At 36.6% G+C, this 72,089-nt stretch overlaps 4 protein-coding genes and 2 pseudogenes across 7 annotated transcripts in view; 4 read left to right on the plus strand and 2 right to left on the minus strand.

Annotated features, from left to right (window-relative positions):
• Window positions 1–22,943, minus strand: part of LOC306880786 (calsyntenin-2-like) — a 222,906-nt gene extending 199,963 nt beyond the window's left edge. The window contains exon 1 of the mRNA XM_079434551.1: window positions 22,622–22,943. Coding sequence (XP_079290677.1) covers window positions 22,622–22,694 — 73 coding nt within the window. The 5' untranslated portion in view covers window positions 22,695–22,943. The remainder of the gene's footprint in view (window positions 1–22,621) is intronic.
• Window positions 22,944–29,060: 6,117 nt separating this feature from the next.
• LOC306881099 (nicotinamide/nicotinic acid mononucleotide adenylyltransferase 3-like) lies at window positions 29,061–44,920 on the plus strand. Its single transcript, XM_079435009.1, has 5 exons — window positions 29,061–29,120; window positions 30,360–30,502; window positions 34,259–34,442; window positions 36,986–37,047; window positions 43,697–44,920. Exons 2-5 carry the CDS (start codon window positions 30,394–30,396, stop codon window positions 44,089–44,091), a joined length of 750 nt encoding a protein of 249 aa, XP_079291135.1. The 5' UTR covers window positions 29,061–29,120; window positions 30,360–30,393; the 3' UTR covers window positions 44,092–44,920.
• A 403-nt stretch (window positions 44,921–45,323) lies between these two features.
• On the plus strand, window positions 45,324–50,584 carry LOC306881100 (retinol-binding protein 1-like; annotated as a pseudogene). The gene is made up of 4 exons (XR_013785896.1): window positions 45,324–45,619; window positions 46,665–46,843; window positions 48,706–48,803; window positions 50,000–50,584. The product of XR_013785896.1 is annotated as a retinol-binding protein 1-like (transcript).
• Window positions 50,585–61,103: 10,519 nt separating this feature from the next.
• Window positions 61,104–63,242, minus strand: LOC306881102 (retinol-binding protein 1-like; the record flags this gene model as incomplete). The annotated part of the gene is made up of 4 exons (XM_079435011.1): window positions 61,104–61,163; window positions 61,785–61,886; window positions 62,727–62,905; window positions 63,167–63,242. The coding sequence occupies 4 exons, from the start codon at window positions 63,240–63,242 to the stop codon at window positions 61,104–61,106; spliced, it is 417 nt and encodes a 138-aa protein (XP_079291137.1).
• Window positions 63,243–65,420: 2,178 nt separating this feature from the next.
• LOC306881103 (retinol-binding protein 2-like) lies at window positions 65,421–66,614 on the plus strand (annotated as a pseudogene). Its single transcript has 4 exons — window positions 65,421–65,493; window positions 65,645–65,823; window positions 66,252–66,353; window positions 66,561–66,614. The product of its transcript is annotated as a retinol-binding protein 2-like (transcript).
• A 2,363-nt stretch (window positions 66,615–68,977) lies between these two features.
• The window catches only part of LOC306880884 (coatomer subunit beta'), a 9,770-nt gene continuing 6,658 nt past the window's right edge, over window positions 68,978–72,089 (plus strand). For both annotated transcript variants that reach the window (XM_079434685.1, XM_079434684.1), the window contains exons 1-8: window positions 68,978–69,109; window positions 69,820–69,957; window positions 70,082–70,168; window positions 70,292–70,418; window positions 70,897–71,045; window positions 71,132–71,278; window positions 71,375–71,474; window positions 71,589–71,731. In XM_079434685.1, the coding sequence (XP_079290811.1) occupies window positions 69,107–69,109; window positions 69,820–69,957; window positions 70,082–70,168; window positions 70,292–70,418; window positions 70,897–71,045; window positions 71,132–71,278; window positions 71,375–71,474; window positions 71,589–71,731 (894 nt within the window). In that variant the 5' untranslated portion in view covers window positions 68,978–69,106. The remainder of the gene's footprint in view (window positions 69,110–69,819; window positions 69,958–70,081; window positions 70,169–70,291; window positions 70,419–70,896; window positions 71,046–71,131; window positions 71,279–71,374; window positions 71,475–71,588; window positions 71,732–72,089) is intronic.

The following is a 72,089-nucleotide window of genomic DNA, read 5'->3' on the forward strand; positions in this document are numbered from 1 at the left end:
GCACAATTAATAAAAAAATGAGAATGATTACAGCTGCTGCAAATTACTAATAATGAAAATGTCAACTGTAGCATTTCATTGAGGTCTCATCAGTAACAACATTTAATTTAACCAGAATTAATCATTAGAGCAGAAAAATGTGTTTGATATTTCACTTATATTCAGATAAAAAAAAAATGAGTGCTGAAGATTCACCTGAAACTCAAAAGGAAGCTTCAGAACTCAAGCGAAAGGTGTGCGAGTTATGATTCTTGTAATCGTGCAACTCTATAGCAATCAAATCAGAATCACAGTGTTTTATGTAACCACCTTGTCATTTTGTAATTATGACATTGTGTTTATCCTGAAGCATGACAGGGCAGTCACAGACTCAGTTCACCAGTATTGTGTCAGACTGCCTGACTACAAAACGTGTTTTACAGAGGGATTTGGTCGTATTTTATGAAGTGGGTGACACCCTTTTATCAAGAGGCAATGTAAGGCAGTAAATTCTGATGCAGTGCTGCATAAGTGCAGTTCTGCCTCTCAGGGAAAAGTACTTGACTTAACATCTGACAAAAGTACACTTAACATTGAAACCTCAGCACTGCAGATTAAAGGTAAAGAACAAGACAATGGATTGGAGGAATATACAATAGTCAATTGTGTTTGTCTAAAAGGCCAACTTATTCAGAAAGGTCAACATGTCAAAAACAAGCTTGTGTACCATTCCTGCATTACTAACTGATAAGAGATAAGAGATTCCAGCAAGAGTCATGTTCTAGTTTCACTGATGGGAGACAAGCAGCTGCTCATGCAATGCTTTAAGGATGGTTCACCAAAAAAATTTAAATTCTGTGATTTACTCACCCTCAATTATTCAAAACCCATTTGACTTTAATTCTTCTGTGGATAGTTACACATGAGATAGATAGCTGAACTGGTTTTGTACTGCAATGAAAGTTAATGGTGACAACCAATGTAAGACTCAAAAATTACATATAAAAGGCAACATTTTTTGGATGCCAAACAATTGTGTTATGGAGGAATAGACCAAAATGGTTATTACTGAAAACCTTTCCCTCTGCCATGTCTACCAATTTTCAATATGGATACAGATGTATAAGCTATAAAACTTTAATTTGATATAAAACACTAAAAAAAGTAAATAATTTATTATTGTAATAATAATTAATATAAAACTATTTGTAACTAAACTTTTAAAAATCGATTTTTGGTCATTTAAATAAATCTGAAATAGATAAAATAATAATAATAATAATTAATAATAATAATAATAATAATAATAATAATAATAACAACAACAACAACAAATAAATAGTAAATTTATCAACTGAAAATGTTGCCTTGAAAGTTAAATTAAATAACTAAAATTATTTTGAAAATGTGTTAACAAATATAAATATTTTTAAAAAACAAAAAAATAATACTTAAACTAAAATCAATATGAAAACTGTAAAACTGTAATATTTACTCACCCTCAATTATTCAGTCAAAACCCATTTGACTTACATTCTTCCGTGGAACACAGTTTTTTTCTCTTATTTCTTATCTCTTATTTCCACCAAGGCTGCATCGATTTGATCAAAATACAGTAAAACCAGTAATATTGTGAAATATTACTAACATTTAAAACAACTTTATCTTAACATATTTTAAAATGTAATGTACTGTATACTGCATGTACATAAACACATAAGATTTGATTTTCAGTCAATAATGACTCAAATTATCTTCATTTCCACACACATATGGCTTAATAATACTTTAAATATGTGACCCTGGACCACAAAACCAGACAAAAGGGTCAATTTTGTGAAATTGAGATTTATACATCTGAAAGCTGAATAAACAAACTTTCCAATGATGTATGGTTTGTTACGATAGGACAATATTTGGCTGAGATACAACTATTTGAATCTGAATCTGACAGTGCAAAAAAAATATATTGAGAAAATGGCCTTTAAAGTTGTCCAAATTAAGTTCTTAGCAATGCATATTACTAATCAAAAATTAAGTTTTGATATATTTACGGTAGGAAATTGACTAAATATCTTCATGGAACATTATCTTTACTTAATATCCTAATGATTTTTGTCATAAAAGAAAAATCGATCATTTTGACCTATACAGTGTATTGTTGGCCATTGCTACAAATATACCTGTGCTGCTTATGACTGGTTTTGTGGTTCAGGGTCACATATAACACATGAGTCATATATACTTCTTTTATGGAGCTTCTTATTTGTCCTTTTTGTTATTGATTTGAACTGCATCCATTTGCTTTGTATGGAAAAGATCCACCTGGAAAATCTGCAAAATATTTCATTTTGTGCTCCACGATAAAAGCTATCAAACAGGTTTGCAGCAACATGAATAATTAATGATAATTTTCATGTTTGGATGAACTACCAATTAAAAGTTCATTAAAAGAAGCAGTGGGCTTTGCAACAGAGAGCTCTGGGATCAGTGCAGAGAGACACACACAAATCAATACGTGTTGCTTATAGTGGCCCCCCTTGTCAGACCCATCTTTTCACATAGTACAGAAGTCAATGTCTCGGGGTCAGCAGCTGGGCTGCAGTCGTGGACCATTACTGCTTGCTGTGCTCCGGGTCCATCAGCCTCTAGATGCCCAGAGGGAGAGCGCAATATAAACAGATGGAGATTTAGGAACCATCAGGTCTCATTTTCTATGAAGCCCTTTTGGCAATTCTTCAAAACAGTTATGAAATAAAACACACAAGACAACACACACACACAAGAGTAATGACATTTTAGAAAGCATCTGTTATCCGTAAAAAAAAAAAAATACCATGGTGCACTAACAAGGACAGTGGGGCCGCAATATATTCCAGCATAAGACAAAGACCAGTTCGTGTCCAATTACGCCTAAATGTCGGACCGCTACTGAAGCCCGCCGCGGATCTCCGCATGGCCATTATGATGCATGCATTTCCTTTGTAGACAGATAATTGGAGTAATAAGTGACAGCGGCTAACAGTTTAAAAGCACCTGGGATGTCTGTGAATTGTAAGGCAACTGATCACCTCTCTCTTCACCACTGCAAAAGAGAGAGAGGAGCCTGAAGATCTACTGTCTTATGAGAAAAAGCGACGGGATGCATAAAAGCTCTAGGAGAAAGGCCTTAAAGGAAGTTATGAAATATCCAGTGACTATTATTCAAACATTACACTCCAAATCAAAGCAGTATATTCTAGTGAATGACATAACTGTGTCCATGCAGCTTCAGCGAGGTACATCGCTCACCGTTTTATGCACTACCTGTGAGTGATGAGCTCCGCTGACACATCATCACACCCCATCCTATCAGTGCAGCATATGAGAATTTATAACTTAATAAGTGTAAGTAATAAAGAATAAGTAGGCTGTTTTCATCCATGCATTTCTTTCCGTGCTTAAGTGAGGAACGCAGGGACAAATTGGTATGGATCTTTACAAACTTACTACGGCCGCTAAGCTCATAAACAACACCGAGCAAAACATTTATATTGTATTATGCGATGTTCTGTTTTAAAATGAGGTTATTTCGTACCTTAATGGCTTGTAAACAAAGGTGTAAAACAAAGTTTAACTTGAAAAAAAAAGGTTTAACCTGGTAATTTTATACCAAGCTAGTACATAATGTACATTCATTCTTGATTTAGTAGGTTGTGATACAAGTCACCAGGTCAGATTTTCAATATTAGGCTTGTTCTCTCCGTATGTTCAACCTACGTGATCTGCTGACGGACAGTGAGATTAATAAATCGGAGCTGTTTGAGGACATTAAGACATGCAGGAAATTTGTTAGATGAAAGTAATTGTCAGTTTATTATTGACACAACGTGAGCGTCTAATATTGAGAAACAAACAATGAAGCGGGCCAGTGAATGCCTGAGGTTTAGGATGAATTGGCAGCGGTGACATTTCAAAGAATATGAATCATCCTCAGGCTGGGTGACAACAAAAAATGGATGCGCTTCTGAAAGGCGTCTGAGTGTTGGTTGAACAGGAACATTGCATTGGTTACCCCGCCTGAGTTTCTGACTCACTCTATTATTAAAGCCTGTATTTTTTATTGGGTCCTAGATCTAAACTTTTACTTAATCTAATTTTGCTGGTATTTTTCTCATAGAGCTGGGACATTTATGGTTTATAGTAACTGTGTTGCCACAAAGTCGGAAACACATAAAACCTGTGAATTCGTTATTTCAAGATTCCCACACCTTTTGATCAATCAACTTCTATGATTTTCACAGTCATTTGTGATTAGTGGGTTACTTTTAAATCTGGAAAAAGGTTGCGTGTGTGTAAATAAGTTAATAAATAAATATTCCAGAATGTGTAAATAATAAATAAATATATTAATAAATATTCCAAACTATGTCATTGGATTGAAACTGCCACCCAAAAAAAAAAAAAAAAAAATTCAATATTTTCATAATATTCATAACGTGCTCTACTGTTCAAAAATATGGAATCTGATTTTAAATGCTTTTTCAGACTGATTATTCAGCAGCTATTACTATTGAGTGTCATTTCAATATGCTGATTTGGTGGTCAGACAATAGGGGTGGGCGATATGGGAAAAATATCATATCACGATTTTTTTATAGAAATGTCACAATTCTTTGTTAGTTTTACTATTTTGGTTTTACAAGTTGTCTGAGCATTACAGCCAAACTAGAAAGACAAAGATGCATGGCAGATATTTAGGCCAAAGTGGGCGAAGATAAAAATCTTTGTCATTATTTAATTTTTCTTATTAAAAAATAAGAACAAAGATACACATTACAAATACACATAATATACAAATAAAACAAACAGTGCTTTATTTCCAGGTACAATAGGTGTATTTAGCAGAGTATTCAATGAAATTGAATGAACAAATATCAAAATAAAACACTAGATAGACTGATTCCTAAAGCAACTGTATTAAAGTTTTTCAGTCAAGAATAGTGAGTCATTTTTCTCTTTGTGTTTTGTTGTTTTGTTAACGTTAAATGAATATTTCCCCCACAAATTAATATTCTGTCATCTGTCTGTCAATTCTGTCATAATGTTGTATTTTTATATCATCATTTACTCAAAAGTTGTTTTAAACCGGAATGAGTTTCTTTCTTGTGCTGAACATTAAATGCTATTTTGTAGAAGGTGGAAAACCAAACAGTTGCTGGTCCTCAGTGACTTCCATGGGATTTTTCTTTCCTACTATCAAAGTCAATGTGGACCAGCAACTGTTTGGTTTTCCACTGAGTAAATAATGACAGAAATTAAATTTTAGGGTGAACTATCCCTTTAATGATAGTCGACAGCACGTTTAGTGTCCTGTCCCTTTAAGAGCTGCACGCATCTAATATACAGTACAGGCATGCATCCGTTTCTCTCTTATTTACTTTCATTTTAGAGATAACCAACTCAGTCTGTATGTAAACCTTGTGTGTTTTGACAGTATTAGCGCAAAATATAACTTAGTTGAGTAATCAGGCGCTGTTAGACAGGCGTTTTAGTGCGCGTGCTTCAGGTGTATGCGCTCAGAACAAGCGCACGTCAGACCAGCGCGCGAATTAAACATTTAACCAGCAAGGCTTGTACGCAAATAATGTACTTTTGCGATCGCGAATAAGTGCAGTGTCCTGTCTGAGTAACTCTACTGCTGTATGTCGTGTTGTACAGTATATAGAGACGGCGGCGCCAGAACTGTATTTGACAATGTGCGCGGTAGCGCGATACTACGATATTTCTTAAAAAGCAGATCGTGGAGACATTTTTATCGTCCACGATCAAAAATCGTCATATCGCACACCCCTATCAGACAACATCTCTTATTACCATCACCATTGTTAATATTAATAACATTTTTGTGAAAACCATTTTTTTATTAATACAAAGTTCAAAAGAACGGTTTATTTTCATTATAAATATTGTGTAACGTAAAAAAAAGTCTTTGTATTTGGTCAATTCAATGCATCTGAATAAAAGTATTAATTTGTTAAAAAAGAATTTACTGACCCCAAACTTTCAAACTGTGGTGAATTTAATATGCTCATAATAATACAGTATATTTATAGCAACATATTTATGAATAGATGGTTAACATATTCATAATACACTTTTGGAAGTTTTTGCAAGTAGCTTAGAACTGAGATTTTTGGTTTTGAATTAATTTCAGACTTCCCTGATATTTCCCTGATTCTTGAAGGAATCGTAAAAAAAAAAAAAAAGATAAAATCATATTTTTTCAGTGACTATGGGAACCCCCGTGTGTGCATGGGAATAAGGAGTGTGCAAACAGCAGGGGCGATGCCCATACAGTCTTTTCATGTTATATTGCAGGGGAGAAATAGGACATATTTTGCACTTCCTGTCTGGAAGGGTAGTGGGAGGGATCCAGCACTTGGAATATGTGGGGAGAGGAGAGGAAGCATGGCTCGCTCTCTCTCTCTCACTCTCTGCTACCCACTCACTCTGCTTGTATGCCACCGGAGTGCTGCTGACTCTGACTGGCATCAGCTCAAGGTCATTGAGCGCATCTGAAATACTGGGCTGCAGACAGGACTCGGCCTGGGCTAAAGCTGGCATGCTAAATGACTAGAGATACACCGTGAGCCGTGCATCTCGCTTACTGCCAGATGGGCTCAGCTGAGGCCACTGCTGCGAGCTATCAGTCTTGAGATTCCCCCTGAAGAGGATGGATATTGATATTTCAAATTCTCCTCTGTGTTGTCAGCGGCCTTGCATTAAGAGTTATCTCTGACAACAGTGAGGGCACAACACAACAGACACAGGGTGCTAAGAACCAGAACTAAGAGTGGAGAGACCACTGCAGTGTCTAAATAGAATGAGAAAGAGAGAAAAGAATGAAAAAGTACTAAAATGTACCAATGGTAAATGATAAATAGCATTTTTAACTTAAAACTTTGATTAGTCTGTGCCCTCTTTTTTAATTCTCTCTCATTAATATTAATTAGACTTTCTTACCTCATTCTGAATTAGAATTTTGGTTTAATAGAAATTATTGGAGTGTGTGATGATCTAATGGAAAATTAGAAGAAATTATCCATGTCAGTCCTATATAACAACAGCAAAATCTATAAATATAACTTTAGTCATTAATACAGTACTAGTCATAAGTTTGCAATATTAAAAAAAAAAGTTTTTTTGAAAGAAGTCTCTTACACGGTTCTTGTAAACTGTGATAATATTTAACAATATTACTTTACTGTATTTTTCATTAAATAAATGCATCCTAGGTGAGCACAAGAAACTTTTCAAAAACATTTAAAAAAATCTGAATCATTCCCAATTTCTGACCAAATCCTTATTTTATTTATAATAAGTATGTATATTTATTTCTTAAATATAAATACTGCAACGTTCTTTAAAGTTGCTTAGCATATCTATAATATAATATAATAATCCAATACTATGTCTCAATGGACCATGGTATTGCCATTCATTGCTTTAACTATACCTTGGTAGCACTACAGTACTTGTTTGTAAGGTAAGAAACTATGGAAACAGAAGAGGCAGAGAGAGAAGAGGGAGACAGAATAAAATGGGACTAGTACGAATGTGGTCTGGCTGTCAGCATTTGTTTAGAGTCTTGCTCAGATTTGTATTTGGACTGGGTCCTTTTCTGCCAAAGGAAGTGCTTATCATCCTCTGTTCTGAAAAAAAAAAGACCTCAAGCACCGAGCACCGGCTTTGAAAATCTGCCTGAATAAGCTACCTGACAGCAGGCTGAGAAAATGCATGCACCAAACCTCGTGAATTGCTACAAAACTCAGGAACTTTGTGTTCTTTGACTGTTGATAATATTTGGAGTGGATGTTTTGGCAGCAAATTCTCAGCCAAGACACCTAAAACTCTCCAGAAACTTTGACAACATCTTTTACCTGCACTGAATTTCTAATTTTCACATATTAAGAGGCTAAAGCACATTTTCTTTCTTCAAACAGACTGTATGGAGTTCTCAGTTATTCTTCACAGAACTATAAACTTTGTCTTAGAAAAAAAAAAAAAAAACACAGAATTAACACGGGGAGGCGTGGCCTCATGGTTAGAGAGCCATTGCGGGTTCGAGTCTCGGGCCGGCAGGAATTGTAGGTGGGGGGAGTGAATGTCCAGCGCTCTCTCCACCCTCAATACCCCAACTGAGATGCCCTTGAGCAAGGCACCGAACCCCCAACTACTCCCTGGGCGCCGCAGCATAACTGGCTGCCCACTGCTCCGGGTGCGTGTTCACAGTGTGTGTGTGTTCACTGCTGTGTGTGCACTTAGGATGGGTTAAAATGCAGAGCACGAATTCCGAGTATGGGTCACCATACTTGGCCGTATGTCACTTCACTTACAAATTTTTTCTCCATAAAAATTCTGTCCACACACACAGGGTTTTCAAAATGCTTTTTGTCCACACAAAAACTTTCTAAACATGATATTGGTAAAGTGCAAGACATTCGAAACAGGACCAACATTTTGAATCAATGCGTTACATTTGTTTAGCTGTGCTGATGTCATTGTCATGGTAATAAATGATTATCATAAGATCAGCAAGAAGCAATTACATTGTAAAACGCTCTCCAATGCTAATTTGTAAAATAATGAAGCTAGCAAAGTCTTTTTTATGGTGGTGGAAAACGAAGCATAAACTCAAAAAAAATCTGTGCAGTTTCAAACAAAAACGTACTAGTGTGGACATGGACTGAGACGTTGCGGAAATCTCCTCTGAAAAGAGGAGATGTGAGATTATCGAAGTGCTTTTCCTCAGGCGAAGCTAAAGACTTAAGCGAAAGTCTTGGTTTGGTCTCCATTTTATCTCTTGCTGTCTGGAAGAAATAACTGTAATACTTTGGAAGAGCTGCACAAGCGCACACACAGTCCTCAAACAAAGCTTGCCTCAGCAGAGCAGCTGTCAGTGAAGCATGTCTCAAACCGATGTTTATCCACCGTTCTGAAATCCAGAGTAGCGGATTTATAAAAGTGATGTGAGCAGGGCAGCCAGACAAACAGCAAAAATATACACACACACAAATTGAGGTGACCCTGCAGAATTCTCTATTCCGCTGATAGGGGTAAAAATAATGCTAGCAAAAACGAAACAAACGAAATGTCAATGAGACCACTGAATTTTTTCCCTGATGCCTGGTCCCCTCAGTTTCATCTTTTTGTAAGATAGTAGGGGATGTTGGCAAAAACGAAGCCGAATGCAAACGATCGGATGCAATCAATTACTCATCCCATGTAAAACAACCGCAAACATAATTTATTAGAGATTAAGTTGCTCTTCCACAGGGGGGACGCTCTCTTGGTGCAGGAAAGATGCACTGCCGTGGTGAGACAAGGAGGAGAGGCATACGGTTGGAAAGGCAGGGGGTAAGACAGCGAGATATGGCAACAGGACGACTGAGGAGGAGGAAGTCGACTTCTCAACTCAGCGTGTGGTTGAGGGGGCGTGGGGCTTCGATGGCATTGTGGTTACGCTTGAGCGCGGCCCACAGCAGGAAGCACTCGCTGGAGAGCCCAGCAAGACATCAAAACAGAGTGAAATATGCTGGAGAGGACGTCCAAATGCCACTGTCGCAGAGAGATAACACGGACATATGCATACACCAACAGAGTCACTCGTTTTCAGACAAAACAAACAGACATCAGTCACTTCAGACACTCTGAGAGATTTCTACTGCAAGTCACAATTTACAAACACAGAGGAAAAGTTTATTTGCTCAGAAGTTGCGCTTAGTCATTTGCTGTTTCAGATGCTTTTCCATTAAATTCCCTAGGAGAACACCCTGAATTTGATGAGAAAAACTTGCAGTCATATTGAAAAAGTGAACTCTTGACTGAAGAATTTGGCATCTTTATAAAATTTGAGACATTAAGAGGAGACATTCTAAAGGATACACATGAGATCTAATTCTAAGAAAAAAGGCTGAAAAGCCATATTGGACCGTTTTGGTGGACATCTCATGACTGAGGTAAGGGAAAATGTTACTTCTGTGGCTGTTTGCCACAAATACACCAGAGATGGACTACGCTGAAAATAGGTCAGATAGTTCCTGCTCTCCGGAACCAGCTAGAATTAGGAAAAGGAGGAAGAGAGGAGAGATGGCCGGAGATTGAAAGAAACAGGATAAAGCAAAAGAGAGGGAGAAAGAGTTTTGGACAGAAAAGGAAAGAAACTTAGAAAGAAGAGGAAAGAAAAGGAGTGAAAAACAAGAGGAACCAAGCGAAGAGAGGATGCAAGAAGAAATACAAGCAAGTGCAAGAAGGTGCTAAAACAGAAGAGGTGCAACAAAGTGTGAGAAGAGATGTAAAATGATTTGAGAAGAGAAAAAAAAAAGATGTGAAAAAATAAGGGATGCAAGAAGAAAGATGCAAAAAGAGGCGATGTGAGAAGTTAAGGTAAGAAGGTAAGAGATGCCGGAAGATAAGCAGAACAGACAAGAAGAGACAAGGATGCAAACAGAAAGAGATGGCATGAGACATGAGATTATATGAAAATTACATGAAAATGAGACAATAAGAATAAAGCAGAGACTATATGATACACAACTGTAGTAATTTTAGAACTATTAATTTAATTTTAGTTTCTGGAAATCGAGTCATATCGATTTCATATTCGTATGATTAATGGATATTAATCAAAACGTCCAACTTATACCATATTAACGATACCTCATTAACGACTTGTCCAGCAAGCATTAAAACCAGTATGTTTTAACAATTCAGATTATTCCCGTGGCCACAGTAATACCGAATTGATTAGGTAATTCTTAACTCCTGCTAAGGAATGTGCTGTCTTGAAATTATTTTGTGTGCGTGTCCTGGTCTACTTGGCACTACACAATGATAGTACAATAGGCTTTTTATACTACCTTACAATACCTTGTAAATTCCTTGATATATGAAAATGATAATCAAACAGTACCAACGTACGCACCCTGATATACCATCACTTCACCATAGTACCACCACAACACTTATTCGAAACTGGAAGAGAGGAGAGGAGGAGGAGACTGAACTGCCTCACTTGCATTCATCTGGGAGCCTCGAGCGCACTGGCACAGGTGTTCAGACAGGGACAATTCAGCTCCAAACATGAGTAATGAGCACTCAGGGGGAGTGTGTGCAGGTACACAACACACACACACACACACACACACACACACAAGCGCTGATGAGGCAACACACATTTATGTTGTTTTCATATTTCTGTTCTCTTGGTACAGTGCTGGCAAGAGTCACTGCAGATCCCTGCAGGTTCACCCTGAGCTAAGGCAGCCCTTGTATATTTACCAAATCAGCCGGAATCAGTCGTATTAGAAAGCAAAAAACATTTCTAAAACTTTCATGAAACCTCTAGTAACCACGGCCTTGTCGCAAGGTTGTTCTACACAGCTCTTTTTTAGTGTAAATGGCAAAAAAGATGAACAAGATGAGCCGGCCAACACGAAAACGTTGCGGTCCTGTGGACAGCAGTGAGGAAATAAAGGGCACCTGCGATTGTCTGTGTGAAAGAGAAAGGCGAGGCGACAGATTGCTCCCAAATCCAATTAGGCCTGTGCTCCTTTTCCACGCGAGCCTAGCTCACAGGGCTCTTGCTGAGAGGGTAGAGAGAAGGCAGAGAAAAGGGGATTTTGGAGAGATAATGACTCCGAGCCTCTCTCTAACTCTCCTGTCTTTCTCCAGTCTGTGTCAGCACCGAAAACCTTCACGCCTAGCAGCCCTGAAAACCCTCTTCAACGCCTGCAAGAGGAGCAACTGGCTTCAAGTTCAGTCAGCACAAAAGCCAGGATCACTCTGGCTTTTAAACAGACAAAGTGAGAGCTAGAAGGAGCAAAGAGCACCTATCAAAGGCCTTTACAACATCGCTACATAGACCATGTTTGGATCCAGAGAGTCAACAGCTAAGCGAGTACCACTGACGTTAACGGGAATGCTAACGCTAACGCATAGTTTTCTGCAGATCACACGGAGCGTCGGTGCTCCTTTAGATAACAAAGAGTTCACATTAGTGGTCGATCAATGTGTACGTTTTGATGGCTAATGGAAATGCTGGTCTCTGGAAAGCAGGGTGGCCAACAGCCAATATAAAGCAGGATTAATGTGAATCACAAGGACAGCACATAACATGCTACAATGAATATTTTCTTAAATATTTACTAAATTAATCAATATGAAAAATAATTTAAACTTGAAAAAAATGTCAATCTGTATAATAAAAAGCTTGTACTTTAGATAGATACTTTCAATTAAATTTTTTTCCACAGATAAAGAAATTGTTTAAAACATGACAAAAAGGAAGTAAACGCTGAAACCAACAGTGTACTGACTTAACTAGCTTTCAACATTTATTAGCCAATGCCACCAATTAAAAAAATACCAAAGAGTGGATGATATAATCGGCCTTGGCGACATATCAGTCAAGCACTAGTTCACATCTGGGTTATGATGTTATCTAATCCAGTCTTCACCCCTTTTTTTCTTCCCCCTGCTTGCCACTGTATTGTTAAATAAAAACTGTATTATTTATTTGGTCTTAATGTTTACATGAGCATCTCACACTCCAAAGTTATTTGCTCATGGGTCATTGAGTCGAAAACAGAATAGTGTTGCTTATTACATTTCTTTAATGTCCCAGCAAGAATATTAATTTATATCTGTCCTTTCAGAGCAGATATGTAATAAGTCAAAATAAATGGTCAGCGTCTCACTTCAACACAGTGTGAAAAAACCCTGTAAGGTCAGCCATAACTCAAGCATGGCATCTGTGAGGGGTCCAGAGGATTCATGGATTCGCTCTCTATATTTCACTAACAGATCATCGGCTTCTGTTAGGATGTCATTCTGAGTGACTTACAATCCTTCGGCCAAGCCCTGGGCTTCACTCAAATGCTTTAGATCTCTTCCCTCTCTCAATTTTAGCCCTTGTTTTCCACAAGGACACTGACAATTTGTTGTAGTGGTCAGAAGAGAAGCAAAACATTGCATTTCGCACAGCATTTAATTTCTATATATATCTATATATCTATATATATATATATGTATATATATATATATATATATCAGATGCAAAAGCCTCCAAGTACGTCTGACATTTTTCTCTAAAATTAGTATTTCTTTCTGGCTACTATGTATAGGTTTCTATGTAAGTAATGGTATTTCTGAATGGGTTGAGGCTGGGATTTAGCGCATTTGAAGTGAAAGTACTTGATGAACATATACTATGTGTGGAGAGCGTTCACTCAGTATCGTTATCTCATTATTGACCAAGATGGCTTTTTGCATTGGAACACTTCATATATATATATATATATTTCAAACAACTCCGTTTTTCTGTTTTTGCAGTTTCAATCCTTCTATATACACATAAACAAACATATGTTACTGGTTCGATTTCAGAGAATTAATAATCAGTAACTGCTTTGATTCAGTTAACTTTATAAAGGATTTGTCAGACTGATTCAAACAGTACCTGCTAAGTTGTGAGTCTCTTTTGGAATGACTCACTAAAAGAATCAGTTAATAAGAGTCGTTCGTTCTTAAATTGGGTTGAACTGATCACACAATAAGCATTTTAGCGCACAACTCAAACTGAATACAAAGATGCGTTTTCCTGCCGTTATTTTACAGTATACTCCCTTTACACTGTCATCACATTTAAAACTTTATTTTGCCTGCCATGGCAGTGGTGATACAGCAGTGTAGAAAAAAACAGAGCAGCAAACACTGTGTATATATTTATTTATTTATTTTTATTTTTTCGTCCCCATGACAAAGGAAGTCATTGAAGCCATTTCTCCCTTGCCTTTTTCCATCAAACAGCACAAGTCATTTATCACTAGCCAGTCTCTGTGTCTCATCATCAGTAAAATGCCATGTCTCAGAAAAACAAAGACAATTTTGATTTTGCGGTTTGATTTACAATGGAGGTAAAACTGGTTAGAAAGCAGCCTCTTTATCAGACTGTAGAGACATTCTCTTGATTTGCTCACATTGACAACAGATAAGACAAACGTTCCCACATTGCAAATTAAATCGAAAGGATTATTCAATTACTAAAAACAACCATCCAGCTGAACAGTAACGGTCTTATTTACTTTTCAAATAAGATGTTTACAGGTCAATTTTACTTGCATTTGGCACATTTGCCACACAGTAAATACATAACATCAAAACACACACATACACACAAAAAGAACAAAGAGAATGATGGTGAGAGAGAATGAGGCTGAGGTTGTTAGTGGAAGCTCTGAGGCCAGGACCGATAGCGCCATTTTCGACTCGGATGCAGAGAATCTTCCCAATTTTTTCCTTTTATCTTCTCCATCCCTATCTTCCTCTTTTTTCTTCTATCTTACGAAAGAGCCCATATTTTAACAGACATACTTAAAGCGAATCAAGTGTATCACTGCAGGCGAGAAGCAAAGATAATGCCTTTGACTGCAGGACGCACCATGAAAATTAATAACTGCTTTCATGAGGACAAGCTTCCACTTCCTCTGTTCTCAGGGCCGCACCGTCCGCCACTGAAGTGAGAGAGCTCGCGGCCAGCCTTCGACTCCACAGGAAATTAAGCACTGAGGAAATAGACGTATCGTATACAACCTACAAATACACCCCAAAAATACCCATTTGCTCTCTGCTTGTGCCTTTGTAGCATTTTCATTCCTGTAGCGGTGGCAGGAGGCCCGTGGCATGCGCTATTGATTTCAGCTTCAGTCAGCACAGTCATATGACAGGTGCCACACATATGAAAACACTCAAACGGATAGTGGCGGTCTCTTTTACATCTCCCTTTGTGCCAGTGTGCACTCTCTCTCTCACTCTCTCTCTCCTAGAGCCACCAACACAAAGTCAAGTCAATAATATTTGTATAGCGCTTTTAACAATGCAAATTGTGTCAAAGCAGCTTTACATCGCCTTGGTATAAAGCTGGGTGGCTTTATATCAGGTTTACAGTATTTAGACGGGGAAATAGTTTGTCGAAATAGTGTCATTCTCCTCTGGCCAGACAAAATCAGCAGTTTAAATCTTGGCTAAAGCAGAATCAGATTGTGCAAAGGACTCATCTGATTCCTGTGGTCTTGTCCTGATGGCCATCTTGGAGACAGGGTCTTCACTGGTGATCAGTCTCTGGGGCTCATCTAGGTGTCCTGGCTGTAGAGGTCATCTGTAGGTGCTGATCCACCATCTGATCTGGATACAGTCTGGATCTGGGTGGCTACGGTGACCTCGTAATAAGAAAGAAACAGACTAATATTAGCGTAGATGCCATTCTTCTAACAATGTAACAAGTACCTCAGGTGTTTTGGGAAGTGTTCCCGGTTCCTGTTGACCTAATTAATGCAGCCTAACAATCCTTTAATGGATTTGAATTATAGAAATGCGATAGTGTATTATGTGTAAACCAGGTTAAAGATATGGGTCTTTAATCTAGATTTAAACTGACAGAGTGTGTCTGCTTCCCAAACAGTGTTAGGTAGATTGTTCCAGAGTTTGGGCGCCAAATAGGAAAACGATCTCCCGCCCGCAGTTTTGATATTTTAGGTGTTATCAAATGGCCAGAGTTTTGAGATCGCAGCGGATGTGAAGGACTATAATGCTATAAGAGCTGAGGTGCCAAGCCATTCAGGGCTTTAAAGGTAATTAGCATTAAAACATTAAAATGTATACAATGTTTAATAGGGAGCCAGTGCAGTGTTGACAGAACCGGGCTAATGTGGTCATACTTTCTAGTTCTAGTAAGAACTCTAGCGGCTGCATTTTGAACCAGCTGGAGTTTGCTTATTAAACGTGCAGAGCAACCACCCAATAAAGCATTACAATAATCTAGCCTCGAGGTCAAGAATGCATGAATTAATGTTTCTGCATTTGACATTGAGAGCATAGGTCGTAATTTAGATATATTTTTAAGATGGAAAAATGCAGTTTTACAAATGCTAGAAACATGTTTTTCGAAGGAAAGATTGCTATCAAAAAGTACACCTAGGTTCCTAACTGATGACGAAGAATTTACAGAGCAGCCATCAAGTATTAGACCGTGATCTAGGTTATTACATGCAAAAGTTTTTGGTCCAATAATTAACACCTCTGTTTTTTCAGAATTTAGCAGTAAGAAATTGCTAGTCATCCAGTTTTTGATATCAACTATACATTCCATTAGTTTTGCAAATTGGTAAGTTTCATCAGGCCACAAAGAAATATAGAGCTGGGTATCATCAACATAACAGTGAAAGCTAACACCATGTTTCCTAATGATATCTCCAAAGGGTAACATGTAAAGTGTGAAAAGTAAGGGGCCAAGTACTGAGCCTTGAGGTACTCCATACTGCACTTGTGATTGGTATGACACCTCTTCATTTACTGCCACAAATTGATGGCGGTCAGTGACAAACACAGTCACACTCATCTATTGAAACACAGAGAGATGTCGCACCTGCATTAATATTTTACACTGATGTGTGCAGATCCTGGCTGTAATTAAAACTACCTAGCAAAGTGAATTCACATTATCTCTGTTTGAGTCCCAACAGTCACCACATGTGTGTTTGCGCAAGTGAGAGAAAAGATCAGCAGCCGCGCGCCCCGACGCTGTGCTTTTCCACCTGGGAGGAAGGAGGGGGCGGAACCGCAGCTGCTCCTATCTAAAACAAACACCTGCAGTTTGACAGCCTGGGTGTCTCCTGCACCCGTGGAACATTAACATCCTCCTAACTCATTTATGAGCCAAAGATAAAACTCCAAGCCTTCTCGGAGCATCCAAACAACACAAAGGGCAGCACCTGCGTCTTGCATTCCCCCAGCGTGTTACGAGAATATACACCAACCGCTCAATTAAAATAGGCTCTGCTGGTATCAGATCGGCCCAGTGTTCGATCCTACCCAGACGAGCGGAGGGGATCAAATGCCGTGAGTTATGTAAGAGTTCGTCTGCAGGGTAGAAATGGCTGTTTTTCTTCCACTGACAGCTGTAAAAGCATCAAATTTAGCCATATTCTCCACTGCAGCCTAACCACGCAAGCAGTCACAACTTCTTAAGGAAATGCTTTGGGGAAAGTGGAGAGCTGCAGTATCATGGAAACCTCTCAAAATTGTTTCAAGTTTAGCAATAGCAGCTAAATAATATAAGTATTTAAACATGTGGCCCCTTATGTTATGTAAACATTGTGTAAAGGTTCAGACAAGGAACTACAGAGGGAATATGATGTATTTGTACTTCAAATTAAAAGAAAATCGTTTAGAAGTTGTGTTTTATGGGGCTCTACCTCACCCTTGAAATCCCCCATTTTACCAATGACATGCTACTGTGAATGTCAGAGAAAAACACTGGTTAGCATGCTAAAAGTCACATTCAGTTTGGTAGGTTGCCTCTCTATAATAGTAGCAAAAAATCTACCAACCCAGTCCAACAATCATCTGAGCCCGTTTTTATAAGAACTGGACAAAAGAAAAACAATTACATTCCAAGGCTGCCAATAATCAGAAGAAGAAAAAAAATTATTTCCAAACAAAATGGTTGAAAAAGTTAATACAAGAAAAGATTATGAAACAAAGAAACTATTAAACAGGTAGTTTGTTAAGGGCCTATTCAGGACCACCACCAATCATTATTTCTTGATGCACGATTAATTTGGCTGCCTGAGACTCGAGATAAGAAAACGAACAGATACAATAGATCAGGGCTCTTCAAATCCAGTCTTGGATGGCCAGCGTCCTGTAGACTTTAGTACTAATCTCAATTTAACACACTTTTCTGTAATTTGTAAGTAATTCTTAAGACATGATTTTCTAGTTTGCCGTTGTGTTCTATAAACTCAATGGCATAAAACAATGAAGAAGCATGCCATAAACATGTCTGCAGCAAGTATTGGGCCAGATTCTTCAAGACTCATCTAAGCATGCCCTTGCTGATCTAGACCTTCACAGTGGAGTCTTGGCAGTGCCCTCTACCTGGCTCAGAGTTCTATTAAAGCTGCTGATTGGCTCTCTTTTTCGGCCATCCTGTAACCACAGAAGGTCAGACAAAGTATTTCCACAGATCAAGCCGGAAAGATGAGATGTACGCTGCTTCTTTCCAAGATTCCGAGCGAGCTGCCAGCAGCTTGCAGCGTGATCCAATCATTGCAGGTCATCAGACAATGACTTTACTCCAAGTTGTACAAATGGCAAGCTGGCTGAGACAAGCTTTAGAGTCCACTTCAATGAAACATGGAGTATGGACTTGCCCTACAGCAGAGCAACATATACTAGGGAGATGTTTCCCTTAAAAAGATGCTAAGGTAAGGTGTACCTAAAGGAGGACAGGAATGAGTTATGTTTGCTGCTTCCATGCAGTTAGCTTCTTTTCAGCACAGCGAGTTCAGTGCAGCACAAAACCAGAGGTAAGTGAGTGACAGTGCTGCAAGGCCTACACAATAAGTCTTGTTTAATAATAGCGTGTCATGGATGTTCAGAGACTTCTCTGGGTTTTCAAAACACAGGCTGAGAATGTTTGGAAAGATGGAGGACAGGATTCCAACACGATGCTTTCTGACTAAGCTACATTCAATCTCTCGTTCAGGGAGGCGGGTTCTGTCTTGCGGTCTACTGGAAGTAATCCATCTTGTACCGCGCCATTGTAAACACCGTGATTACATCCATTCACTCACATTCACTTCTAAAGAAATACATGCATCATACAAGGGAACAGTCACAATCCAACGCTCGGTAACATATGGCCATGAATACGCCTACACTCGCTCGTACCCAATCACCATGAGCTCCCTGTTCACCCAATAGCCAGTTGTCAGCTCGCCGGCACCCAGTGCAGGCAATTAAAAGGAAAGCTGGAGGACAACGTCCCAGAATCCCTCTCTCTCTGGAGCTGGAGCAATTTAATTGAGACTAAATCTCAGGGACTAGCCCACTTCTCGAAGACAGTCAGCAAATATGAGCAGGGTCCCAAAGCTCCACCACCAGCACCAGGCTCACAACACCAAGCAATCAGCCACACTGAGAAGAGAAAATACACTCTATTTGTGGGCGGCAGCGTGCATTTATTACTATGACTTTGCATGTAGGCTATAAGTTAAAGGGATAGTTCAAGGTTCTGTCCTCATTTACTCTGTGGAACGCAAAATAAGATTCTAAAGCCTGTTTTTGTCCTAAATATGGACACAAAAAAAAAGGCATTTTTCAAAAAAATCTACTATTGTGTTCCACAGAGGAAAGACATATGTTGCATCTGTTTGGAATGACATAGGATAAGTAAATGACAAAATCTTATTTTGCGGGGTTGCTAATGTGTGCATACTTGTCCTGAACTTCATGATTCAGAAATGCATCCGAGCAGAACTACAGCTGTGCAAGTGTGTGCGCGTAGAAGAGCATCCAGTGCTATTCCTGTGCAGATTGGCCAGAGCTGACCCCTGGAAGAGACTGGTGCCACCTGACCAGCTGGCGAGAGAGCGCCACTGACTGGGCCCCATCTTACCTCCAAATGCAGCTCTTTCCTGTCGTCTCCTCCCTTTCTTTTTCCCCTCATCCCTCCCTGCCGCTCATCACACCGACGCTAATGATGCATGCTGGGTAATTAACGTTTAAATTAAGTTGAGTATTTGCATGGCATTCTGGCTTGAAGATTGGCATGCTCCTTGAGAAGCCACGTCGAGACAAAAAAGACAAGAAGAAAGCTGGATCTCGCGAAACAAAAGACTAAGACAGATCTAACAGCTGTGGTCCACTTAACGAAGTGTTTTCAATGTTCCGCTTTGCTCCCTGAACAACAGCAGCGATGCAAAAAAAAAAAGAGAACGCCTTTGCTTTCCCCAAGCTTGATGTTCTTAGGTCGCAGCACGAAATCCTAAGTTATGCATCTATTCCAGATCAGCAACCCAATTTATTTAGCTCTGGGATAACGCTGTGCTTTCTCTGAAAAGGCCAGTATAAATCTCAGCCTGCTTTTACAGACCTACCCTTATTTGTCACTGCTGTCTTTCTGCTTATCCTTTTCTTGTGTACTCCAGCATGCTGAAGATAAACTCCGAATCCATTTTTCTCTCCAAGACTCTGCGTTTTAGAAATACTCTCAGATTCTCAGACACAATAACACACAACATCAAAACAAGCTGATTGTTAATAAAAGCAGTCAAGCTCTACATGTTACGGAATCCAGCGCAGTGCATTAACTACACCAAGGTCGTTGCTTTGGTTCCCAAACACACACATACTGACAAAATGTATACCATGCAAACATACAAGTAAAGACAGTACACGCAACCTTGTGTGCAGATTGAAATTCACAAAACATGAAGTGTCATTCAACTCATTCTGTAATGTACTGACACTGAAATTGTAATATGGTGATGTCATTACATCTAAAACTGTTTTGCACTCAGAGATAAGCCAGACCGCTAGTGAATTCAATGCTACAATAGCATTCTGATGTAATTTTGATGAAATCCCTCTTTTTTTGGAGCAGCAGAGTTTTGAAGGCAATCTGCCAGACATATCACAAGGTTTGGAAGGTTTTCAAATGTCATATCATACCTATGAAAGTGTTGAGTCATAATGTGGATGGCTTAGATTTAATGATTGGTTTATATTTGCGATTCTGCCTCATATTTCTATTATATTCCTGCTCGTCAAATGCCATACTCACCTTGTGCAGCTCTTCATGCATAAAGGAGTTTAATTTTCAACTTGTTTTTCCTTTGCGTTCAAAATTTTATGAAGTGCTAGAATCCAGAAAATTGATATGCAAATATTCAAGGTTCCGATTCCCTGATTCGCCAATCTGTTACACTGAAAGAGCCCAATCTCAAGCACGGAGTTACTTCTAAGGAAAGTAAATCAGGGCACGCAGGTAGGCCTACTGACAGATATTCCACTTGTGCGCTGACGAATAATTGAACTGTTCCATATTCATCACTGCCCCAGAGACACAATTAGATCTCTTATCTCAATGTTTGTGTTCCTACAAACACATTAGCAGCTTTTTCCATGGGAGCGACGGAAAGTGTTAAGGACTATGCAGCCATTGAACACCTCATTGAGCCTTGTGGAAAAGATTAAGAAGAAATGCAGCTACTACGAGCATCGTACATTAAACTAATCAAGCATTTAGATCACTAGAAATGTACCATAAAGGTCAATGAAATATTGATGAAGGGAAATGGCTATATTGAGACTCGTGCTTGGGAAAAAAAAAAAAAAGAAAAATAGCACAGGCTCTGTTATAGGTTAGTGATTTAGCAAAGCATCACTATTATTTGTATTCTATATTCATCCAGAACTACAGCACATAACTCACTGTGCTACTGTTTGTGCTAAAGCCGTGAATGATAGCTTTTTGAGGACAAGTGATCTATGGCTTTTATTAAAGATTGGATGTACTATGTACAGTATGCCTGCCTGGTGACAAAACGGCTAAAAAAATCCCTTAGACTTAAATTGAAAAGGAGTCAGAGGGTTCATACATCCATATTAAAATGTCAGAGAAAACTGAGGGAGACTCAGACCAGCAAGAAAACATTCAGAAATACCCTAGAAACTTAATGGACACACCCTAGCAACCAGACAGAATACCTTATCAACCAAAGACAAACATGCCCTTACAAAATCTCTCCTTGGGCCCCTATAAAGCACCTGCCATCTCAAAACTCCAAATATTATAAAAACATGCGGGCAGGTTCTTTAGACTTACCATACACAATTTCAAGAAATTATTACAACAAAAACATCCAGATTTATATCATAATCAATTCTTAAATAGATACAACACCCATTGCATTGCTCAGTAGACACTTCTGATTTCATTTAGGTGTCCTAAAAGTAGTAACATCATGCATGTTAAACTCATACTGATGGAACAAATAAAAGAAAGCTGGAAAAACAAAACCAAGCTATCAGCTCTTAATGGATGAATGTGTACTCGATAAGGGAAGATTCATTGCTAACCTTAAATGACACTCTCTGCCTTTCATTGCCAGTCTGCATGATCCAATCTGACTGTTATTTATCACATATAATCTAAAGCATTCCACTTGTGCACTAACAAATAACGGAGTTGCTCCATATTCATCAATGCCCCAGAGACACAATTAGATCTTTTATCTCAATGTTTGTGCTCCCAAAACACATTAACAGCTTTTTTTTTTCTTTTTTTTTTCATGGGAGCAATGGAAAATCGAATGCTTTATGCTCTTTAAGTCTTATACACCAAGCCGTCATTGAATAGAACAGATAAGATCAGTAGAAATGCGCCTTTTAAGGTCAATGAAATATTGATGAAGGAAAATAGGTATATTACGGCTCATGCTGATAAACTGTAAATACATGATTCACTGTCTTTATTGTTCCTATAGTAATGAAAACAGTCAAAATGTTTCAAAACATGAAGATGATCCCAAATAAATGTTTATCGTTAAGAAAACGGGGGAAAGAAAGACAAACTTGTACTATGTAAGGACATACGCGTTGCCAACCAGATTTAAGACACTCTTAGACTGTCACTGACGCTGTGAATTCTGATAGTAATTGATAACATATGATCATAGACACTGATCTAAGTGACAGAACGCTCCAGGCGTTTCTTCTCATGTGGTGACATTCCAAGTTGTCCGATCTGCCTTACCTTTCCCAGCCAGGATGCCGCACTGCCCGGAGAGCCCCAGGAAAAGCATCGCTGTTATCACTCGCATCTTCATGATGAGCCCAACACTTCGACCAGAACGCGATGACCTAATTCTTCCGCTGGTAATCTGAAAAAACACCACTCTCTGGCTTTATCTGTCCTTGAACGACGGTGAACTGAAGTCTCGCCAGTGAACTCCCAGCAGCGCGAGACGCGGTCCGAGCGCACGAGGTAACGCGGTCTGTGTGTCTGCGCGTTGCGCGAGTTAAACCCCCAGGATCTGGCTGCTACGTCACTCCACGAGCAATTAATCTTCACCTATGATAAGGCATTTATTTACGCCCTTTTTAAATGCTATTCTGGTAAATGTTTTATTTGATATTTTCATGTTTTGAATGTGAGATTAGGAATTGATTTACATTTGTGTTACTGGTCGTTTTTGAACTATTTCCTTCTTTTTATTTTCTCAGACTTTTGAAGCCTAGTATAAATACACAGTATGATTTTGTCCAAACAACCTTCTCATTTATTATTGATATTATCATTATCTTAATCCACTGACAAGACTTCTCCCAAGGTGGGCAGTTGCTGTCCTGTGCCTTCTGGGCACATTAAAAATGAATAACAATAACAAAAACAGCAGTGCTGGGTATTTTTCTTTATGTTCATAATCATGTTTGCATTTCATTGCCTATTATAAAATGATGACAAAATGTTCTAAAGCCATTGTAAATCCTATAATGTACAAAACGTTCATATACAGTAAAAACAATCTTTCAAGAATGTTAGTCACCATTTTATTATGTTTTTATTATATAAGTCTTGGTGATACAAATACACAGTTATATATTTTATTAAATGTTTTAACTGGTTAACTGTAAGTTATCATCATTTACAGTGAAATAAATGTAATATATTTTAACATTTTACTGTAAATGTTTTTGCCACTAGAATTCATAGAAAAATATGATTCATATTACAACTGATAAAAACTTTTGTTTGTTTGTTTTAGTTATTTTATTATAAGGTTTTTTCGATTTATTAGTTTTATGTTTAATTGGTATTTATTGCATTATTTTAGTGTCCTGCATTACCGCAATTGTGTTTTGTGTTTTATCACCTGTATAATTATGGTGGTTATCAGAATTTTTAGGAATATACACAAGCTAATTGAAGTATTTCTAGTATTTTGTTGTAACTTACAGACAGACAACAGCTTACTGGACATCAAAGGCTGCAAACCAAAGTAGTAAAATTCTCACGCTGTTTGTTCACGCTTGGAATTTAACAAAATTTCTTATGATTATATTGTGTCTTGAAAAGTCACACTGATTTGAAATGCAGTTTTTTGAGCTTGCGGTAATCCATTTTCAGTAAGACCATTTTCAATCCATATTAATTTCCTTTTTTCATGGTTGTCCCTGAAAATTACCTCTCTGTTTCCTCCCATGCATTAACCACATGTGTACTAAATCCTGACTCTCCTATAAAAACTGCCATTCTACATGCAGAGTGTACTCTGAAGATCAAGCATTTTAATTTCTGATGGTGACTCGTGCCCTACCTAAGATTTCCCCTCAGGTGAGATTTGTCAGCTGAGGTAAAAAAAGAAAAAGAAAAAAAGTGTGTGGACTGTGGGCTTCCCATGTGCTCAGGTTGACTAGGAAAGCTTTTAATGAGCGTTCAGCCATGAACTGAAGGTCTTCTCAATTCCACCTACTCTCTTGAGAACACTACATAGGTTCAATTCTAGAAATCAAAACACTGTAAATAACAAATTCCTGTAGATAAAGTTTTAAAACTTTATCTACAGGAACACAAAATGCATGTAAAAACTTTAGGCTTTGGAAAGTACGATATAGGGAATGCATGCAAAAAAATGTAATTATGCATTGATTATAAGATCTGTTATAGACTGCATTATGTAAATATGGCAACTCAAGATAATGCAATCATTTAGCAGGAGGTAAATTATAAATGCCTGTAAAAGTCAGTCTTTAAGATGTAGTTTCATCACAATGGAGAAAGAAAAGTTTCAGAAATCCATTTAAAATTCTAACCCACCACCCATTCTATCGCTCATTTTATTTCCTATATTTTCTTAGTTAAATGTCAATTTCGCAGAAGCCCGGGGGAATTTCTGATAATCATTTTAGTTGTTTGAAAAAAATGAGGTGGTTTAAAATGCCATATTATTTCCCCAGTCTTCCTGAAACCTAATTTACCTGCACAGCTGATAGATTGGAAAAACCATTTGCGCTCATTCATTCCAATCGTTTGGCTTGTTGCATTTCAGGGGATGCATTCTGTTGAGTAAATTTGCTCTAGGTGAAAGCTTCTTCACTCTTTTATCAACACATCTGCAAGTCTAAACATCCAACGCAGAGCAGACATGAGAGGAAAGAGCTGAGCTCTCTGTGCTCGTGCTGATGCCTGAAGCAGGTTAGCTGCCAATGTATTATAGATGATATATACAGTCTTGCTGAGGTTTTGCAGAGATCCACCTTTTCGGATTGCAATCTTTAATAACTCCACTAGCAGGATCTTAATGCATCAAGAGAAGCAACAACACTGTATGGTCACTTTGTGTACTGTTCTGTTCAAAGCTTTGTTTTAAAAGCGATAAGGCTAGCACCGGCCATGGAGATTATGCCATTAATAACTTATGGCTTTACAAAATTGGAGACAGATATAAGGTAAAACTTGAGCTTTTTCAATGAGCTAAATGTGGAGATATTCAACTTAAATGATAAGGTTTCTTAATTCTCATTCTTATTATTTGCCTGTATGTTCAGTACTACCAAACATGCTAAGAGTTTTATTCTTTCTAGATATGTGATGTTCATCATTATATGCATATATGATATAGCCTACACACACAGCATTTCAAAATACAAATTTAATATTGTATTACTTAGAGAAGACGCAATATTGCCAGTTACTTTGAACGCATTTCTCTTCAAACAAATGTGTTTCCTTCCTGAATGATTGAATGACTCATCCCTGTATTTCGTTGCTATATGAATCAGTGTTTTTGAATGAATCGGTTGGCTGATTGATCACTGATTCACTCACAAAGACAATCGCTTGTCGCCTTCTGGCGTAACGATGTAACTGTAGAAAGGATCATTGAAAAATTTGCTTCACTTACACAGACTGATAATCTGTTCTGAACTTGGTAATTTTATTATTATTTATATGCTATATTTATTGATATTTTGAAAAAGCTTTTATTTGTATATTTTCATGTTTTATGCTTTTGTTGTTTCCGTTATCTTCTTTCTTTCTTTTTTTTTTTTACTTTTAGAATTTTCGTACTTCAGCCTTTTCTTTTCAGTTGATTGCCAAGGCAACATTTGCTACTTTTGTTTAGGTTTTTAAAATTTTTTCATCTATTTTTATTTTAATTTAAGTTTAGTTAACAATTAACAGTTAACAATGACAACACTGGCCTGGAAAACACAAACAAACTATACAAGGTAGTTATAGTGAAACATTCACAGTGCAGTTGCATGCTGCTTGACTAATCAGATGCAAAGACTGAAACTAATTGTTGTATAAAAATCTAAATATATGTACATAAATTTACATCAACATTTCATGTCACTTGACACAAAGATAATACCTGTTTTCAATAATGCTATTCAATTTTTGTGTCTTATCACCCACATCTCTCTCCAGTCTTGTAATATTCTACAGTCATCGCTTAGCTGTGTCTTTTGCTATTATGGATCTCTCTAAATAATTAATTCCAATTCTATTTAAAATCTTATGAGAGCAATCTGTTCAAATGAAGTCAGAACTCCTCTTTTGCAGGAATCACTCTTTTAGGATCCACCACGGAGATGATGCATCATCCACAGCTATTACTTGTCTTTTTTTTTTGCTTTATGTGTTTTTCAGTGCCTCGGTTAGACTCTGAATCCATCATTTGCTAATGGAGTCAATCTTTTCAGCACCTTGGAGAGTTCTCAGTTCTGTGGCAGTACTCCCTGCCTCTCAAGAGAGGTCACCCTAGAGTCATTTGCGTTTAATTACTGCCTAGAACGGGGGTGTCCAAACTTGGTCCTGGAGGGCCGGTGTCCTGTAGAGTTTAGCTCCAACTTGCCTCAACACACCTGTCTGGAAGTTTCTAGTAAGATCTTGATTAGCTGGTTCAGGTGTGTTTAATTGGAGTTGGAACTAAACTCTGCAGGACACCAGCCCTCCAGGACCGAGTTTGGACACCTCTGGCCTGGAAACTACTTGGGATCACCTTGCAAAAAAAAATAATAATAATAAAAGAAGAATTGAAAAAAGTGAGTCAGTATTAGAAAATAGACATTTTTCTTTGAATGGTAGTCTTACACTCTTAAAAAGAATGTTGCTAAACAATACCAGATTAGGGTTATTTGGCTTCTAATGAAAGCAGAAAGAACCATATCTTTTTAATTATAGTTTATTTTCATTAATACTAATTTTTAAACATGTTATTAAACATATTAATATTGTAATTGTAATTATTAATACTGCTTGGTTTTATAATCTTGAAGGCTACACTCTTAAAAATAAAGGTGCTTCACGATGCCATAGAAGAACCTTTTTTGTCTAAATGGTTCCATAAAGAACCTTTAACATCTGAAGAACCTTTCAGTTTCACAAAAGGTTCTTTGTGGCGATTCTATAGGCTATTAGATTATTCAGATTATATAAAGATAAGAAAGTGATGGTTCTTTAAAGAACCTTTGACTGAATGCTTCTTTGTGGAACCAATAATGGTTCTTGGGCATTGCTGTGAAGAACATTTTAAGCACCTTTATTTTTAAGAGTGTACAGGGTTGTGTCCCCCATATTGTGCCATATGTTTATTTTTATTGTCATTTGAATTTGCAGAAATAAAATGACAACTGAGTACATTCAAAAATGATAATTGACACTGGACATGAATAAATACATAAACAAGTAAAACACCACATAGAAACAGAAAATATAAAATCAAGTTCCATTAAAATATGATGTATTTGTTTATAATGGTGTAAATGTTTTGCAGTTACACCATAATAATGGATGCAGCATCTGGTTGAGTTATACTGGGTTTCATTCATGAAAAGCAATTACGTTTATGAAGGCCAAAAGTAGCCATTGTGAAGGGACAGTATGTGTTCACAATGTAAAAAAAAAAAAAGCCTTAGAACTCCTGTCACGGCTTCTGAGTTGGAATGTTTGTGTATAAACCACAATAATAATTGAAAACTCTAACAGTATTAATCATAAATCCAGTTTTTCTGAATCCTCAGATGAACAGAGCTGATCACGCTTACATGTTCTGTTCAAATGAAAAGAAAACGACACGACTGCCTGGTATGAAACCAATTACAATGTCTATAAATCTTATAAAAGAGATTTAAAAAAAAAATAAAAAATTATGTGAGAGTGTGTTGAGAATGATTGTGTGCCAGGAAGTTAGAACCATAACTAAATGTAGAAAAAATATATATATATAGATTTATGCTTTACAAATTTAGGCGAAAATACAAAAATATACCCCAGGCCTAAGGAGTTTTTATCATATTTTAAGGTAAACAGTATACCTCCATCTATATGATGCAAAAATGCAGACTCAAAGAGAATAGATGACACTGTCACTGACAAACATATTCGGTTTATATGTTGTCTGATTTCTAGGGATCATGTAGGCTAAGACTATAGCGCAAAAGAGCACAATATCGCTGTGCTCATCCCCTCTGTGTGATGTAATACAAAGAATATGACTCCATTAGTGTGGCACAACATTAGTCACATTAGCCAGAGCAGGCTCAGAGTATGGATCTTTACAGTCCATTGCCCCTTTAGTAGCTATAATTAGGGTAGTTTTTGTGCAAAGTGCCTTTTTGAAGGGCAACAGAAAGTCTCCTTGAAGGGTGATTAGAAAAAGCTTTTTCTCTCTCCCGCAGGTTAGATATTTATGTTAAAAAAGGTAATACGTAATGCATGAAGGACTAAGAAAGGAAAAAGAGAAGGTGGACGATATATATCCATATCCATAGCCTATATATAACGTAACTGTTTCAATAGAGCCATTATCAATGTCTTTTGCGCCCCATTAGAGTCTGTGATGTACAGAATCACAGTTCCACATGAATATAATTCACTTCATATTACGTCTTTAAAAGGATAATAGAGTGCTTTTTTTGTGCCCGTTGAGAACTTTCATCATCCTCAAGACTTGTTCCTTCAGATAAAGGAGCAACCGTTCATATCATTTGACTTTGAACGAGTCCTTGTCATTAAAGGTACAGTTAGAGAGAACGCGAGGACGTCATTATGATTAAATACAGTGTGAAATCAATGCTCTCTTATTAAATGTTCTGATCTATTCTGTTTTCGCCACAAGTGGCCGCTGAGGTACAAAAAGATGGGAACTGTGTTTTTCTATATCAATGTTCTGGGGGACATTAATAGTGTAACATGCGGCTAACGTTATAGCATGTAGCAAACTTGAAGGAGATCTTTGGATAAGGTAAACACATATATCTTAAACATTTTGTTTAATAGCATATTTGACAGATAATGACATCTGTCGAAGTCATAACTTTATTATATATGTTTAAAGCTGTTTTGTAAATGCTATAATCCAAAGCTACACAGAAACTGTTTACTGGCAGCTGTCAAACTCACTAAATCATTTTAGTAAATTTGCCACTATGTGTACTGTACTGTTTTTTGACATGGTAGTATTCCTTGAAGTACCTTGGAATATCATGTAAATATAATATATGAATGTAGTAATCATTCAGTATATTTCAAAGTACCATCAGATATGGTCAATATTGCACAATGTTTGTAAGTTACCATGACTGCTGTAGTTTTTCATTGAATCTTTTCAGTCACTGGACCAGCTTCTTTAGATTTTATTATTATTGTTATTATTATTTTTAAGTTTCATGTGTTTTAGTTTGGTCACATCGTGTCATTTTTATGTTCATATGTTATTCATCCTTTGTAGGCCTAACCTCTTCATCCTTACACACATACGTCTCTCTGCTTATCCTTATCACTGCACAGTTTTTATTATTAGCAATGTACACAATGTATTCTGCATCTGTCCATCTGTTTACCTATTTTAATAAATTATAAGCGTGTGTTTACAGGGTATGATTTAGACAGTGTAATTTTGTCAACAAAATGTGCCTTATCCAGTGTGTAATTTGCACTTATTCCACTGTATACTTTGGCTTGACTTGATTTGACAAACAAATTATTATCATGCTTACAAAACAGTCTATTTATTACGTTATCTAAGAGTATATTACATGTAGATGAAGCTTTTCTTAAAGTGGGCAGTAAGGATTTCTCAGGCTTGAAAAAAAAATGCTAGATTTAACAGAAAATTTTATTGTCAAAGTCATTATTAGACATCGCTTGGTTCCATGTACAAAGCATGGCAACTATTAGCCTAACAAGACTAATTCCAGTCTCATTTAAACATGAATTCAAGGTTAATGTGTGCAGGATGCTAATGAACTATAGTTTTTGTAATCAATATTTCACAGGCTTTCCGATGCAGGATGTTAAATTATGTTGCATTTTATGTATATCGCTCATTAATCCTGCTTGTGGAGATAATAGTCTTGAATTTGCGTTAATTGCGATAATAGTCTTGAATTTGTTTCCAAAAAGTTTTCCCATTTCATAACAAAACATTTAGATTTGTGCTCGTATTGCAAATATTAGCTACTTTGTGATGTGTTTATTGTAGTGTTATCCAGTATACTATGGTGTGAGACACTGAAATGGCTGGCCGGATTCCTCTGGTTTTGCTGGCCTGTGGCTCCTTCAACCCCATTACCCACCAGCACATGCGGCTGTTCGAGCTGGCTAAAGACCACATGCACCAGACGGGTTTGTGCCACCTGTTCATTTACCTGAAATTGGCCATCATCTGTTATCAGGCCAAAATTGGCCTCCTTTCCACCATCCCTTTGGACCTGTCGCTTTAAAGTGATTTCTGTTATGTAGCTGCATTTTGGTTTATTTTTTGTTTAATTCTAGTCTAATTCTGTTATTAACCATGTAAAGACATATTTTTTAAAGTTATTGAACATTTAGTCTTCCAAAAAAAATAAATGTTGCATATGTGTTTTTTGTTGAGTATTTGATAAATCAGGCTTTTATGGCCCTTATAGTATAATATACTGTAGGAGAATTTCAGAAAGAATCAAGAAAGAAACACATCAGTTTTATTCAGAGGCTCAAACTGAGCAAAAATATGCAATTTGGTTAATTTGCTAATACTTTTCTGAATATTTTTCTGAAATATATACATGCATGTTTGTGTATTTATATATATATATAGTCCTGATTTTTTTATTTTATTGCATGTTTGTCACACTTTAATGTTTCAGATCATCAAACACATTTAAATATTAATCAAAGATAACACAAGTAAAAACAACATGCAGTTTTTAAATGAAGGGGTTTTTTTATGAAGGGAAAACAAACTCCAAACCGTCTCAGTTTTGCCAGAAAACATCTTGATGATCCCCAAGACTTTTGGGAAAATACTCTGTGGACTGACGAGACAAAAGTTTAACTTTTTGAAAGGTGTGTGTCCCATTACATCTGGTGTAAAAGTAACACAGCATTTCAGAAAAAGAAAAATCAAACCAACAGTAAAATATGGTGGTGGTAGTGTGATGGTCTGGGGCTGTTTTGCTGCTTCAGGACCTGGAAGACTTGCTGTGATAAATGGAACCATGAATTCAGCTGTCTACCAAAAAATCTTGTAGGACAATGTCTGGCCATCTGTTCGTGACCCCAAGCTGAAGCGAACTTGGGTTCTGCAGCAGGACAATGATCCAAAACACCAGCAAGAATGGCTGAAGAAAAACTAAATGAAGACTTTGGAGTGGCCTAGTCAAGTCCTGACCTGAATCCTATTGAGATGCTGTGGCATGACCTTAAAAAGGCGTTTCATGATCGAAAACCCTCCAGTGTGGCTGAATTACAACAATTCTGCCAAGATGAGTGGGCCAAAATTCCTCCACAGCGCTGTAACAGACTCATTGCAAGTTATCGCAAACGCTTGATTGCAGTTGTTGTTGCTAAGGGTGGCCCAACCAGTTATTAGGTTTAGGGGGCAAGCACTTTTTCACACAGGGCCATGTGGGTTTGGATTTTGTTTTCCCTTCATAATAAAAAACTTCATTCAAAAACTGCATGTTGTGTTTACTTGTGTTATCTTTGATTAATATTTAAATTTGTTTGATGATCTGAAACATTAAAGTGTGACAAACATGCAAAAAAAAAAAAAAATAATAATAATTCCTAATAAGCCTGACGTGTCATTTTAATATTATTAAAAAAATAATAAACAAATGTAGTAGATTGTGCACAACAGGTTTTTCAGCAAAGGTTTGATCATTTTAATAATTTAGAGGCCTTAAAAATGTGTGTATCAAATATAACAGAGCATGCTTTATAGGTTTAAAATTATCTTTATTATGCAGAGGCTTTTCTTTGTATAAAGCTGTAAGGAATGAGTGACAAATGCACAGTGCTCATAACCCGGCTCAAAGATTATGACAAAAAAAGAGGAAAGCGAGGATTTAACCAAAATATAACAAATTTATTTACCAAGAAAATGATAATTAAACACAAATGCCGGCAAACCAATAACACAAAAGGGTGATGCGCGAGAGAGAAACTCCCCACATGCACACCAAACAGGGGAACGGTAAGAAGCTTTTATAATGAGGAAAGACTCCGGGCCCAGGTGTCCTCCATCTGCATTTGGACTTTAGTCCCGCCCCACTGAAACACAAATAAACAAAATCTCCATGAAAATACTTGCATAAGTTCATACCCAAGTGTCACCAGCAAAAAAGGCTTTGTAGCTGCTGTAACACCGTGTCTACAATGCAAGCAAGTATTTCAAATATTGTTGTTTGTAATTGGAACATTTTGTTGTGTTGCACCGCTAGCTTGCAGTGCAGACGTGGTGTAACTGCGCTTCTGTAAAGACTCTGCATGGTCCTGGCACACTGACATTTTTGCTAGTGTTTATTTACTGTACACAGTGTACTCTAAAATTGCTTGCAGATATAGCATAACAAGTAACCAAAATAGCTTGCGTATTATATTACCTCAAGAGTGGCTGGAAACGTGTTTGTTGCCATTTTTATGAAAGATAAAAACTGACTTTTAAAAATGTATTGATGAATTCTGTTTTATAATGTATTGCATGCGCAGCTAAATGAGAAAATGCAAAAACAATTGCAGTATGATGTGAATTCATCTCAACTATGCAAAATTACAGCATTATTTGGCAAAAGCATTAAGCATTCAGCAACTCATTAGAGTCTGCCTGTGTATGCAAAGCTTGTGTTAATTTGTGTGCTGTGTCTTAGAAACTTTTGCAGGGCTGCAGCACATAGAAAGGGAATCAACTTCTGTTTAATAATCCAGCAATTATTTACATTTCATTAATACGCTAGGTGCTTTAAAGAAATAGTTCACCCAAAAATTAAATGAAAACCCCAAAATTTGCTGAAACTTTACTCACCCTCAGGCCACCCAAGATGTAGATTACATTACTTGCTCACCAATGGATCTGCAGTGAATGGGTGCCGTCAGAATGAGAGTTCAAACAGCTGATAAAAACATCACAATTAACCATAAATAATTCCCATGATTCCAGTCCATCAATTGATGTTTTGTGAAGCGAAAAGCTGCGTGTTCATAAGTAACAATTCCATCATTAAGGTGTTTTGACTTTAAGCCGTAAGATCTGTCCAAAATACCTGTCTATAATCCATAATAACACTTTATCCAGTGATAAAGCTCATCCTCTGTTGTCCTGTCACATCAACATCCACCAACTTATTTGTTTTGAACTGTTTTGATTCCCAGATGTTAATTGATGCACTGTTATCCCTTGTATTTAAGTTCCTGTTTGTTTGGTCTTCTTTTGTCAGGTCTACTTTTTCCTTTGTCACCAGTTAAGTTTGTGAGTTTGGAGTTGTGTGGATGATTGTGATGTTTTTATCAGCTGTTTGGACTCTCATTCTGACGGCACCCATTCACTGCAGAGGATCTATTGGTGGGCAAGTGATGTGATAACAAATTTCTCAGATGTTTTGAAAGTTTCCAATGAAGAAACAAACTAATCTACATCTTAGATGACCTGAGGGAATTTTCAGCAAATTTTCATTTATGGGTGAACTATTCCTTTATTGCATTGCATTCATGGTAGACATTTTATCAGTTCATGCTTTTCCTGGGTATTGAACACATTTGTTGGCATTGGCATAATGTTTGAGCTACAGGAACTGTGAACTTTTATATTTGGGTAACACTTTAGTATAGGGATCAATTCTTACTATTAATTAGTTGCTTATTAGCATGCCTATTATCAACATATTGTTTTTTATAGTACTTCTAAAGCATTTATTCTACATGACCATATTCTACCCAATACATAAATTTAGCAACTACCTCACTAACTTAATAAGCAGCAAATTAGGAGTTAATTAGGCAAACGTTATAATTAATGGTTTGTTAATAATGAGAATTGGACCTTAAAATAAAGTGTGACTCGTATTTGACATCTGATGTACTTGACTCTTTTGGGATATGTTGGCTCTCTCCATCTCGTAGGCCTGTATCGTGTGGTGGGTGGCATTGTATCGCCTGTCGGTGATGATTATGGTAAACAGGGTCTTGTTGCTTCGAAACACAGACTGGCTATGGCAAGACTTGCCCTGCAGAGCTCTGACTGGGTTTCTGTAGACGACTGGGAGAGCCAGCAGGAGGATTGGATAGAGACTGTGGTGACCATGAGGTGAATATATATAAGACCATTTTAGGAAAGTATCCTGCATTTGCTTTCAGAACTTTGACAAGGCAACTTTCTGGAGTTTTATAACACAACTGGGACACTGGCTGTAAAGGAAACATTAACCAGTTTTGACAGATGGGGTGCTAAATGCTGATTGCACCTCCATTATCCCAGAAACTGCACAGAAGTGCAGCGATAGAGTCATCTTTGATGACAGGAACTTTGCCTTTTTTCTTTACTTCAAAAGCACTGTTCAAATTTTAAACATACTAGCGTTATTAATATGAATGGCAGTTTATGATACAGCATACAGTTACGTCTGATAGGCTTATCCTTCTCTTAAATGAACTCAGGGTTCACATTAGAGTGTTACATCTCACATATGAATACCCAGAAGTCTCATTTATATAGTGCAATATATACAAGAAGAATGACACACATTGGCAAAGGTATTTAGATATGGAATATAGATGTTCAATCTCTACTGTAGAAATATATCAAGTAAGTTGCAGTTATATTTTATATGCTGCTTTTATATGTGAATTCACCTTGCATTACCCTCTATGAGGACTTTACAAACTCACTGTCATCTTCGAAATATCAGAGCTGAACTAAAGCCAAAACTTTATAGGAGCCGAATCCTTAAATTCCCTGTGTATGAGATATCAAATAGCCAAGCGCTGACGTGACTCATTCTAGCCCTACTATTTATCATAACAGGCACATTTTCCATTCTCCTTAGATTCTGCCACAAAAAATATGAAACACCCTATTATCCTTTAATATTTGGCTGCTAGAGTTGTTTTCGTTTTGCAACCGTGCCAAATTCTTGTCCCCTCTCTTCGTTGTGACGGGCCATTCCTCCTCTTGAATCCCTTGAGATAGTAAAGTAACAAGAGACTGTTTAGGGAACCCTCAGAGCACTCAAATTTTGTTTTATGCCAACTGCTAGCTATGCCCTTAGGTGGCTAATTAATACTCGGGTGCCAGGGAGGAGGATGGCTGCTCTTGCGCCAGGGGTCCATGCCAGGGCTTTGTCTTTCTAGGTTCGTAATTTACTTCCTGGCAGAATTGGACAAAATCAGGCAATTGATTATATGCCCTTGCAGTTGACCTAGGTGATGAATTACCAGGTTGAGTCTTTGCTATTTTTAAAGGACCTACAGTAGTGCTATGCTTCAGGCTCTGTTACAAATTTTATTCTGCATAAGTAGCAACAAGGTGCATTTATTAGTTAGGTGCTTTATAAGAGTACTTTTGGCCAAATTGGACCAGCATTACATGTATTCTTCACATAGAGAATGCATAGCAATGAGATTTATCTGTTTATCATTCTATCGACCGTTCAAAAGTAGATTCAACAAGCATATATCAAATTGATTAAAAATTACATTAAATTACATTATTAAAAAAATGTCTAATTAATGCTGTGCTTTTAAACTTTCTATTCTATTTCTACTTTTTGTGCTGCCATTTTGGCCAGGACTCCCTGGAAGAAGAGATTTTGCATCTCAATGGGACTATCCTGGTAAAATAAAGGATAAATAAAATTTAATTAATCAATAAATCCTGAAAATTATGTTTCCAGAAATATAAGCAGCATGACTGCTTTAACATTAATAATAATAAAAAAAAAATTCTTAAGTAGCTGTCTCTGTGTCTGTCTGTCTATCTTTTGGTCTATCCATCAGTCGTTCTATCTATCTATCTATCTATCTATCTATCTATCTATCTATCTATCTATCTATCTGTCTGTCTGTCTGTCTGTCTGTCTGTCTGTCTGTCTGTCTGTCTGTCGTTCTATCGTTCTATCTATATATCGTTCTATCGATCTACCATTCTATTGTTCTACCTATCAATCTATCTATCTACAGTATCTATCTATCTATTGTTCTATCGTTCTATCTATCATAACGTTCTATCTGTCATTATATCTGTTGTTCTATGTTTCTGTCTGTCTGTCAAGCATATAAACATTCAAGAAATCAAGTCCTTTAAAAAAAATTGAAACAAGGCCTATTGAAGTCCACATTCAAAGTTTGTCTTGGGAAACTTTGCATTTCTTGTTAAAATAACTTTGGAATTCGAAAACAATTCTATGTTCTTTTCGGCTACCTCAGTTCAAATCCAATTGAAATTCTGAATGGTGCAGATCCCTGATTGGTTCTGCTATTGGTTAATTCCAATGTCCATTGTAGACTGTATTGTACACAAGCTGTTATACCTTAGTCTGCTATTCACTTTATTCATTAAACACACATACTTGGGGCAATATATAGTTACAACAAGTGCTGTTAACTCAACAATTATTCTCTATGTAAAGGTTTCACACTCCTATCTGCATGTAAGCAACAACAAAGCTTATAATAGCCTCTTGTAAGAGACTGGAGAAGTTGAGATACACATCTACTGTACAGGCTCATGTAATTCAGTGTGAATGTAAAGCTTCTCCTACATTCATAAGCTGATTACCTAGACAGTATAGCCATTCGTGCTCACCATTGCTTATCTGCTGTGTTTATTTCTCCCTGCCTCACTTAACACAGGTACCACTACGACCGCATAGCTGCTCAGTACCACAGCAGCAAGGACCCGCCCACAGACTCTGGTAAGCCCTCCCACCTCTCAATATGTCTTTATAAATTGGCACAGGAACCTCTCATCACAATTCGGCTACCTCTAAAGCTCCTCTCTGGCCCAACAGAGCCTTTTCTGTTTTTGCTAATCACTTTAGATAAGTCTGATGCATTTAAAAAAGGCTGTTGTCTTCTCTCTGGCCAGCACAAGCGCTGTTAGGCCTCTTTTCAACAATGCTTTTATTTGGGGTTGCTGTAGAGGAGCATGCTAATGAAGCCTAATACCCTCCACAGGATGACTGAGTTTAAGACAAGCATGCTCGGACTGTTAATGAAGCTGAGATTAATAGCCAGGACAACTTTACAACAAGACAAGTGCCAAGAATGACAGAACACATGCACACAAAAACCCTCTAATCTCAAAACCTTTCAGAGGACTCCCTTATTCAATGCTTGTTCCCCTTTGTTCAATGCTATATTTTATGTGTAATTTCTTTTGTTTGGCAGTGAACTGAAGCAAGGCCATAATCATGTTTTGAACATGGTGTTTTAACATGGGATGGGACAGATTTATTTTGGAAAGGAAGAGTAGTAATGGCCTTTTTATTTAAAGTGCCCCTATTATGGATTTTTGAAAACTACATTTCATGCAGTGTTTAACACAGCTCTAAGTGAATTAAAATATCCTGCAAAGTTTTAAATCTAAAAGTGCACCGTGTATAAAGTTATTGTCTCTCAAAAGAAAGAGTCGACTCTGAATCATTGAAACGAGTCGTTTTTAAAACAAATCACAAACCGTTTCATGTTGATGTCAACATGAAACATTAGCATATTGCCCGCCCACTTGTTGGTCTTTTTGTGTTGGTCTAAATTAAAATAAAAATTCAGTCTTTGCCACAAGGTGCCGCTTTTGGAGCGGCAAAATAGCTGTTTCAAGGCAGCACTGCCCTCACAAATGGTGCTTTTATGAAATGGAAATGAAATCGACCAATCACCACAGATTAGCGTCACGCAAAGGAAGGGTTTGGAAAAATGAATCGTTAAACAAATGGGAGTCGTTGAGCAAGGTAAAAATAAATGCATATGAACGTGCTTTTTGACCTTGCATGCATGTCAGCCTATTGTTGGGGACTCCCAAAACATGAACCTTTCATACCCATAATAGGGGCACTTTAATGGAATTAAATAATTAAAGAATTTAAATGAATTTAAGGAAATAAAGTATGAATTTTATTGATATTTGCAAATAATATTTTTACTTTAAAATATGGACACTTTCACTCTTATTGGTATGCCTAATGTGTCAACAACACTAAAGGAAAAGCATTTCTTGTCTCGTCACATTCAATTTTAAATGATATAAATCACACAAATGATTCATCCTATTGTCCCGTAACATGGGAGCAGGGAGAACGCAAGAAATAACTCAAAATAGTCTTTAATGACGAAACACAGGGAAAAATCCAACAAAGAGCAGAATCCAAACTCACAAACTTAACTGGTGACAAATGAACAAGTAGACCTGACAAAGGAAGACCAAATAAACAGGAACTTAATTACAAGGGATAATTAAACACAAGTGCCAGGGATAATATTCACTAAACTAGGAATCAGTTAACGAAAAACAAGAACAGGAATTAACTAAACAAGTTACAGGCGTCCTGTGCCGTGGAGATCTCTCAGGGCCGGATACGGGGACTGGAGCCCTCCTTGGGCTAAACTCAGGAACAGGAGCCCTCTCAGGGCTATCCACAGGAACAGGAGCCCTCTCAGGGCTAGGCTCGGAATCTGAGGCCCTCTCTAGGCCGGACATGAGACCAACAGCCCTCCTTGGGCTGAACGTGGTGACGGGCCCTCTCAGGGGTGATCTCAGGAACCGCTTCCATCGAGGCAACACGAGAACCCCAACAGACAAGATTAATTAAAAATATTCCTGTGGACAATACTTCAGGGGACTTGACTTGACTCTGGTCAGCAGCTGGAGCCTGCACTGGACTCTTGGTCAGGGGCTGAAGCCTGCACTGGACTCTTGTTCAGGACACTGGAGCAAACTTTGGAGCTGAAGTGAGCCGCAACCGGCGGGCTTGACTTCAGAATGGCCAGCGGGCTTGAGGGAGCCACAGCCGGCGGGTTGGAGCGAGCGGCGGCCCACGAACTTAACAGGTGGATGGCCAGCAGACTCGCAGCACTCGCGGCGATCCCACCAAACTCCCACGCTTACTTTCAGCGGTCTAGGGTGAAAAGACGAGCGGCGACTTCCAGGAAACAGGAAAACAAAATGAGAAGAATGGGCGCCGCTTACTGTCAGGTCTTATGTCACGTAACGTAGGAGCAGGGAGAACGCAGGAGGCAGAAAATAACTCAAATAGTCTTTAATGAAGAAACACAGGGAAAACTCCAACAAAGAACAGAATCCAAACTCACAAACTTAACTGGTGACAAAGGAACAAGTAGACCCGACAAAGGAAGACCAACTTAATTACAAGGGATAATTAACAAAAACAAGTGCCGGGGATCATATTAACTAAACTAGGAAACATCAATTAACTAAACAGAAAAAAGACCATATAAGGAAACTCAGGAACAAACACTTGGAAAACAAAACCAAAACAGACCATAACTGTGACACCAATATTCCAATTTGTCAAACATTAAATGTTCAGCCAATTAAATCTTACCTTGCACTTTTTATGTTAAGAACTGAAGCGACGCAGTGGAATTCATGTTAGGTGTCTGTGAACAGTGTGAACCAGCCTAAAAATTTAACTTGTACAACTTTTTGTCTTTCTAACATCAAACTGTTATAGCCTGGACTGAAGATTCAATAAAGAAACTTGTATTCATCCTTCTGTTACAATGATTAATAAACATATCAGTCAGAATTAACCTAAAAGACGTTGAAAATAATTGACATTTTAACAGAAAGAGATCCTTTTAATTTTAGATTTAATGTTGAATTATCTCAGGGATTATTTTTGATTAAATAGCTTTCATGCAAACCCCACTATAGCGATTCAAAGAAATCTGGTGCTTACTGAATTAAGCCATTTGTCTGGAAATATTAGTGTTGTATTGGAATGTGCACAATGTTTTTCTTTTCTGTGTTTTTCAAGAATGTATTCATTATTAGAATAAGTATGAAGGGGGTGGTATTTCCCCATGCCCATGCAGTGTGCACATACATTTCTTCAGATCTATGTTTAGTCACATGGAGTAGAAATAAAGAGCTTTAGTGGGCTGCCGAGGTTCATTTCCTGCCCCCTGCAATTCATGTCTGCTCAATTCATGTCTGCTCAAACAAAAGCCAGCTCTCAGGCACATATTATAGCAAGAGAATTAGTTAAAAGCATCCTATTGATTCTTTCATATCCTTTAAATATCACTGCTGAGGTCGAGTCCTTGCATTGCATGAAATATGATTTCTAATGAAGCATCGAGGAAAGAAAAATTGAGATTCTTGCAGATTTCAGGCAAGGTTTAAGGAGTGTGAAACATTTTGGCTTTGAGCCACCACAACATATTCAAAGACATGGGGAAATTCATTGTTAGCATTTTTGTTTTGTTTTGTTTTTGCAACAGATACACTGAAAGAAATATGCAAATCAGTTAACAGGCACCAAATCTGTGTTGAATGCAATTTCCATGGTGCAGTTTCAGTATTGCAGGTTATTTCTGAGTTCCAGGTTTTGTAGGATGCAGAAGGTTATCCTAATTTGGCATAATTTGTTGGAACTGCACAGTTATCACTGCAGAAAAATATATAAATGTATTTGCATTGTAAAATAGAAAACAATAGTGCGTTTATTTTAAAGAAATATATAGTATGATTCAAAAGATTGGGATTAGTAATTTCTTTCTTTTTTTTTAAGAAATAAAAAAACAATTATTCAGCAATAAATTACATTTTTTTTTTAATAAATTCCATTTGAAAATGTTTTTTTATTATTGTGAAACTGTTTCATAATATTCCTATTTTATTTTCATTGTCATTTTGGGCCCATTTATGTACATATATTCTTTTAAAAATTCAAGAAAAAAAGGTATGATTTACTGTATAATGAAACTTTTATTTTCATTCTTTTTGAAGCTTGACAGCCTATGGTATTATTTATATATTATTGTACTTATATTATTTATATTATATTATATATTAATATATTATATATGATGCTGTTTGTTGTTTTGAAGCTGCTCTGAAACAATCTGTATTGACTTGACTGTTATAGTATTTATTAATATTTAGAATTTTATTTGAATATTTTCAGTTTTCATTTTAATTTTAGTTAAACGTTTAGTCATTTTGTAATTTTATCATCATTTTATCATGTTTTTGTCTTTTTTGTTCTATATAGCTTTCATTTTTATTTAGTTTTAGTAATTTGTTTCGTTTTTTTTTTGTTATGTTATTATTTAGTCATTTTTACTTCAATTTAAACTTAACTTGAACTTATTCATTGCTGTTCAAGTTTAAGTTTTTCAACTAAGATTCATATTCTATTTTAGCTTTATTTTCAAATACAAAAAAAAGTAGTTTTTAATAGTTTTCATTAACAATAACAACAATGTGGGCATCCTGTAAAATTTCTCCTTTTGTGCTTCATGGATGTAAAAATAATAATACGTCTTGAAAGACACGAGGGCAAATAAATAATGACAAATCACATTGCTGTTGTTCAGAAGCACTTGGTTTTATTACAGACACATTTAAAAAGGTGCTGTAAGCTATTTTGTATGTAAAGGCACTCTGAAAATCTCTATTAGATATCACTGATTTCAGTCTTGTAAATTATAATATCAGTCTCTGTGACAGCTCTAGGCTCTTTACACTGCCATCATTCAAGTTAAGCGCCATTTTCGGCTTCATAAGCAGTTGTCAGTTTTCTACCAGTTCTTTTGACAACTTTGACAGTATTATGATGATATACAGCTGCGCTCCTGCTCCATCTTTAATTACAACAGTTGAATGGTTCCAAAACAGTTAACATTACTTACATCACCTTTAAAAGAATAGTTCACTTAGAAATAAAAATGTTCTCACCCTCAGGCCATCCAAAATGTAGATGAGTTTGATTCTTCATTGAACAGATATGAAAAAACTTAACATTACATCAGTTGCTCAACAATGGATCATCTGCAGTAAATGGGTGCCGTCAGAATAGTCCAAACAGCTGATAAAAAAAATCACAACTAGTATTCCACGCAACTCAAGTCTATCAATATTGTGAAGTGAAAAGCTGCTTGTTTATAATTAGGCAACTAACTATAAATTAGGCAGCTAATATGTTTGGAAAAAATCCTCTCCCTTCTACCACGCGCTCTCTGTTCCTGCCGGTGCCTCCTCCTATAGCAACAATAATTGCAGCCACTTCAAGTGCAAACTAGTTTAAAGTCCCCCTATAAGGAAAATCAAGTTTTTTATGTTGTTGATTTGTCTATGTGGTGTTTTTAATTTGCTTTTAGACAAACCATGTGTCAATCCATTAATCAACACCATTACTGAGTATTTTCTCCTTAAAACTACTTGGCAGTCCCAGAATTCAATAACCAATCACGTCAAGGGATAGATTCCTATCATTAGCATATCCCTCTCTCCATTATACAAACGTGGCGCACATAGAGATCATAGCATAGAGATTGCATGCAAAATATACCAATTACCAGCACAAACCCAAAAATAAAATAGAGCAAAAAACCCATGAAGCCGTGGTTTAACGTGAATGTAGAACCTCTAACTTGAATAATAACCCTCGGAAAAAGTGTAAAAGTAGGCCAGAGTCCGACTCCTGCATTGGCATCCGCACGTGTATGCTCGCGGGCGCGAACTGGAATCACAAACTTGGCTGCATTTGAGGCCACAACATCGTCAAATAAGCAACTGTAACGAATGTTACAGTATCCACTGTAGATGTACGCTAGTAATAACATAGTTTTATCAGTCATTATCCATGCATGGATCAGGAGGCGCTGGATGGTGTGACTGAGTGGAGGCGGGGCTAATTTGCGTATTCATATCTGCGTATAGTAAATGAGGCAAGGGTGTAGAGTTACATTCAAGCTATTTTAAGGCGTGAGAATTATTTTCACAAGAAAAAACAATTATAATATGCCATTTTGATGATCAAAGTGAGTTTTAAAGGATAACATTTTTGACTACAGGGGGATTTTAAGACATGCTTTTTGGGGGGCATTAAATAATGGCGCAAACTCCTACAAATGCATATTCAATAAGGTCAGGCACAAAAATAACCATGTCCGCGCCTTTTCAGCGCTAATTTATCTCTGCACGTCTTTAGCATAACTTGACAGTACAATTTTAATGGCAAAAGACGGTTTGCGCTGGCGTAAGCTGTTATTAAAACTGGCCCTAACCATTTGTTTAGAAAACAGGTATAAACATGGTAGATTTAGATGTGGAGGAAAACTTTTTCACTGGAGGAAGCATTATTATGGATTAAGGACAGAAACAATGGTTTAAAGCTGTGAGTCGTGTGGATTACTTGTGGATTATTTTGATGTTTTTATTAGATGTTTGAACTCTCATTCTGACGGCACCCATTAACAATAGAGGATCCATCCATTGGTGAGAAAGTGATGTAATGGTAAATTTCTTCAAATCTGTTCTGATAAAGAAACAAACAAAAAGCTCATTTGAATTTTCAGGTAATTGTTTGTCCCCTACAGATATTCCTCAGCTGAAGCTGCTTTGTGGAGCAGATTTCATGGACACGTTTAAGGTGCCTGGTCTGTGGAGGGATGATCACATAGAGGAGGTGGTGGGCCGCTTTGGACTGGTCTGCGTGAGCCGAGGTAGCCTGCAGCCAGACCGGGCTGTACATGAGTCTGACTTGTTGTCCAGGCACCGGCGGAGAATCTTCTTGGTTCAGGAGTGGGTCCACAATGAGATCAGTGCTACAGAGGTCCGACGAGCCCTGCGGAGAGGCCAGAGTGTTAAATATCTCTTACCAGACTCTGTCATTGATTACATAAGAGAGCACAGCCTTTATACACAAGACAGCGAGATGAAGAACAAAGATGTTAAACTACGACCTCTTACCAAGCAAACAATACAAGACTGATGTATAGCCTCCAGTGGTCTTAGTCACAAGTAATAGCAAAATATGTTTCAGAAGATTAAATTTTCCTCTCACTTTTCATTTTTAAGACGTGATAGCATGCTTTAGAGGAGTTGACCATGACCATGGTTTCCTAGTGTAATGTGTGGAGAGGGATTTAGGATTTTATCCTGTCTCTGCAGGAGTTAGATTTGCCAGATCACTGCAGAGCTGTAGGTCTATGTTCGGCAGGTCTGGGATTTATTGACTTTTGCTGAATGTCAAAAGGAAGATAAATAACAGAGCCTTTACACTTTGGAGAGCAAACATTGCTTCTTCCATTTCCATTTGCAAAGAAAGCGTCATTCATGTTGTCAGATCCCTAAAGATGTTTCATCAAGCTTTGTCGGTGGGGGGAAAAAAAAGTTTCAGACTAAATAAAATAGAAGAATGTAGTTTGGGATATTTGAGGCGATGACTATCTGAATCGTTTCTTTTTTCTTGTATCACTGACTGTGAGTTTTGGCTCAAACCAGCTAGTTGCTTTAAGGGTGTTTTTTGCAGTGTTGAAGCCCTCCTGCTGACAGTCTTTGTGTGTGAGTTTGGGTTTTATAAGAAGGCTTTTATTCATGCTGTCTTGAAAGAAAAGCCAGACGAATTAATTCAACACAACTAGTCCCACTCTTCTAGATGGCCGCTGCTTTGAACAGAAGGGCCATGTGTGCCAATTCAAAGCATCAGACACTTTAACTGACAGATGAAAGGAGTGACAATGCAATTTGATCTTATATAAAGCACAAACCTACTTTTCTTTTATTTGAAGAACAAATAGACTACGAAATGATGTATTGTATGCAAATTAAGCTTAGAAGAGAATTGAAATTCTGTTTTTGTTTGTTATTTTATGTTAAATAAATCGGAGTTATGTGTGAGAGTATTTTTTTATTAGTAGCACGATGCTACATTATATGGGGTAAGTTGTCACAATGGGCCTTACCATTAAACATCTTTTCAGTGAAATTTAAACACTAAAACTATTATGGAACGCACACATGTAACCTAAAAACACTGCATTATTAATAATACATATTAATGATTAATATATATACATTACTTTAGATGTAAAACATTTGAAACAAATTTGAGAACTTGCCACTCAAAATATTATAGCTGCTGAGATGTAGCCCTTGTGACAACTAGCCCCGGTCTATTCCCTACAGCGCTCGATCACAGAGTTAAAGTGAAGTAATTAATTACATGGTGTGATATCGCATCCTAGTTAGCGATGATGGATCCAAACTCTAAAGGCGGAGAAACTGTTTCCATAACAAAGAAGAAAAAACTAATTCAACAGTAATCGGATTACGATGCCCGTGTTAAATGAGGGATTCTTTCAGATGAAAAGCATTTGTTAGTAGGGGTCGGGGAACTGCGATATCGGATCTTTCTTGAACGAACTCATCAGTGGAGAATCTCAAAATGACTGCTGATTACAACGGCTACTGGAAAATGATCTCCAACGAGAACTTTGAAGAGTACCTTAAAGCTCTGGGTGAGTTTTGTGGTTCATTTACACCATTAAAATCTTAAACCCTCTGGTATTCCTCACTTAGGGGTCAAACAGAGGTCATAACAGCCCGAGAACAATAAGTGTAATATTCGTTTTAATGAAATGTACCATATTTCAGTGTATTATCCTATGCTTTAAGTGTTTGTTTTTATCTTAGTGAATATTAGGGGAAAACGAATTATAAAGGTAATGAAAACACAATGCGTGGCAGGAAGATAGGTGCCATCTGCTGGGAGAAATATAGTATGTAATACAATGTGTAACTAATAGAAGCTTGTATAGCCCTAGAAATATATACACATTGGATTATAAGGGTATTTTCATACATAATTACTTCATTAGGTTTTGTTTTAACATATAGACATTATCAGAGACTACTCGTGCCTGATTTATAGATTTGTAGTATTTCATTTTTGACCACGAAGATAACAAGTGTGGCCATTTAGCCTTTTCAAGCTTATTTTTTCCCCCCACAAAATAAGTTAATAAAACAAACATTTGTGGTAATTACAATTGATTGCATGTGATTTATGTGATACCTGTTTTCTTAATTTGTTATATTTATTTATTATTTTATGTACTTGACCTCCTCTATCACCCTGCATGCATTGTGAAATGTTAAAAATGGACAATTTACTGTCCTTGCATACAGTGATATTTTATCCACTGTTTATGTGTTACATGGAAGTTTTTTTTTTTTTTTTTTTAATTAAGTGATTTTAGTGAAATGAGGCTCTCTATATAGCCTACTATGGTTGTGATGGTATATTTTAAGGGGAACAGCAGTTTCCTGCTTAGTACTTTTGTCCTTTTTTTTTACTACAAGATGTTGCTGTTTATATTAAGCAGCAGCAGTCTGGACGTACCTTTCATATCCCAATTACCATGTAAATAACATGCTGCATGTCTCATCATGGTGTTGAAGTACCATGTTATTTCCAGCTGTAACCATCACTGTACTGTGGTATTGCTGGAGTACTGTTTTAAAATTCACATTTTCACACGAGGCTATAATTTTCTTTTCAAGATGTAAATGTAGCTATTAGAAAGATTGCCACCCTGCTGAAGCCTGATAAAGACATCATTCAGGATGGAGATCACTTCATCATAAAGACTCTCAGTACTTTCAGGAACTACAACATGGACTTTGTGGTGAATCAGGAGTTTGAGGAGGACCTGAGTGGAGTGGATGACAGGAAATGTATGGTGAGCAAACTTTCAAGGCAAAACATTGAGGCTTGAGAGCTTAAAAGCATAGTTTTAGATCTTTTTTATAATAAAGTTCTACTCAAAAAAAGCTTTAATTCTATTTATTAAACTGCTTTTTGGCTCAGTATGAACTCGCTGGATTGTGTGCTTATGCTTTGCAAGGACACTATAGATGTTTTCTAAAGACTTATTAAAATTTTTCTTACCTTAAAGAAGCAAGTTTAAATAAATAGGCTTTCATGGTTTATTATACTTATTTTCACAAAAGGTTTATAACATTCCAGGATCAGTCTAAGTCATGTGATTTTCGTAATAGTTCTCTTATAAGGTTGCCATTTGTATAATTTCATTGCTATTGAAAATCACTAACTGTGCATGTTATTTACAGTTCACAGTCTCAACTAATGAGAAAAGAGGAAAGTGTGAAATGAGAGCAATAATTGGCTCTTAATCTAATAAGAAGCGTTACTCTTTGTCCTTTCATTTTCCTCTGGCTATTCCTGTTATTTGGAGAAACTTGGTATATGACCTGTGTTGAGATAATCATCTGTTTTTTGCTTAACCCCTAAAGCTGCCTTTTCACTATCTCTAACAAACAACAGACCGGAAGTCATTTGTTTACGATGGAGAGTATCATGGGAGCTGCATGACGTTCTGATTATATATGCAGATTCTTTTTTATACAATTGGAACTTCAGATGTGTTGCAATGTGTTAACTTTTGGAGTTAGATTGTATGTGGCTGCCCAATTGGATGTGATGTATTCTAATCCAAAGTTTGATTGTGAGTAATGGCAATATTTTGCATTAGACTTTTATTCTTTAAATAATATTTCAAATACACTGTAAAATGCATGGCCAAAAGTGATCGTATACACCACTGTTGACATATTGGAAAGGCGGTTTATAGTCCAGCACTCATACACTCAGTGTTTATTTTAGTATTATTTATACTGTTATAGCTTTTTTTTTTATCAGTTTTTATATTCTCGGGTTTATTTTTTAATTTTTGTAAAAAAAATTAGGAATTCTTTTATGTGCTTTTGTCATTTTTAGTATTTTTTTTTATTTATTTATATACATATACATATACATATATATATATATATATATACAGTATATATATATATATATATATATACTGTATATATATATATATATATATATATATATATATATATATATATATATATATATATATATATATATATATATATATATATATATTAGGCATTTAATTACTTTTATTTCAGTTTTAGTTTCATTTTGGTTATTTGCTAAGGCAACATTTCCAAAATTTTATTTAGTTTAAATTTTCATCTAATATTTATATTTTATTTTATTTAAGCTTTATAGTTTTAGTTAACCATAACAACTGGTCCAACAGAAAGTGATGGTTATGCTGCACTAGACGTTGGCCGTTGTTCAAGTTCACTTTCTGATAAACTCAAAATAGACCTGTGAAGTTTTTTTTTTGAGTTGCAATAAATAAAAACACTTGAAACGCAGCATTCAGTAAAGATGCTGTAACCCGGTTTGCCCTGAACAAAAATCACTCACCCCATTCAGTCCTAACAGTACCCAGCATTGTGTTTTTCAATCCTTCCACTGAAATCTGGCAGAAGAAGAGGCTTTTCCAACATGCTTCTCTTTGTGCATCATATAATCGACGTGCAAACACATTTATTGCGGGTCAGATTTAATTTTCTTTTTGTGCCGATAAAATATAGGTGTGATCTGCTCTTCCCACTGCTCTTGCAAAACCTGTTCTTCTTCCCTGTGTCTTTACAGTCCTAACTTAACTCTATTTTTGCGGTATACTGTATATACTAAAAAATAAATCTCTGTTATGCATTATAGACCACCATCACCTGGGATGGAGATAAACTGGTATGTGTGCAGAAAGGAGAGATCGAGGGGAGGGGACCCACTGGATTGAGGGAGATGAACTTCACTTGGTAGGCCATTTCTCATGCATTTCATTTGTAATGTCCTTGATGGTATTCCCTCCCAGGTATGATTGTTTCGCATTGAGCTGGTATATATCAGAAATAGCCTAAAGCATATAAAATACGGCATCTCAGAATCTGTTTGGGCTAGGAGGTACACGGCAGATGGTGGGGGATGAACTATTCTTAAATCTCAAAACTTTCAGCCCTGTGATGATGCACCTGAAAACACATCACAACACTGACAGATTGACTGCTTTAATACACTTGAACTTGGTTTAAATCATTCTAATGGGCGTCAAACACCATCATCATGATTTGATAGGCTTTTTAAATGAAGTTGACGGGAATATGATGGGTGGAGGTAATAACAACAGATGTTAGGCTTCAGCTGCGCGTTTGACCATGCATAATAAACTGACTGCATTGCCGTAGCATTACCAAAGAACTGGACACTGCTGACACCACCTGGTTGAAAGTCATATACATTCTAGTATTGTGTTGAAAAAGACCACTGTTAGGGAACATATTATTGTTAATAAATATATGTATATAATATATAACATATATTGTTAATTATAGCCAAAGTAAAGCTTACTTCTTTTTTAAGATTTTTTTTCACTGTATTAGTATAGGACAGTGTAGAAATGACAGGAAGTGAAGTCGAAGTGAGAGAGAGAGAGAGAGGCGGGATTGAGAAAGGTCCTCGAGCTGGGATTCAAACTCGGGACGCCCGTAGCGCAACAGAGCTATATGTCAGCGCACTGCCCACAAGGCTATTGGCGTCGACAAAACCTGTTCTTAAAAATAAATGTTCTTTATTGGCACTGATGGTTCCATTAAGAAGCTTTAACATCCATGGGACTTTCTATTGTATAAAAAGTGGAAAAAGGTTCATTAGATTATTAAAATGTTTGGGTTTTGGTTTTCCCTATTGTTTTCATACTTGCTGAAGGTAATGACTGAAAAGTAGTTTGACCAGTGTGCAGGCATTGTACGTAATTGACCAGTCATGGTTTGTGAGAAGGTGAGCTCTACAGAGAGCAGTCGAAGCAACGCAAATACTGGCACATATGATGTATGAGGAATGTAGAGAGAAGTCAATAGGAAAACAAAGCCAAAACCCGATTTAGAAATACCGGCCAGGACATATGGTCTACCCTAGAGTTGAAAACTATACCTTTAAATGTTATCTTTTTTTGCAGGAGCTGAGAGCCGCTGGGATTGTAAGTAAACAGGTCTTCAAAAAGTCTTAAACCCCTACCGACTGAACACCTGCAAGAGATCCAGGAAAATCTAACACTTTATAGTATATAAACTCATGCCACATCTTCCTACATCTATCCGTCTGTGTGCGCCTTCATCTCTGCTATTGTGAAAACCAGACAAACACCATCTGTAATAGCCAGTCACAATCTATAAATGCTTGTTTGTTCTGATCCTCACAGAGGAACATCTCAAGCGACTTTTCTTCGTAGGTGCAGTGTTTGTCATTTAGATGTTATTTACATTAGTGGTAGAGAACACCGGGATAAGCTGCTCTGTAAGTGAACCATCAAACAACAGGTGCGTCAGGATATTGTCTTGGACGCAACAAAAAGATTCCTCAGATTGGGAGCTTCTGTGTACATAAAAGTAATTAGACTCCAGAGAGAATGTGTGGATGGAAAAATGATGTGACGAGTCTGAGTGCCGCCCAGCTGCTGTCGCTCTGATTGAAGAGTCTGTCAGTCTCTTGGGTTCTGAGCATGGCAGGGTTTTGCTTTCCTTCCCATCATGCCTCTGTGACTGTGCACACAAAAAAATACATAAATCAGTGAAATAAAGAGAAATGCATTGCGTTCTGCTGTTCATATGCGTCTAAATGTGTTTGTTTGAACTTTCTATCAACACACTAGTTTAATAAAGGCATACCAGCAGGAAAGTAAATTAAATATTGCTGCCGTTGTTTATATATACTTTGGAAAATCCAGGTTGGCATGTTCACTTTTCATTATTGCTGAGATACGCTTCAGCGGTTCTGAAGTATTACATGAATATTAAGAAGTGAACTAAGCAGCACCCATACATCCACTTAACAAGAGAAAGAAAGGCACATAATTGGCAGTATGTTGATAAATATAGAGCACTGTCTAGTAAAATTGGTGCAACCGTTCATTTTCCATATTTGGCCCAGAGTCTTATCAACGGCTTCCTGCCAGGTGTTCTTTTCAGTGAAAAATGTACTACCCCACACTGGCAGCCCACTCAACGTCCACTTAATTTTTTCCACGCTAATGGCTCTAAATATATTTTTGGGTCTTCATTTGCTCAGAGGAATAGTTCAGCCAAAAATTTTAATTTGCTGAAACTTTACCGTTCAAGATGCAGATTACATCACTTGCTCACCAGTGGATCCTCTGAAGTGAATGGGTGCCGTCAGAATGAGAGTCCAAACAGCTGATAAAAACATCACAATAATCTACAAGTAATCCATATGACTCAATTAACATTGACATTAACGTGCATTAATTAGCATTGTGTGAAGCTGCGTGATTGTAAGAAACTAATTATTTGTTAAGATATTTTTTTAATTCAAACCACTGTTTACAGCAAAAATACTTAATATTACCATAATATTGCTTTCTCCATTGAGAAAGTGGTCTTGTCTGAAAAATATGCACAGAGCAAGCACTGTTTACAAGCCAAAACATTTCTAAACAAATATGTTGGTGGATTTTGATGTGGCAACTGAAGTTTGTCATTTGGATTCCTTATGATGATTTTATCAGTTCTTTGGACTCTCATTCTGACGGCACCCATCCACTGCAAAGGATCCATTGGTAAGCAAGCGATGCAATGCTAAATTTCTCTGAATCTGTTCTGATGAACAAACAAGCTCATCTACATCTTGGATGGCCTGAGGGTGAGTAAATTGTCAGCAAATTTAAATTTTTTGGTTGAACTATTCTTTTAAAATAATGGCCTGTTTGAACTCATGCAGCTCAAAGGTGGTCATGATCTTCTGGACTAAAATACACAAAAATTTACATGTTTAGCAAAGGTGGACAGAGTCAAATCTGCAAGCACAGCATTTGAAGAAACATTTGAGCTAGCTAATAAAAACAAAGCAAAAATAGTTTTAAAAAGTTTTTTAAAATAGCCTTAAATGACATTACTAAAACAATGATGTCCATAGAAGCTTGTATTGTATTAATAACCTGCTCTATGCACACCTTGAACTTTTAAACCGGCAAAAGATTGTGCAAGCAAAATTATAAATTTGTAGGATATCAGAGACCGAATCAGACAAAGTTAAGACGCTGAAATTCCAGAGGGGCCTCAAAGCTGTAACAGGATGTCATAAATCAGAATTCCTAGCTCCAGCCCGTCTGAAGAAAGCCCAACCAAGTCTCTTTCACAAAACAGCTTGCAACATTAAAACAAAAGAATACTTATTAATAAGTCCAACACAGGAAGGAGATCATCAAATTTGGGGCAAGTAATCAAGACTGATGGTCAAAGAGATGGCCATCACATGGGTTCCACGCTGGAAGTCACGAGCTTCCTTAGACTGACTTTTCCCCCACATAGAAGACAGACAACACCGAAATTCCTTTGTCTAAAGAACATGCTTTCATTCTCCATAGAGCTACACAGAGACTGTCTTTTTCATATGCACATAAAATCATCCTAAAACGACATTTCTATGCAGAACCCCATATTATGTTTGTAACCCACATATTAGACTATCATGTTTTAATCAAATATTATGTATGTCTTTTTAATCATTATTGAATAGCTGAAGGATTCCTATGCGTGTTTGGTATGTATGAGTTTGAAAATTCATACTTTAAATGTTTCTTCCAATCAATTCTTTGTCAAATGTATCATAGTCTTGTTATAGAAATCACGTTCAAAAGTATACTTTGCAAGAGCCTGTAAAGTCCAGACACGTGACTGATCAGATAACATGTTGATTTATTGATTGGGTGGAGGAACAGAGCAACACCCCTAGCTAAGACGGTATCTAATTGGTCAAGACACCAGATGGGATGTGTCCTGAAGCAAAGCTTAAAAACTCAGGACACCATCAAACTTTCTCTTGTTTTGTTTTTTTCTCTGTTCTCTCCTTTTTTGCTTCAACTTTTGCCACCGCGTTTTGACGCTGCCTTTTAGTGCTCTCTGAGCGTGCTCTGGCCTACATGCCAGCAGCTACTTAACACCATGATGAGAAGAAAACCAACCTAGTCTCTTTACATCCCTTTATTCTTTTACTTTAATTTTTTTTATTTTCCGTTGCGAGTTTCATGTACTCAGTTAAGTTTTGCCACCACGCCTCGTCTCCGAGTTCAACTCGAGTCTGTGACCGCCTCAAAACTTCTACCAGCCACAACTCTGCATCCTCAGCCAACGCCCAACCATTGGCTTCCCAAGATGTCACTTCACGACTACTGAACTCTCAGCCAATCAGCAACTTCGGGGAACCCCCTTTCCTGCAATGAAGACACAAAAGGGGTTCCCTTAGCAACAAGCAAGTAACCTCCAGGTTCTAACTGAATCAGTGCAGTTAATACAAATTTTAGCCTCATTGAGAAACTCAAAGCGAGGGTTAAATAAGTGCTTGATGGTTGTTCAGGTCTATGCAATAGCACATATTGCTGTAAACTTGGGATTTCACATTTTCATTCTCTTAAACTCATCCTTTCCTCACTCTCTCTCTTTCTGCAACGTGTGAATGCTTGTGTTCATGTGTTAGATTAGTTTATGTCTTAGGTTTATGTAAATAAAATCTTATTTATATTGAAAAGAGAATTATCTTGTGTTTTGTGCTTACAAGTTAATGTCTTAATCTGCCGATCGTGTTACTGTGCTATTAAATAGTGTTTTCACTATATTTTGGATTTTGAGTGATCAGCTGTAAAACAGTGATTCTGTTCAAATTCCCTATAGAAATATATAAATATATAAATTCCCTTTGAGCTAAATTAAACTATCTGCTTTAAATTACATATTACATTTTACGTTACACATTTTATATTGTTTCGTATTTATCAACACATCTGAATAAAATGACTGATGCTTACCCATAATCCCTTGTACCTTCAGAGGAAATTAACCGTTATAGGTCATCTTCATGAGAGGGAGATGGAGTTTTTCTTTTAACAAGGACACTACTAAACCTGATGAACTTATCATTACTAATTGGATGTTGTACTTGTTATGTGGAGCTTTATGCAGACTTTTTCCTTCACTAAAACTCCCCAAATGTTCACTGGTGTCAAAGAAACCTCACACTGTAATTCTAAATGCCAGCTGATTACAACAACTATTGGAAAATTATCTCAATTTGGAACTCTAATGAGTACCTGAAAGCTCTTGGTGAGTCAATTACCAGTTCAAAAAGCGGAGAATCTTCTGTAGGCTTAATTAACATTATCATCACACTGCACTATAAAACCTTTGGAACATAATTACGTTACTGAGTAGGGCTGCATAAGCCTACTAATTATTTATTAAATTACAGAGTAACAGATTTATCATACTTATAATTGAATTTCACTTATTTGATGTACACACATAGAGACAAATATGTAATGTATATTGTCTAATTGTTTTCAAACAATCTCTGAAATGTAAACACAAAAGTAACAGAAAATAATAAATATACACATATGTGAGTTAAGTAATGTCATTTTGATTTTGGCTCCGGTTCCTGGCAGACACAAATATTGCTATTAGGAAAACTGCCACCGTGATGAAGCCAGCAACAGCATCACTGAGAATGGAGATCACTTCATCAATGAGACAGTCAGCATTGACGGCATGACATTGAATTGAGTTCGAGGAGGTGATAAAAGCGTTTTGATTACCTATTTCTTATATATTTCCATTTAAATATGTAATAACTTATATATAAGATTCATTTCTTACTACTGAAATGCTATCGCAATTGGTAGAGGCATCACATTATACATTTATTAGACATATAAGAAGCAAAGGTCTACACTACCATTCATTCCTATGTCTGCAGTGATAGTCTGCATATTTATAATGAAAATATTAATCATCATAATCATGGGCCTTAGGCTCCATCATTGTCAACATTATTGCACTGACAAGATTACCAAGCTGTGTTAAAAAGATAACAGCAGATGGTTGCTATTATTTACTTTTGTCTCGTTTATCTTTTGTTGTAGGAACAGAGCTTCTGGCACAGTAGAAAAGAAGGTCTTAAAGAAATCATGTACAAGAACCTGTACCATGGAGGTCTATAATACCAGGTGAAAGCATATTAAAAATAGCAATGATATTTAATACATATCTAGATTGAGAAGCATGGCCAAAACTTAGACCTTTTGACCCGTGCTACTACTGGATGTGAACTGTCTGTTGATCAATTCGTCAAATTTAGACCTTCATTTCTTGTTCATCTCTAGAATGAAAAGATAAAACTAATAACATAATATAAATGTGATAAAGAAGCTCTGTTACTGCATAAATGGCAATCCACATATGCATATGACTTTATTGTAGGATTTTGGATCTAGAGTCTACCCTACCTAGTGGGAGGTGGATTAAAACAAAAAAAAGTAGGTGTGTAATAAGAAATATGGGTTAGGTGTATCTGACTCCTTACATGAAAGGCAGGGAGAACATAGACAAGAAGAAAGATGATGAATGTAGTCTGGCTCCTGCAGCTCTCATAAACAAGCTTGATGGAAAGGATGTTGGACCCTGTGTATTCTCCCATGTGTACTACAAATGTACCAACAAATGAAAATGAAAAAAAAAAGAAATAAAGAAAGATGGAATGAGCCTGTGTAGTGCTTGGTGGTTTTCTGTTTGTGTGAATAGTCAAAGTTATAAACATACAGTTCTGCCAAGTCTGTTTCTATACATTACATTATTACATGAAGCTGTATCATTTAAGAGTTTCATTTATGCTATTATGATGTACGGGCTTGACGTATATTCAGGTAATAGCTATACTTGAAAACTAGCTGTGGCAAGCAAGGTGGAGGATGTGAGGAAGGATATAAGGAGGAGTGAGAAAAGAGGGAGGTACCAGACCTGAAACACGTTATGTTTTGTGTTCAAGTCTGCTGCCACTTGTTAAGTTTATTTTGATTTGTGATTAAACTACATTTAATATTATTACTTTTCCAAAATTCATTCAAATTTGCATTTCTGCATTAAAGGTCACTTATGTGTTATAGTGGCCTTCTGGGGGCTTTTTAAAACCTGAATCTGATATCTGCAGTTTAGGCCTGTAGCTTTTGAGGATAAGGAGCCAAAGAGAATTCTTTATTATACCTCTCCATGCTTCCAACCATTTATCCATGTGTTATGATTCAAGCTGGATGATAAATAAAGTCTATAAATGAGTTAATTAAGATTAATTAGTCAAAACGGTATGTGTGCCAGAGTAAAGGTCTTGTGAGCAAAAAGCATTTTCACTTCTAAAAACATTAGGCTTAAAAAACAAAGATAAATTTCCACTGTGTTGTGGTTGAATCACAAATTAATATGACTCTCTTCAAGAGAATTTTTGACTTCTAATTTACATGTCAGCTGAGAAATGTATTTTCAGTTCATTTAATCTAAAAGTTTATGTAGCAGAACGGTGTAAATACATGTGAATAATGTAACGATTGACTCCTATCATAAATCTATATGTCCCAATTTCTTGTGATTTGAGTTTTGATGGTTATATGCATGGGTTTTGCACATTGTGGGAGTGTTTTTCCCAATATAGTTGAACTTAGCAGCACATGTGTGATGGTAATGAAGCTTATCCGTTTAATATGGTGGTAAATAAAATGTGGTGCTGACAGCCAGAGAGCTGCACAACAGGAGAAAGAGGGCGATCAGGCATCAGGTCTCCTCTAAAAACACATTTTCAAGACACAAAAAAATTGCATTTATTTCACAACTCCTGCTGATTATACTGGCCACTATACACTACTATGAACTGTGTAAATATGAATTCTCGCTTAATTTATAAAACGCTTTGTTCTGATACTTAGTTCAACGTTTACAAGATTTGTTCCCTGATTCGTTCTTGGTCGATTCTGGCTACCATTGTTTTGGATGAATTGAATCACTCACTCGCTCGATTCCCTGAGTCATCTGAGTTTAGGTTGACTTGCATCATATGCCGAACACGGCCTTCCTTTTGGTCAGTTGGTCAATATTTATGTTTTGTTCAGTGCTGCTCTGACTCGTTTACAAAAAAAGGTTCAGTGAAAGGGGCTTATTCGTTCAGTACATCCAACCAATGAAATGCACTTGAATGCCATTGGTAGTTGTTAACATTGGATTAGTTCAAATATAACAGTAGCCGCCGTAAATTCTCAAATTAATGGTAGGGTAGGTGATTTTGGAAAGGCTAGCAATAGCAAGTTAGCTAAAGCAACATCCCCATCCTCCCTGCATAATCACTCTGCAAAGCCACGCCTCCTCCAAAACAAATGAACGTGCTCTGTCAGAGTAGAGACTAAAGTCCGGTTCAGATTACACGATTTTAACCCGATTTTGGCATGATATGCTTGACGTAGGGTGTTGTAGGGATTCGTATATGACAATGGTTTCAATCATATCATCTTGTGTAGTGTGTCATAGTGGATGACAACCGATGCTTCACAATGTTAACACAGAAAGTCTAGCATGTTTCATTTTTTTTCTGTCTTCCACGACGAGTTCTGTCACATGATACAGGCCAATAGGAGCACAGAAGCGCCTTCGTACATGCTTTCAAACATGCCAAAACAAAAGAGAGACAACGGTATCGGTCCTGCTAGGTGGTCCTCAGTTCTCTTTGACAGTCCTCTTCATGCAATCCAGACTTGTCCACTTTCAGGTTTTCTTTCTTTTTTAAGCTTTTCTGAGGACAAGACAGGGCAGAACACGCTGTTTGCTAGCCATTGTTTGTTTACGCTCATGCTCATGTCACCTGTCTAGTCCCACGCTATCGAAGACAGCACACATGTCGTTAAAGACGGCAAGTGAAGAATGGTCGGATAGCAACATGTAGTCTGACATCTTTTTTGTTCATGACATGACAAGATTTTAGGAGTCAAAATCGTATAATCTGGCACAATGACTGTCGTAACCAACAAAAAAATTGTGTAGTCTAAACTGGGCTTAACCTGCGATATGATGAAAGACGGCGTTGGTGGAGGATTGAACGCAACACTGTCAGATTACCTCATGTCTCATTCATCGGTGACATTACAGTATGAAGCGCATAATAATAAAATAATAGCGCCTGTTGCAAATTAGCTTAAGGGGGAATATTATTAATTAATCATAACTCTTTATAATTAATTATAATATTTGGATAAGTTAATAGAATTAGCTTGATAAAGCCGAATTTACAGTACAATCAATTGACCAGGTTGTCTAGTGAACGCTCAGTATTGATTATTTATGAATTCAAAGAAATCTTAATTTCCAGGGTAAGAGAAATACGCTTTTTTAAGGTACAGTACTACTCAGAGCATGTAACAAGATCGAAATCGTTAAACTGACTTTGTTGCAAGCAGGGAATCAGAAACAAATACTCATATGTATTGTGCACAAAGTTTTATTAACTAAATCACAAACACATAACTAGACTAAACAAACACATACATATACACACACACACACACATACACATCGCACATACATGGTACATGGGAAGGGTAAGTGAGACTGGATGAATGAAACCGGACAGAAACAGGGGAAATGAGGCTGAGTTGACCATCTGAAAGAACCATCAGTCTCTAATTCAAAGCACAGTATACGATAGCTTACACAAAACCTCTGTGTGGTGAAAGGAGCGATACTTGCATTTGGATACTTGCAACGAGAACGAGAGTCCCGTGAAGCTTCTGAAGAAAGTCTGGATGGTTCCATTCGATGGCCGAAGTTGCAATCTCTTGAAACTCTGAGGTTGTTCTTGACTCTGTTGGGGTTGAGAGAGTCCTCTCTCCTAAGTAAGCACATGGCTGGGTGTGAAGAGTTACTATTGGGATGTGAAGAGACTTTCAACCCACATAAAAAATGTTTTTGAACCAAATCACCTACCCTGCCTTTAAAGCATAAAAACATAAATAAACATATGTTTCCGTAATCATTTCAGTGTTAGCCCTGTACTGATTTATAAACAGATCTGTCAAAACGGGACACTAATTTTCTCTTTTTTTCCCCTCCAAAATTATTATGTTAATGTTGCTATCAGAAAAAATACTGTTTTGTTAAAACCTGACAAAGATACCACCCAGAATGGAGATAAAGTATCTAGTACTTTCAAGAGCTATGGCATGGCTTTTGTGATTGTTTTTTTCAAGAAGACCTGGGTCTGGTAGATGGCAGGAAATGTAAGGTAAGTGTGCCAACATTTTCCCTTCATGCAATAAGCATAATCCAGAAGTATCGATGAATCACACAGGGATGGAGAGATGAAATTGACGAGCCACACTGATGTTTTCAGTTTTAAGCCTAGAAATGGTTCAAATAACTTTTGCTTTCTCATTTTTTTTTTTTTTTTTTTTTTTTCTGTTCGCTTTACTTATTTTATTGAAATCCCCTCATATGTACATGGAATGCAGATGACTACAGAAAGCCGTTTAAAACCCACAATGTCAGAAATAGTAAGTAAAAGCACAAGATTGATCCTTGTTTTAGTAATTCAGATGTTCAGTTTTGATGGCTGTTAGAAAAAAAGTAAATGTTTAATGATTCAGTCTCATAAAAATGTAAGGCATGCATTAACTTATCTGATTAAAACATGAGCTGAATAAATGAAAAATTAATTATGTCACAAAAGTCTTATCGAAGCTGCCAACTCAAACTGTATAATGTATATTCTTCATTGGCATAAGAGATAAACATTACTAGTAAAATGCTTACTATTAGAAACATTCATCCACTGCAGTTTCACTGGCACAACTATAAAACCTTCAAATACATTAATATTAATAATAATAATTTATGTTAGGTTTGCTAATTTAAACAGCAATGTTTTTATTCTTTGCATCGTTTATTCCCACAGACCACCATGAGACAAGCTTGTGTGTGTACAGAAAAGAGAGAATTAAGGCAGGGGCTGGTCCTACTATTGAAGGAGATATCATTTGGTATTTACATTTTACATATTTTCTTCTACACACACTCTGCCCTCATTCAGCAATTACTTAGTGTAAAACATATGGTAACTGATGATACAAATGACATGTGATCACCAATGTGAATTAGGGGCAGGGGGCGCCAGGACATTATTATCATTTCAAGGCTGTTGTGCTCATTTGAAACATTAGCAACAGATGTTCGACCACATCTGTGTGATGTTGGCCTTAATTACCCAGGGTAACCCCTTTGACAAAAAGGTGTGTAGTGTTGAAGAATCTATATTTAGGTAGATACCGCCACCTGCTGATGACAAGTGCAATTTATAGAGACATCAGATGACCTTTGACCTGAAGGATTTCATAAAACAAAATTTGTGTTTTGTTTTATAATTATAATTATGATGAGTTGTGGGCAAGCAGGTTTTCAAGAAGACTTAAGCCAGTGTTGTATAGTTGTGCCCCCTACTGGAAAAGACAGCTATGTATCAATTCATCCTGCTGTCATCAGTCTATCTGTTTGTATTTATGCATTTGCTTGATGTGCCTTTCAAGTCTCCTCATCAGTTTATTTCAAATGAGCAATTACTTTAGTTAATATTATGGACACCCATTAAAGTCATGTGTGTGTGTGTGTGTGTGTGTTGATATGTTTTAGTGCCCTAGCTAGTCACTAAGATTAGACTCCTGACTGAGAGCTTTACTACGGTCTAAAAATACCCACGTTAACATCTGATGGTCTTTCTGGCTGGAGGAGCAAAGACGGGTCTTGACCCCGCAGCAAATCGAGTTCTTTTCTTCTCCTCAGAAGCAGGAAGAGGATGAATGGGAGGGGAGATGATATGATGAGGGTCTATACAGCTGCACTCCTGCATCTCTTATAGATGATGCTGACAGACTCAGAAAATGTGTGCGCTGAAATTGTGCTCTTGAAATCAAAATTAATGGAATAAAGAAAACTGACAAGAACCGTGCTGATGTTTATGTGCGTTCAGATAATGCAGAGGTTGTCTGTACGTTTCAACAAACACATTAGAATAGTGAACATGCATATTTTTGTTTTCTCATTTTATTTTCCTTCACCATACATTGTTTACAAGAGGAATGAAAAAGACATAATAGCTACACTTAAAAATGGCTAACACAGCAATTACTGTTATTAATAGGCAGAAATGTTCACTTTTTTCACAGTAGAGTACTTGTGGTTCAAGGCACATCAGTCGAGAACTTGTTTCTTAAAAACTTGTTTACACACCACTCCACAGACTCGCATTTCCTGTAAAAAATGTTTTAATAATAATAATTATAACAATAGAATAAATGTACTTTTAAATACAATGAAAAATTAAAAAACTAAACAGCTAAATTTACGTTGTCCTCCTTTTTGAATACTTTTTCTAACATCATGGACATGGAATATTAATTTGAGTTATACCGAGTTATACTACTGTTTTTTCCCACAATATTAATGTTTTTGCTGAGACTTCTTTTAAGCCTTGCACATGATAGTTTGGCTTTTGGGTGCTGTATGAAGTGTTGGCCTTCAGTTATAGACTTAAAAATCTTACAGACTCTAAGCATTTGAAAGGTAGTGTAAATGTTTTTAGGTAACAGTCCTTTATGCAGTTTAGCAGCTATTATGCACAAATATTTAAACACAGAATGTTGAGTAATAAATGAAGTACTCCAGGCCCTTGTATAATAAAATCACTAAATGGATTTCAGTGTATACACCTTTTAAATACACTTGTTATTGTAATGCGTGGCTGCTGCGGTAATGATGTTATCTCATTAATTACACTGTTGACTACACTAACAACAAGACGCAGCCAAGGATGAACTTTCATAATACAACAGAGCATGTCCTTATATGAACCGCGTCCTTATATAAACTTACCACATGTAACTCATCCCCTTTCAACCACTGAGTCCAGCCCCTTCCCTCCTTTTCTCCTTTCTGTACACACAACAGTTTGTCTCCCTCCCAGTTTACCGTGGTCTAAAAAACAAGTACAAATACACACTGATGTAAAATATGAAGCTGGAATTGACTGACCATAAACAGAGCATAGAGAATAAATTGTGTACAATTTACCAAAAACGAAACACTTTTAAGCGTAAGATTGGGTACTTCAATTTTTAACTTGAATGTGCAAAGCTTCCAGTGTCGGTCACTTCCAGATATTTTAGCTGTACATTATTAGTATTATTTAAATTTACTATGGTTTGTAGCCCAAATTTGACTGTTTACTGCACATTTTTATTCTTGTTATTCACCTATGGTAGCTAATGAATCAGACGGCCCGCTCATTCACAGGAAATAGCTTACTTCTGCATTGAAAAAAAGAGTGAATAGCAAAATAAATCAAAAGGACAGCATTTTTGACTACATTTAACTCCAATAAAGGTCTTACTGAACACAAACACTGTACTAGCATTTCTAAATGGATTTACTTTGAAACAATTCTCAGCTAATTTTACAATTAATACAAAGAAATGTTAAGTAGCACATAGAATTAAACATAATTTTGAAGTAGAAAGACTGAAATGGCATTTTCTTGTAAAACATACTCCAATTATCTTTAACAACTTTGAAAATAATATTTTACTGTGCGAGTTGACCTAAAGTTCCTAAGCACCAGGTGTTTGCGGCATTAACCCGAAACCCTTATGGATTTCAGATCGAATAGGTCATTGCATGTAAATCTCAATCTAATCCCATTTACTGACTCATCCACCACAGTAACCTCAGAAGAGCAGTTCAGAACAGATTTGAATTTAAAAGCATTTCTGATCTTACATTTCTGCTCCTTTGCACTTTAATAAGGAAGTCACTTACCATACATTTCCTATCATCTACACCAACCAAATCCTCCTCAAACTCCTTTCCAACATCAAACTCCATATGGTAGTTCCTAAAGGTGGTGAGAGTCTTGATATTAAAATGATCACCGTTCTGAACAATCTCCTTATCCAAGATGAGATAGCTGGCAATTTTTCTGATGACAATATTCACATCTGTAAGTTGAATACATATGAAATTGGTCACCATATAGCCGTATATGGTAAATGAACCCTTTTTATTCACATAATAGAATCAAGTCTGCCAAAGGTACTAAAACGTATCTCTTGAGTACAAATACAGACATGTATTTCTCTTACTCTGACTGTTTCCAACAGAATATATTCGGTAACATCTCGCATACCTTGTTCATCATAGAAAATTAATCTCACAGCAGTATAATGAATAAATAAATGGAAAATGAAGTATCTGCCTACCTAGTGCTTCCATGTATTCATCAAAGTTTTCATTACTTGTCATTTTCCAATATCCATTCATGTCTACAGGAGACATATTTGCTTCTTTTTTGCGTTTGTCCTATTCACCATCAAGGTGCAGCGCGGCGTCTCAAATCACAGGGCACGTTGTAATCCTAAAGCCAATTAGGGTCTTTGGATAATCTCAAAGAGCATTTACACATGTGATAGAACTTCTACTGTGGATTTTTTCTCTTTTTTTTTTTTTTGGACAGGAGCTCTGTTGTTGGGAATGAATCGCAATGCATGATCCATCTCATGAACTCATGTCAGTCAAAGCATGTGAACAGACAGATGTGTCAGTTTATAATTGTTTTGATTCTCAGTCTGTCAGCAGCACAACAGTCAGTCAAAGCAACAATCACAATGCTGTCAAACAGGCTTCCATTTATGCCTACAGACTCCAGAGAGAGAGAAGAGAAAGAGAATTGTTCACTGCACAAACAGGAGGTGAAGACCTGTCAGTAATGAGGTCAGTCTTGAGACGTCTTCCTGACTATAAATTACTCTGAAGTGTTTACAGTGAAATGTAAAATACAGATACAGAACTGTCATGATGAGCTATTCTTGAGATGTTTACCTTTTGGATCTCGGCCTATTCCATCTTCCACAAACCACAAGAGAGCGCCTTTGCCAACCAAAGCAGTCACAAATGGGGGTAGTACACTCTTAAAAATAAAAGGTGCTTCAAAAGGTGATTCACAGTGATGCCATAGAAGAACTATTCAGTCAATGGTTCTTTAAAGAACCATCTCTTTCTTACCTTTTTATAATCTGAAGAACCTTCTTTCACCACAAAGAACCTTTTGTGAAACAGAAAGGTTCTTCAGATGTTAAAGGTTCTTTATGGAACCATTTAGAGAAAATGGTTATTCTGGCATCGTGAAACACCTTTATTTTTAAGAGTGTAGTAATATTGTGAAATAAAACTACATTTTAAAGTTACTGTTTATAATTATTTGTCATTTGTATTATATTTTCCAATGTAATTTATTCCTGTGTTGGCCTAAGCTGAATTTTCAGAAGCCATTATTTTAGTTTTTAGTGTCACATGATCCTTCAGAAATGCAGATTTTCCACTCAAGAAACATTTCTTCTTATTATAAATAAATATTTATTGTGCTTAATATTTTAATTTTTTTGTAAAAGCTTTGATGTATATATTTGCACATATTTGAAACGGTAAAAATCTATTTATCTCCTTAGATAAATTAATTGTGTGCTTGCTGAAGAAGTATTGACGAATTCTTAATTTGTTCTTTGAAGTATTTATTTCTTTCAAAAATCAATCAATCAATCAATTAATCAATCAAAAATCTTACTGATTTCCAATTTTTTAACGGTAATGTATTTGGACAACAATTTAAGAAATAATTCACCTAAAAATAAGACAAATTGATAGACAAGGCCACTTGTATGGAAAGATCCATGTCAGTTTTTTTCAAAATGTTGCGTGTGGGTTATTTTTCGTTAATGTGGGCAATTTGAGTTTGAATCTATATCTTTTCCCTTCCTGTGATTAAAATAGAGAAAGGCCTGCCATATGCTAAGAACTAATATCAAAATATTCTTTCTCTGTACTAACATACTCGTCCTACTTTCTCACTGGCCTGTTTAATGACACACTGGAAGGAGCATTCAATATAAAGTCTGACTCACAAAAATACACAAAGTGCTGGAACAGTGGTGACAGAATAAAGTGTAGCCTTTGGGCATTCTGATCTTCTGAACATCAAACGGTGGAAATGGTCCTTGTTCTTCTTCACATATTTCTTTGCTACTTATCTTGTCTTTCATGCTTAACAATAAAATACAGAATTTCTCTGATCACAGAAATTAAGATCAAATACAATGACGTTGTATAACCTCCCACCCACTCGCCCCCTTTTCTGGCAGCAGCATCTCAGTGGGTGATAGATTTATATTGTTTATGCACTATGCCAATTATCACTTCAAACTGACTGTTTCCAAAGTCATAATGAACAGAGATGTTGCATGTTTGCAGCATCTTTGTTTGGATCATGATTAAAATGCAGTGGTTGCCTCTAATTTTAAATGGAAAGAGTACAGACAAAGCCTTATTTTGTTTATATGAAGATATAAACAAAATATACCTCTCCCCTCATTGTGGATGAACAGTTGAGTATAAAAGCTTTGGTGCACCTCCTCACTTGACCTGGCAACGCTCCTGAAGTCCAGAGCTCTTTGCACGACCATGCCTGTGGATTGCACTGGAAAATGGGAGCTGGAGTCAAGCGAAAACCTTGAAAATTACGTTAAAGCACTGGGTAAGCCTGATCAGTTGTCTGGTTTTATAAGTAGAAATAAGAGAAATCTGTGCCATTTCCTAATTTGGATTGTATTATTATGATATTAAAATATGATATAGTTTATATCATGGAAAGGACCATGCCAAGTAACAAATATTTACTCTCATAGACATTGACTTTGCCATCCGCAAGACTGCAGCCCACCTTACTCCAATAAAGACCTTTATCCAGGATGGGGACAACTTTGTGATTAAGACACAGAGTGCCTTCAAGAGCTATGAGCTGAGCTTCACTGCTGGAGTTGAGAAAGAAGAACTTACTAAGGGTTTTGACAACAGGATGCTGAAGGTGAACTACATATATTTAATAGCAGTGATCCTCTTCTAATGACAGTGTTATTTAACCTGTAGATACATGATCTCAGTAAGTTTGTTTAATGATGAACCAACAGTAAAACAAATAGAGCACAGGCTTCAAATTTTGCCCAGAGGAACAAGATGCTTTGAAGTGAAGGTCTTTCTTTTTTTTTCTTACAGCTTTGCTTACAGCTTTATTTTATATAAACAGTGCTATCTGTCAATTACAGAGTACAACACAGCTAATACTATAGCTCTCCTCAATTAAAAGTTTTTTTTAATATATAAAAATCTGTTTATTAAACAAATAGTAAACATATAAAAAGAAACATAACATTAGTGGTATATATATATATATATATATATATATATATATATATATATATATATATATATATAGTTTTTTTTTTACATGCACGGACTCTGGTGACCTGGGACGGGGTCAAATTAGTGGCCATCCAGAAGGGTGAGGAAGCCAACCGGGGATAGAAACACTGGATAGAAGGTGTCAAACTTTATCTGGTGAGCATTCAGTCATTCTATGAATAATAATAACCTGATTAAGGTTAGAATCAACATTCATTTTAGAAATATATTTTTACAGTATTTTCTAAGATTAATGATAAAGGTATTCCAGCTAATTAATTTCTTTCACAATTTGTTTCTACACAATTCCTGCTTTGCTGCCTACTCACAATGGATTCGTTTAACCTCATGATCATTTCACAGGAGCTGACATGTGAGGATGCTGTGTGCCAGCAAGTGTACAAAAGAAAAGACTGATATGATTTGTCATATAATTCAGTTCATGTTGTTCTACTATCACATCTGTCTAAATCAATCTGTGTATTAACCTGATTAACACTTTCAACACTTAAATATATTTCCTTGTGTCTAAATAAAGATAATGAAATCATCATTTCTTCTGACTGTATCAGTCAAACTTGTAATTTGTTTTCTCTCTCCCTTTCTCACACACACTCATAAACCACACATAAAAAAAAAATATATATAATATTATATGCATAATGATTTATATTTCCTTGGGTAACTTAGACAATACAACAATATAGAGCTATATAAATCAATTTAAAGATCCACTCCACACAATGAAAGTGTTATAGGCTAATTAGTAGCTTACAATGTTTTTATTAAATTCACATTAAATACAAAGTCAGTCGTATTAAGAGTATTTTATGGTACGACACCCATATCTGGTACTTGCAAGTAAAAAGACGGGCTTTTATGCGTAGTTAATAGATTAACGTTACTTTGCCCATCGCCCATTATAGACTAACTAACAATCTTTAATGGTGCAAAATGTACTTTCACATATTTGAGAATCGAGATATTTCATGATATATTCTGGGGATAAATCGAATAATTAAAATAATAATAATAATAATAATAAAACCCCTGCTGAAAAAAAACAATAGACACCATTACAATATTAGTAATGGTTTTACTGGTTATAATGGGACTTGTACTGGTTTTACTGGAAACTGTAATGGACCCTGTTGGTCTCTACTGGTAATTGGTTGCCTTCTAATGGTGGCTTGTTAAAACCAATAAATCCTAATGGAATATGTCCCAAAACACACTACAGAAAATCGTTTTTGTTCTTTTTAATGGTTAAAAGTTGATGGTTTGTAATGGTATTTGTAGTGGAAACCATTAAAGTTCTGGGATGGTTTTATTTTATTTATTTTTTTCAGTAGGGACATAAGCCTATATCGGTTATAGAGTGGTATACAGTGGTATAACCCTTCACTCGCGCCCCCTCAAAAATAATGAGTGCATGATGCCCCTGACACTACAATACAAAATAATTTGTCAAATAAATGAAACATGATGAAACATTCATTTTAGTTGAAATTGTTATAGATTACTTCTAGAGATACATGACATGGTGAAAAATGACTGAATGAATACTTAAAGTAGGTTAGGATGAATTTTAAAATTGTGCCCCCTAAAAGCACAAGTGGCTTGTGGCTCCATTCTAACAATATAAGAAGAGACACATCTAAACAATCAAACCTTTTAATTAATTGACTTCATTATAATAGGTATTATCTAACTATTACTTTAATAATTATAGTAATTGTGACCCTGGACCACTTAAGTGTCAGTTTTTCAAAATTGAGATTTATACATATAATAATACATGGATAAATAATCTTTCCATTGATGTATGGTTTGTTATGATAGGACAATATTTGGCTGAGATACAACTATTTGAAAATCTGGAATCTGAGGGTGCAAAACAAAATCAAAATATTGAGAAAATTGTCTTTAAAGTTTTCCAAATGAATCTTTTAGCAATGCATATTACTAATCAAAAAATAAGTTTTGATATATTTATGGTAAGAAATTTACAAAATATCTTCATGGAACATGATCTTTACTTAATATCCTAATTATGTTTGGCATAAAAGAAAAATGGATAACTTAATTGTGACCCATACTATGTATTTTTGGCTATTGCTACAAATATACCCCAGCGACTTAAGACTGGTTTTGTGGTCCAGGGTCAAAATTAGTTTTTTGAAGATTCGCAGAGATACAATGTAGAAAACAAGCAATTGTGTATTGTACTTTTAACCACTGCTCGAATTGAAGGGGGGCTGGGGGGATCCGGGACCCCCCATAAGGCATTAGGGACCCCCCATAAGAAGTAAAAAATAGACTTAGGGGGGTCCCTCAGACATTTTTACTTGGAGTAAGCCATTTAAAAGAAGAATAGTAGCTTATCTCTATTTGTTATGCAACATTAAATAGTATATAGTTATGCATATTATGATCAAATATATTGTTTATTTTGTATAAATTGTATATTGCGAGACTAACCCCCACCCCCACCAAAAAAAAAAAAAGTCTGATGGTGGGGACCCCCCATAAGACTTGATTCAATTCGAGCACTGCTTTTAACTCAAGACTATACTTAGCCCACTGAGATGTAACGTTAGCCATTGTAACAGATTCCTTGTATGAGGACCAGCCCTGATCTCCTGTTGCATTTTATACGTAATATTTATCATATCAAAATCACCGCCAGCGTCCCTCAAAAAGCCGAGTTTAACCGAAATTACCCGAAACACTCCGAAGCCGTCCGAGTGTCACGTCAACGCTTCCGACGTCAAGCGCAAGGGCTTTGAGGAAGTTCCACGTCACATTTGCCTGCCGTGCATGAAACTGCAGCCGAAAAACACATCAGACGCTCGGTGGATGATATAAAATACTACAGGTGAAGGAGACCAAAACCAGCAAACACAAACATGGTAAGTGTGACAAAAGTATCCGTGTTATTGGCAATATTACACCTGGTTCTGAGATATTAAGGAAAAATACGCTTTGAGTAACGTTAACGTTAGCTTGCGCTGTTAGCCTCGCAGGCCCTTGGGATGGCCACATAGACAACTTTATCATTCAGTCAGTCTGTGAATTATTTATTCATTTTTACTCTTATTTTTCTAGTTAATACGTGCATTTAAAACCTTACACTTACATATATTATAACTTTATAGCTCACTTAAATGTTGTTATGAAGTGAAATATTGTGTTCTGGCTAACAGCTGATGATTTGAATGTGACTTTAACATTAAGTAATTGTTAATAAGCACTGTAGAAATGTGCGGCTGTACATATATATTCTGTTCAGTAAAATGGTAATTCCTGACATTATTTGTAAGAGGCTTGATTTGTTGTAATTTTGTTGCTTATTAACTGATAAAAAGTTAGCTGCTTTTACAATATCGGACTTTAAATTATTTATTTATTTTTTACTTGTGGAGAAAAACAGTCAAGGTTGAATGTCACTGCTTTCTGTTCCTAAAAAAGAGAAATTTTGTGCTTTTCGTGTTGACTACTGGTGTTACTACTGTACTTACTTCAGGGTACACTATTGGCTGCTGCTAACCAAAGAGAATGGGTGCTGATTAATATCAATTTGTGTGTAAGAGTAATAGTGATTTTAATTCTTCTCTTCTAGCCTCTGAGGCTGGACATCAAACGCAAACTCACGGCTCGATCTGACCGTGTCAAAAGCGTAGACCTTCATCCGTCCGAGCCATGGATGCTGGCCAGTCTGTACAATGGCAGTGTCTGTGTGTGGAACCATGAAACACAGGTGACTAGCAGACCTTATGTTTTTCAGCATTTGCAATGTATTACCATCTGAACATTTAACATTAGGGATACAGCAGTGTGTGTTGCATGTTCGTCTAATAATGTCTAATATCGATCTTTCATAGACTCTGGTTAAGACTTTTGAAGTCTGTGACCTTCCAGTAAGAGCCGCCAAGTTCGTTGCCAGGAAAAATTGGGTCATTACTGGTGCTGTAAGTATTTACTTGACTAATAATGATAATATGCACTGTATATAATAGCTGTTAAATAAATGTGTAATATATAATAGATACGTAATAGATAACTTTTCACAAATTTTCTCTTTTTTTATATAGGATGACATGCAAATTCGGGTTTTCAACTATAACACGCTAGAGCGAGTACACATGTTTGAGGCCCATTCAGATTACATTCGCTGCATCGCTGTCCATCCCACCCAGCCCTACATCCTCACAAGCAGTGGTATGTACAGATTAAATTTGCATCAATTATTTATATTGCACATGTACATATATGCATAGATTAATGTGTATAATATATTACACTGCCATTGGTTGGGTCTGTAAGATTTTTTTTAAGTATTACTTTAAATTGATCAAAGTTAATAGTAAAGACTTTATAGCTTTATACAAGTTTTCCATTTCCAATAAATGCTGTTTTTTTAGCACCAAATCAGCATATTAGAAACTGAAGACGGGATTAATGGCTACTGAAAAATCTAATTTGCCTTTTTTAATATACTAAACTAGAAAAAGTTATTTTAAATCATAAGAATATTTCACAATGTTCCTCTTCTTGATTTAAATAAATGCAACCTTGGTGAGGATAAGAGACTTATTTTAAAAACATTAAAAGAAAATCGCACCAACCCCAAACATTTAAACTGTGGTGTGTTTATGTAAAAAAATGTTTAACACTCATCGGATCTGTGTATGTTTAGATGACATGTTGATAAAGCTCTGGGACTGGGAGAAGAAATGGTCTTGCAGTCAGGTGTTTGAGGGCCACACACACTACGTCATGCAGATTGTCATCAACCCCAAAGACAACAACCAGTTTGCGAGTGCATCGCTGGACAGAACCATCAAGGTACGTTTGAACACTCATTTGGATAGAGCAAGTTTGAATCTGACTTGTGACATTTCTCCTATAATTTCCTCTGTGTTTTGTTTCAGGTTTGGCAGCTGGGGTCTTCCTCTCCTAACTTCACTCTGGAGGGCCATGATAAGGGTGTGAACTGCATTGATTATTACAGTGGAGGAGATAAACCCTACCTCATATCTGGAGCTGATGACAGACTGGTCAAGATTTGGGACTATCAGGTATGAATGATGAATGTTGAAAATATTGATCTGCTTAATGCAGCAAGTCACTGCTGGATGTTTATTTACTTCTGTTCTCTGTACCTCTCTCTTTAGAATAAGACATGTGTGCAGACACTCGAGGGTCATGCTCAGAATGTGTCCTGTGTAAACTTCCACCCAGAGCTGCCAATCATCATCACTGGATCAGAGGACGGTGAGTTGTGACACGTCTTAATTAAAATGTTATAGATCTTTTCATGATCACTTTTATAAAACTACATTACCTCATTCCTGATGCAAATGTAACTGTCTTTGTTTTGTTATTCAGGTACGGTTCGTATCTGGCACTCCAGCACTTATCGTCTAGAGAGCACCCTGAACTATGGTATGGAGCGGGTGTGGTGTGTGTCTGGCTTGCGTGGCTCCAACAGTGTGGCATTGGGCTATGATGAAGGCAGTATCATTATCAAGGTACTAAAAATAATTCAAAAGTAACACCATGCTGTTTCCTGCCAGTTGTGTGACATATTGGCTGAACCTTTGGGCTGGTAATTGGAAAGTACAGTCCCTGCAACAAGAGAGCTATCATGTTGCTCCAGGGCCAGGGCTGTCAGCAGGGGGTCGGTAGAGGATAGATAATGTTACAAAAGATTTATATTTTAAAAAAATGCTGTTCTTTTGAACTTTCTATTCAAAGCAAGATGAAAAAAGTATTGCCAATTTCTGCATTTGAACAGTCGTGTATATAGATAGATAGATTTACATGACATTTCTGACTACTTAAATGAACATGAACTAATTATCTGAATAGCTGTTATATCTCATGTGG

This window comes from Barbus barbus (assembly GCF_936440315.1).
Source record: "Barbus barbus genome assembly, chromosome: 15".
NCBI classification, from domain to species: domain Eukaryota; kingdom Metazoa; phylum Chordata; class Actinopteri; order Cypriniformes; family Cyprinidae; genus Barbus; species Barbus barbus.

Excerpts from the sequence above, each read along its gene's own strand:
- LOC306881099 (XM_079435009.1), top strand. The coding sequence starts at position 30,394 with ATGGCTGGCCGGATTCCTCTGGTTTTGCTGGCCTGTGGCTCCTTCAAC. Across the intron at positions 30,503-34,258 it reads AGACCACATGCACCAGACGG|GCCTGTATCGTGTGGTGGGT; the intron begins GTTTGTGCCACC and ends TCCATCTCGTAG. Across the intron at positions 37,048-43,696 it reads GGACCCGCCCACAGACTCTG|ATATTCCTCAGCTGAAGCTG; the intron begins GTAAGCCCTCCC and ends TGTCCCCTACAG.